The 70964-nt window shown below is 41.9% G+C and overlaps 5 protein-coding genes across 7 annotated transcripts; 3 read left to right on the top strand and 2 right to left on the bottom strand.

Moving 5' to 3' along the window:
* Positions 1–291: 291 nt before the first annotated feature.
* cant1a (calcium activated nucleotidase 1a) lies at positions 292–9814 on the bottom strand. 2 transcript variants are annotated; one of them, XM_080446647.1, is made up of 4 exons: positions 9678–9814; positions 3022–3702; positions 1956–2159; positions 292–1311 (listed from the first exon to the last, which is right to left on the bottom strand). In XM_080446647.1, exons 2-4 carry the CDS (start codon positions 3677–3679, stop codon positions 941–943), a joined length of 1233 nt encoding a protein of 410 aa, XP_080302773.1. In that variant the 5' UTR covers positions 3680–3702; positions 9678–9814; the 3' UTR covers positions 292–940. The 2 variants fall into 2 exon arrangements, with proteins under 2 accessions (XP_080302773.1, XP_080302772.1); XM_080446646.1 differs by lacking the exon at positions 9678–9814 and adding an exon at positions 5473–5631.
* Positions 9815–11658: 1844 nt separating this feature from the next.
* On the bottom strand, positions 11659–16701 carry syngr2a (synaptogyrin 2a). The gene is made up of 4 exons (XM_080446661.1): positions 16494–16701; positions 15109–15346; positions 13818–13954; positions 11659–13311 (listed from the first exon to the last, which is right to left on the bottom strand). The coding sequence occupies exons 1-4, from the start codon at positions 16596–16598 to the stop codon at positions 13102–13104; spliced, it is 690 nt and encodes a 229-aa protein (XP_080302787.1). The 5' UTR covers positions 16599–16701; the 3' UTR covers positions 11659–13101.
* Positions 16702–17916: 1215 nt separating this feature from the next.
* tmc6a (transmembrane channel-like 6a) lies at positions 17917–30734 on the top strand. Of its 2 annotated transcripts, none has more exons than XM_080446725.1 (20): positions 17917–18146; positions 18705–18820; positions 18940–19014; positions 21298–21444; positions 21640–21748; positions 22297–22381; positions 22499–22756; positions 23181–23401; positions 23525–23669; positions 24611–24766; positions 25414–25586; positions 26114–26204; positions 26578–26675; positions 27294–27371; positions 27466–27541; positions 28024–28157; positions 28421–28597; positions 29004–29082; positions 29191–29284; positions 30241–30734. In XM_080446725.1, exons 1-19 carry the CDS (start codon positions 18091–18093, stop codon positions 29272–29274), a joined length of 2358 nt encoding a protein of 785 aa, XP_080302851.1. In that variant the 5' UTR covers positions 17917–18090; the 3' UTR covers positions 29275–29284; positions 30241–30734. The 2 variants fall into 2 exon arrangements, with proteins under 2 accessions (XP_080302851.1, XP_080302852.1); XM_080446726.1 differs by having other exon boundaries at positions 25417–25586.
* Positions 30735–31446: 712 nt separating this feature from the next.
* Positions 31447–32924, top strand: LOC308098391 (heterogeneous nuclear ribonucleoproteins A1 homolog). The gene is made up of 5 exons (XM_080446727.1): positions 31447–31452; positions 31745–31821; positions 31933–32028; positions 32185–32331; positions 32434–32924. The coding sequence occupies exons 2-5, from the start codon at positions 31792–31794 to the stop codon at positions 32563–32565; spliced, it is 405 nt and encodes a 134-aa protein (XP_080302853.1). The 5' UTR covers positions 31447–31452; positions 31745–31791; the 3' UTR covers positions 32566–32924.
* Positions 32925–34772: 1848 nt separating this feature from the next.
* On the top strand, positions 34773–40137 carry cenpx (centromere protein X). Its single transcript, XM_080446311.1, has 5 exons — positions 34773–34810; positions 36522–36573; positions 37133–37186; positions 37645–37733; positions 38611–40137. The coding sequence occupies exons 1-5, from the start codon at positions 34775–34777 to the stop codon at positions 38623–38625; spliced, it is 246 nt and encodes an 81-aa protein (XP_080302437.1). The 5' UTR covers positions 34773–34774; the 3' UTR covers positions 38626–40137.
* Positions 40138–70964: the final 30827 nt, after the last annotated feature.

Below are 70964 nucleotides of genomic sequence, written 5' to 3' on the forward strand. Positions count from 1 at the left end.
AATGGTGCAACGCTGACAATTTGTGACAAAGGACAAACGCAGAACTTGAAATGCTTATATTCACATTTACCTCTCACCTTTTGTCCTGAAGTCCGCTTTAGAAGTACAGTAGTTTTCCCTCTCGGACAGCAGTAGTTTTGCTTCACTTTAAAACATCTCAGGGTAGATTCATGCGCAACGTTTCTGGTCCGAAACCTGTGGGAGGTCAATGTCTACTCAACATTGGTTTAGTTTGTTTTTCAGATCCCCTTTTAAACAAAGTGAAAAATCAAAAGAGAAATCCATGGCAGATTTTTTACCAAGATAATCTTTACTTAAAAACAGCAGACAAGGAAATGTTATGAAGTTACATTTAAATAATCACCAATTTTTCCTTCAAATAATGTTGACTTTCATTGAACAAACAAAGAGACAAAAGAGAACACAGACCTTTAGTCGTTCCACTGAAGGTCATGTGTTTGGAGTATATGGCATGTTACCCTCTGACCCAGCTACCCCCATCCCCAATGGGTACAGTACTGTATGTGCATATAAGTAAAGATTTACTAAAAACAAAAAAAATCACAGTCTCTGATTAATTCATCTTTTGTACATTCATTAGAAGCTACAGCACTTCTGAGGGTCACGTTTGACCAAGTAATGGGATGATCAACAAGACATGTTGGCTTGTTAAGTTCTGGCAAGCTCGCGCCGCACCACCTTCCATGAAATGGACCATCATCGCCATCGACTATCAACAGTTCCAGACCTTTTGGCTTTTCTGATCACGCTGGCGAATAACCTCAGAGATACTCTGAGCGGCTGCCGTTTTTGTCTTTCCCAAACTTAAGAGAACCAGCAGCAAGTCACTTTCAACAGTGATTGGATTGTAAACAACACAGAACCACAGTACAGTGGCCTCACGACAAAAGGGGGCTTTTAAAGCCATCCGTCCCCCCCTCTAAATGAACTCCAGCCCTTCGTATTTCACGTCCCCTATTTTGGTTTCGGGCAAGAGGATGCGTCCGTCTAGCGTGAAGGCCATGATGTACGTGGCGATCGTCACGGCGTCCTCCTCCGACTTGAGCGCCAGGATGATCTGATCGTCCGTGTTGGGGACGAACTTGAAGGAGGAGAACCCGTGGGTGGGGTTCAGCGGTCCCACGTGGCTCATGGTGATGTCGCCGAAGTCCGGCGAGCAGCTGAGGACCAGGTTGGTGGCGCGCCGCTCGTCCGCCGTCTCCTCGTAGCGCTCGGCGCTGGCGCGGCGCGGGAGGAAGAACCAGCGCTGCAGGGTGTCGCTCCACGCCGCCGACTCGTGTATGAGGTAACCTAAAGGGCGGGAAAGAGTGATACGAGTAAACGTATGCTCAAAAACAAAAAAAGGGGGAGAAAACACCCGAGACATTCTGATGCTGCGTTCACACGGGCAGATACAAAGATACATGCTACCATTCATTTTCTATGGAAGCCAGCGACATGAAGATACAAAGCAACATCCGACGTTTGTAGCTGCTACCAAAGATACGAAGATACAAATCTACAAATTGGAGTTGAGCCGGGTTCAACTTCCAGATACAAAGATACAAATCTACAACTGTAGCTCCGATGACGGACGCACGCTTGATGACGTCAATGACCGCGTTGAGCAACACAGACACAAAGCCACAGAACGACAAATATGCTGTGTATTTGTTTATCTTTGTATCTGCCCGTGTGAACGGTCCCTCCCTTCCCTCCGCTGTATACAAAGCAGCATTACATTCACAAATCATCATTACAGTCTTTAATACAGGGAGAGAGTGTGTGTGTGTGTGTGTGTGTGTGTGTGTGAGAGAGAGAGAGAGAGAGAGAGAGTGAGAGAGTGTGTGAGTGTGAGTGTGAGTGTGAGAGTGAGTGAGTGAGTGTGTGTGTGTGTGAGGGAGAGATAAGCAAATTGTTGTTGACACTAGTATAGGTAGGTTTAGCGCCCTCACCCGGCGGTTCGATCCCCGCGGCAGACTTCAGCGATTTGTATCTGGGGACCCAGTTCTCGTGCTGAACGTCCCCTCTGTAGCCCACCACTTTCACCCACTCCGGGTTGTTGTTGACAAACTCCCCCGCCGTGGTGGTCCACTCCTTCCCCAGACCCCCGACGTACAGATGCTCATCCTTCACCGCCAGCCACTCTGCTTTGAAACCTATACCGGGAGGTAAAAAGTTTCAACATCCACATTTCTACAGGGAACCATTTCAATGTGTGTACTACTGGCAACCTGCGTCGTAAAGTAACAATCTTCAGTACTTTTACTTCTACTGCACTTACATATCAGAGACAAATATTATACTTTTACTCCACTACAATTATATGAAAAACTTTAGTTACTAGTTACTTTGTAGATTTTGATTATTATTACAAAACATACAGTAACCACTTCAGCCATACATACATTTCGGCCATTTGAAAATAGCCGATCTACAAGCTCACCATGTGTCGCAAAGCGACACATTGTGAGCTTGTAGATCTGCTATTTTCAAAAGGTTTTTTATACATTTGAAAACTTGTGAAATGGGACATTTTGCATAAGGAGTACTTTCTACTTTAGGTACAAGTACATTTTGATACCAATACTTTTGTACTCAAGTACCGTAATTTTCGTACTATAAGCCGCACCTGAATATAAGCCGCAGCAGCTAAATTGAATGATTTGTACATATATAAGCCGCACTGGACTATAAGGCGCGGGTGTAAAATCCATAGATTTAGGAGGTCCCCTAGTGGCCGTTAGCTGTAAAAATCCATAGATAAGCCGCACCGTTATATAAGCCGCAGGGTCGAAAAATGGGGAAAAGGTCGCGGCTTATAGTCCGAAATTTACGGTAATTTTTTAATTCCGGACTTTTAATTGTAACAGAGTATTTCTACATTGCAGTATTGATACTTTTACTTTAGTAAACAATTTCAGTACTTTTTCCACCACGGCTGGCAACAACCTGAAATTAAGTTACTTGTGCTTTAGGGATGTTTGTAACTTATTTTTTTGTAAAGCCATCATCGCTAACCTTTGGCCACAGAGCCGTCTCCATCGGACAGGATGACCCACGGCACGGCCTTGTCGCCGTCGATGTTGTACACGACGCCCGTTCGGTCGTCCACGCTGTAGAGCTTCCCGTTGAACACCACCAGCTCGGAGAGCTCCATGCCCCTCCCCTTCTCCGCCAGGTGGCTCTCCAGCAGCACCCTCTCGGCGTCCCACTCCACCGCCACCTTGTCGCCGCTCTGGGACACCAGCAGGTAGCCGCGGCGCATGTAGCTGAACCACGTCAGCTTCTTGTCGCTGCGCGAGTTCGTGTCGAGGTCGGCGATGACCCCGATGCGGTAGCGGGTGCCCTGCGGCGTGCGCTCGGGGGCGCTGAGCGGGTAGGTGTCGTTGTAGCGGGACTCCGCACCCTGCTGCCTGGGGCCGGTGCGGCCGGGCCTCCAGCTCGTGTGCGGGTCGCCGTGCGGAGGGGACCGCAGCCCCGGGCCCAGGTGCATGAAGAGCAGGAGCACCAGGACCACGGTCGCCGCCACCGCCACGATGGACCGCCATTTGAGGCGGAAGCGGGGGTCAGTGGTGTTGGCCATGGAAGCCAACATGGGGAGACCACCGACAGAGATGCGCAGAGGGTTCATAGGATCATTCTGCTCCAGTCGAGTGTAGCCCGAGGGAGCAGGCATGGAGGAGTGAGCACCAGCAGGAGCTGCAGGAAGGAGAGAGAGAAAGATGGTTAATAATGACCCCAATCAAACTGATTGACCTCTTATGTCTTATATCAGTTGTGGGCGGGGTGACTAGTACTACTAGGTGTCCTGCTTTATGCGAGACTGAACAGCATTTTCATCACATGTCCCGACTCCTGCATCCCACATATTGAGGCAATGTCCCACATTTTGATTGGCTCTCATTTTCAAAAGTCAAACTACAGCAGGACAGACGTTTTTTTTAAATGTGGCTCTTATCCAATCAAAGGGCTGATGTTTAATGTCTACACTACGCCCCAATGGGGCAAATTGCACCACAGAGTCGAAGAAGAAAATCAGATTTAGGCGGAATATGATAGAAACTACCACAAATAAATGGAAATACAGCTGCACAAAACTGGGTGAAAGCATTAAAGCGTTATTTTTCAATTTCACACAGGATGGAATACGACCCAATACATAAGAACTATGAAACTTTAGCTTCCTTTACTCTATTCACTTAGTGTGGGAGTTGGGAAAGTTACATTCAAATGAAAAGTCTTCTTGTTATGTAACCTGCATACCGGCAGTCTGATTGTGTGCTATTGAATCAACCAAAGGGCAAAGCATAGAGATCTTATGAGCTGAGGGGCAGAATAGACATATTTAGATAGACATTACATAATGATCTCTGCATTGTAAGTAACGTGCCAAGTGGGACAAGTAACATTGTCCCACACAACATACTCATTGTTCCACATTTGGTTTGTTGGGATCTGGTAACCCTAGGCTATTATCATGTCCATGATTGGGTGTCAGTACTCAGTATATTACCAAATATCAGGAAAACCTCAAACATAGTCCTGGTCAACAGTTTAACCCATTTAGAAATGTTATCTCCTGGTTCTTTGTGAAGAACAGAAAAACGAAAAAATAAATAAAATAAAGATTAATTTTAGAAATGTTTTCATTTTATTTTTTAAAATGTTTATCAACGTTTTTGGCAGTATAAGAGTTAAAACGTGAAAATGTGTGCAAACCTTTGAATATATATTTCTTAAAGCGAACATTTGTCAAATATTTTTTTCCAGAGACCTCCAGAAGCAAAGATTTGAGTTACAAATGTTGTTTCAAAAAATATATGTATTCAAAGATTTCCACGAATGTTCCAAGGTTTTTCTAAAAATAGCAGATCTACAAGCTCGTAGCCGCGCTATGAGCTTGTATATCGGCTATTTTTTTAATAGCCCAAAGTATAAAATAATGGTTATAGCAAAAAATCTAAAACGACACAGATGCGTTCCCGGTCTTAATGGGTTAATCCGCATTCTAATCAGCGCTTGTGTGATACAATACAGTATATTCAAATCAACTGCATGTTGAACCACGTCATACAAAACGAAGTGTATAGCAGGTCTCTGTTGGACTCAGTGGCTACCAAGACAACAGAGCTTTGGCTTGCTGTTTTTCTCAAACATCCAGTGAATCCACTGGCCAACACATAAAACCGCATCTATCTGTTCTCAGCCACTACTTGCTTTAAAAGCTAAATACCAGTTACTGTCAAATCTCAAACCATTTGTATCCTCCTCAGGCAATGTAAGCACAGATCTATCTGTAGATAATTAGCCTACATAACAATATATTGTCCAAGATCAAATACTGTATGTGTATGACTCTATGATCCATCTATGAGGTTACCAAAGAAGCACAGACATGTAAGGCTTAAGCTAAAAAACATTTAAACAATTAAATTAATTCTGAGATCGCCTACAGTTAGATATTCATACCATGAATAGTGTCCACACAGGCAGCTCCTTCATCCAGATGACAAGTCAAAACGCATTCATTCATTGAAATAGGACTTAAAAAGTCACGGTAAAACTCATAGGACTGTGTGACAGTCAGTCCTCCCGGTTACTGTACATTCTTTGAGGCGAACAAAAGCAGGAAGAGGCCGGGAGTCACAGGCATGTCACACACAGGTAATGTACCACGTCGACGTGAAAGGAGGGAGTGGCCCATTGTGTCCCTTTAGAAAGGGACAGTTTCAACAGGTAAAGCAGGAAATACACTACCAAGGTACTGTATTCCCGCTAGCCCCTACCCCCTAGCCTATAATTGGATAGTAAAAGACAGGCGGATGTGGCAAAGAGTCAAGTCAAACAGGTCAGGATCAGGAACGTCATTATCTAGTCTCATTATCCTCTCGGATCTATTCTGTTGAATGGACAAATCTCTATCTCTGATCAATTACTGTATATACAGACAGACAGATTAAGTTTAACCCATTAAATGGGATAGTTCACCCCCCCAAAAAAAAAGTGTTTCTATCGATTTTTTTTTGTTTTTGTCGCATTCCTAAGCCAATAATTTGATGACCAGCGGAACGGTAGGCAGCGTTTACGGTAGGAGACACAAAGGAGACTCTTTGTGTCTCCTACCGGAACCGCTGCCGCCTGTTATCAAATTATTGGCTTAGGAATGCGACAAAAACATATCCATGAATTCAAGCCTCTATGGGGTAACTAATCGATAGAAAAAAAGTCATTTTGAGGGTTAACTATCCCTTAAAGACCTGAGGCTAATTCTACAAATGCCTTCTAAATCTTTTTTTTTTCAAAAACAATAGTTTTGATTAAAATGATGTTGCTATATATCGTTGTTGTCGGGTGGAAACCTTGTAAGTCCAAAACCGTTATTTAAAAACGATTTAAAATACTGAAATTAGCAGATCTACAAGCGCCTCGCATCGCAAGGCGTTGTGTACTTGCTTGTAGATCTGCCATTTTCATGCCTTTTGTGAGACACTCTTGTATGAGAGCTTTAATTTAAAAAAAAAACATACAATTTGAAACATGGAGAAACAAGGTTTCTGCCCGACAGTGACGATATATAGTATCAACTAAAATGACACAGATGCTTTCCCGGATTGAAAGGTATAACAACTATATAGGCTTTCCAGTTCTAAATGGGTTAACAGTAAGTCATTAACTGAAGTCTAATACACAGTCATAAATGAGCTACTTTGCACCCGAAGGGCCTACACTAGGCTCCATAGCCTTCCATGACCTACTAGAGATTCCCAACTAAATTCCAATGACCTCTTAATCCAACCTCAGGAACTTTACTCCCTGTGGGACCAAACATGGCTGCATTTCTCTGAAAATGAGCGAGGGGAACCCGCCTCTCCTGAAAGGCTCTTTCATAACAGGGGCCCAAGCCAAACAGCAGTCCATTATGGCAGCATCATCAAGTGGCTGTGTGCTCTGACTGAGACAGACCAGCTATCCTCTCCTAAATACACAGTTTCATGAAGCCTGTTGAAATGTAACAAGATGACGTGTTTTAACTTCAGGGTTATTGTCACACACATCGCAGGTTTACAGGGCAGGCATAAAAGAGCGGGTGAAATTATTTGTTGTGCAGGCGAGTTATAAAAGGTAAAGAATAAAGAAAGAAACAAGGGAAACCGAGTCAGATAACAAGACGGCACGATGCCAAATATGCATGAGGTGCATGGTCAAAAAACAGAAATACAATTAGACAGAAATGCTTCTTGTGCAAGTAGAGAACCATTAGCAGCAGTCAGATATAAATAGCTGTCTCACTTTCTTGTGCAGGTGAGAGAATTTGTATGTACTGAATTCCAAATGCAGTGTACACAACACACACACAAACTAGCGTGACTTATATGGAACAGAATTCTACAAAGGAGAACACAGCAAGAATACATTTCTATGGTCCCCCTCTGAATAATCATAATTGTGCAGAATGCAGATCAGCTGACACCTACCCCTTCTCCTTCTTTTGCGTTGAACTACTCTCATCTCAAACGTTACTGAGTGTCCAGATCACTGCATTCAGCACTGTTCAATTCTACTACAGATTACGCATAATGCAACCGTGACTAAGGGTGTTCCAATGTTGGGACTGGGAGTGAACTTTAAGCATTATGATTGACAAAGTGCAAGTCCAAAGGTGCAAACCATTCAAGTAGTCTAGTGAATAGGCTCCTGTTGTTTACAGTTCGCCCAGAATCCACCAGTAATCTTGGTGAGCTCAGGTTATCCACCCACGCTAATGTATAATTAAGCTAACAAGGTTCAGGAAATCACATTCACAACAACCGGCTTTACCTGCACTTTTGAAAACCCACAAAACCCACAAAAATCCAGCAGGCTCAAAAATAAATCCATCATAAACAAATCTACAGTAATAATAAGGACAGCTACACTCCCACATATCAGAGCTGCTCCTATGATGCAATGAGGGAAGCTGGATAAAAGGCCCTGCCCAAGTGCTATCTGTTGATGATAACAAGAGGAAGAGATAGTTTTGGGGGATAAATCAATTACATGCGTACTGCACAAAAATGGGAAGGATCATCAACTCATATTGAAAACAAATTGCTGTTTGTTAACAGGCTGACACTTCTCTCTGTTGAGTTTATTCTGGGAAGATGACAACAGAGATCAAACACGACGGGCGTTTCGGCCTGCGGGCTGAAATGTCCGTCGTGTTTGATCTGCTGCAGGGGCTTATGATTTAAATAAACAAATCCTAAAAAAGGATCTAAGTGAGTGCTGGTATTCCTTTCTAAGTGAAAATACACATTAACATGAATCCAACATATTAATAGAAAAGACAGAGTGAAAAATAAACAAAAACATGAATCTACACAACACTGACGAGGATAGTGCTATCAAACAAATCTATGAAACCATCTGTGAAATGTAGTGGTGGGGTCCCTGCTTCATCTCTCTCTCAGCTAAGGGGTCCTTGGCCTGAAAAACATTGAAGACCCCAGCCTTAAACAACAAGCATAAAAAACACGTGCTCTCTGAAACTCTCCCTGCCTCGTGAACTATCCTCTCTCCCATTTGAGAACATCTGGGGAGATGGACTTCAAAGGAAAGTGATCACGCAGCACCAGTTAAAGAAGAGAAATGAAGCACACAGGTGTTCCAAGACAATAAATAGTTTACTGAGTGCTGTGGGCTATTAGGGTGGGATGCGGGTGGGATGCGCGTGGCATTCCTGCAACAACACTGGGTAATAATACGCTAATCACTGATTTACTAATCCTTAAAACATGGGTCTTCAACAGGGGCTCTGTGACCCGTAGGGGGTCCTCAGAGTTACTACAGGGGGGCCGCCAAAACTTTATCAAAATAAATAAATGAATAGGGTTCGGGTTTTTGGGTTGCCGAAAATAGCAGATCTACAAGCGCTGCGATGTGCTGTGAGCTTGTAGATCTGCTATTTTCAGCAAAGAGGTTTGGTGTAGAGGGGAGAGCCAACCAAGTACAGAGCCAACGGTCAAGTTATTTTCGAAAATACACATGGACATGAATCCAACAGTGATGGATTAAGCAAGTCTACGAAGCCATCTATGAAATCTAAGAAAAGTTTGATTCTGCAACACAATTTTATACAGTATGTAGTGGGGGGGGTCCCCTGCTTCATCTCTCTCTCAGCTAAGGGGTCCTTAAATGACCTGGAAAAACGTTGAAGACCCCTGCCTTAAAATATAATGGCAATTTAAATGGTACACGTTCACGGCACGAGGCTTATTTCATGCACGCACACAGACACAGTAATTATAGGACCCCCTGTATAGCCTAAATTTGATGGTTGTGACCATCTTTCCCCCCTCTCCCTCCTCTCCCCCTCTCTCTCCTTCTTCCTCTTTCCCCCCCTCTCTCTCTATCTACTCTCTCTCTTTCCACTCACTCTACCTCTCTTTCTCACACACACACACACACACACACACACACACACACACACACACACACACACACACACACACACAGCTAATTATTAACTAGTAGTACAGCTTTCCATGTAGCTAATACAGACTGTAATGCTGTCAGGGGGAGGAAGGCAGGGTTTAGAAGAAGTGCCATCACATAATGATGACATTCATAAACATTAACACACATCTCTCGCCATTTCCAGGTCCACTAAATGAAGTAGTTTGATGGGGACTTACTGTAGATGTTAGCTCTTCATTGAAACGTCCTAAAGAGGGGTTGTAGTTGGGATAACATTGCGTCTGCTTGCTTCGATTTGCTTCTTTGGAACCTTCAGCCTGCGTTCCGTTCGTTCAGCCATAGGCGTTCAGCAGGAAAATTACACATTACTTCCTGTATGCGGTGATGACGCGCATGTCGCGTACAGCCTGCGCAGCATTGGTGGAAACTGGAAAGTAACTAAGTACATTTACTTTAAGTAATGTACTTAAGTACAGGTTTGAGGAGCCTTAGATCAAGACGCCCGTAGATGTTTTTTTTTTTTTTTTTTTTTTTTATCGATCTACGAGAGTCTTAGCGACCACCACCAGCCCAGTTTGCCCTGAAATGTCACCAGGAAAACCCGTATTTCTCCGAACATGTACAAATGCAAAATGCGTGCTTACCCGCTTGCCCCAAATGTTAAGTAGGTGTCCGGAGTATTTGTGCAATGTATTAGTACATATTTGTGTTTTAATCCCGTCTATGGCCTAACGACACCACCCCCTCGTTTACTTCCTGTTGATATTGCGTGTAATTCCGGCTTTCACCAGATGCGCACCGTCACGGCCGCCCATTGGGAACTTCCGACAGAATAGGCCACATACGGGATTAAAACACTTCTTTATTGAAAAACGTGGACTAATACATTGCACAAATACTCCGGACACATAGAAAACATTTGGGGAAAGCGGGTAAGCACCTTATATTTTACATTTGTACATGTTCAGAGAAATACGGGCTTTACTGAATTACTGGTGACATTTCAGGGCAAACTGGGAGGGTGGTCGCTAAGACTCGTAGATACGAAAGTAAAAGTCAGACTCGATAAAATACATACACGATAGTCTTGATCTAAGGCGAGGGTACTTTTACTTTGCTACAGTATTTCAATTTTTTTATACATTTACTTTTACTCCACTATACTCTCAGAGTCAGATATTGTACTTTTTACTCCACTACAATTAGTAGAAGACTTTAGTTACTAGATACTTTGGATTATTATTACAAAACATACATTAACCAACAGACATAGAACAAACAGCAGAGGGCGCTGTTTTTCATTTTCAGTTGGCGATGGGTTGATGCAATATTTGACATTTATGCTGCAGTTTTGTGGTGAAAGGTCAGCGACAACTATGCACAGTGCACACCTCTAGGCTGCCAACCAGATTGTGTCTAACCACATTAAAAAAAAGTGTAAACTCATCAACTCAAACTCAAAACTAACCTAAAAGAATGGATGACCTTAAAATACTCGGCTAAGTAGAACACCTTTGAACACCTTGGTAGTAGCATCCTCTGCCCCAAACCGCCTCCTTCTGTAAATATACCTTTTGCTGCTACTGACCTTTTACTGATATGTATTGTATTGTATATGTATGTATTGTATGTCTCACTGATTAATTGAGTGCAAAGTAGACAAATTAATATGTGGCATGTAAACTGCATTACATGGTGGACAATTTCAAAGTCAGGTGCACTTCATAACTACATAAATGTAGCAAATACAAAAGGGAAGTTTCATCTAGTATGGGACTTATTTTTGTACATAAAGGTTTGCTGCATTGATCATATGTTGAAACAGATCACAGTTGATGTATAATCACAACTGATAATGAAGGGGTGTAGGGGGGTGTTGTCCGCTTAGCTTAGTTATGACTGCCTGTTTTTGTTAGGTTTTATTTATTTTATGTTGTTGGTGGTTTTTTGTTTAATTTATTTGTACTGTTGTGTTGTTGGTCTTTGTCTGTTACTTATGTTATGTCATGTGTATTTGTTGAAAAATAAATAAATACTTTAATGACAACAAAAAAAGTAGCAAATACTTTATAACTTACTACACATTGTGTCAGTTCAGGTTCCTTCTCTCTCATCAGTAATCGTTTCTCAAATATTTGCTTAAACACACCCCAAGGAAAGTCCTGTTTGAACCGGACGAATATATGGCTGAGTCAGGGCTGACCTCTCAAAACGTAACAAGTTTTTATTTGGCAAATGTAATTGTGAAATACCGTACATGTAACAGGATACTGTATGAGAAACTGTGTTATTCTAAAACCTCAGAGCACAGCATGAGACAGCAATGCATTTGTAGTCATAACTTGCTAGACTGTGAAATAAGAAAGGGTCCTGACGATACAAGTATGATTGTCTAATCCTGAATCACCAGGATTTAAAAGGTTTAAATTAGCTAATAAATACACCAATGTTTTCCATACTAATTATGTCATATGTCAACAAATTACTGAAATCGACATTTTGGCTTAACTGTTAAGTGTACTTTAAAAGTAAAAGAAGAATAATACATTAAAATTACAATAGCAAAGCTCCTTTAAAGGCACATTAAGAGTTTTGCAGAGGTAGCAGACAAACAGGTCAGGACATAGATATGGCCACCTTAATATATTAAAATGCACCATTACATACAGTCATTTGCAGCAGTGTGGGATTGATATACATTTTGGATAACGATCTTAGATTGTGTTATAGATATGCGATAAACAATCCCAAAGAAAGTAAGGCATGTTATTCAGTGCACAAAAGCCCTTTTCAGTTCAGTGGTTAGTTATAAAGCTACAGCAATACAGTAGTTTTCTAAAACGTTTTCCAATGCACCCACTGAACAATGTATGGGTTTGTGGAAAAATAAGAACAATGCTTAGAATTACGCATTTTCTGAAGAAATACATTCTAGGATTATGTTAACTATGCTAATAAAAAAATTAAAGCAGATTTATGTGCATTAGAAAGTAACACTAAGATGCATGCAAAATGTCCAAAGCTCAAGCTTTCATTTAAAATGCAAAGCAACTTTCCCTGCAACAGAATACACCGTCACATAATCCCAGATTTGTGCTTTGATATTAACCACATTAACCCTGATGTCCCCATTTGGGCAAATTTTCAAATAGCAGGTCTACAAGCAAGCTTGCAGATTAGCCGTTTTCATTATTCGTCATATGATGAAGTGTATAGGGCTTAAGTGGTTAAAAGCTCTTAAATTACTGCATTTGAACTTGAATAATTATGCAAAAAAAGTTAAAGGGGGAAAGTAATAATTATAGAGTTAAGCATGGCACAGTGCCTTCATCTCTTCCCAGGCTACTCACAATATACTCTCAGATTTCACCTATATCAGGTGTGGGTATAAAGCAGTAAAATAGAGCCACAGAATTACAAATAAAATAAAAATGAAAACCAAATTATACTTACAAACTAAAAACATAACAGCGTGATCGCACCCTCCAATGTGCAAAATGAATAAAAAACAACTTAAGTTTCAAAAAGGGAAAAAAATGTGGAGTGCAGAATACAGTTCAAACTGTAAATGAAAAAAAGGCAACCTCTTTATTAAGAAGGTTTCCAGTCAGTTTCACGTATAGGGCTCCCACTCGTTTACGTTTAGTATGCTGGAGGTTGGTATTCTCCAGGAGGACGCTCCTCACTTTGGGTGAAAGGTGACTGTTGGTAGCCCTGTGGGCCGCTGCTGGGGTACGGTGGATAGCTAGGTGGATATGGAGTGCTCTGGTCCTGGGCTGGGTCTGTGTAGCCCGAGTCCAAGTCACTTACACCCTCGCGAAATCTGCTGTAAGCTAAATATGTCAAATGACCCTGTGAAAGAAGAGGAATAAAAGTTACAGAATAGAAATCACCACTACTACTACTAATAACAATGGGCCCGATTCACTAAGCTGGTCGTAATTATCAGTGTAAATAACGTTTAAATAAAGTGACTAAAGGAGGGTGTATTTTCTCTAAGCAAAAACCGACGTGCAATTCACAAAGGGGTGTGTAAATCCCTGATATGTGCGGATCACAGTTGTTCCTCATTTTTGCCTGAAGGTCAGAGGCGCGTTCATATGGAAGATCCTTTGCATTGCTCCACGGGCCCATTTAAGACCATAAAGCTGTTTACACTCAAAATATGGGTGTAAACAGATTAGTGAATCAGGCCCAATGTTTAGAGCTGTGCACGACGGTCTGACATTGAAATATCAGTCAACTTGGCTGAGCAGTCAAATAATTTCATCAGGGGATATCGGGGGCATATATCTATCAAGTCCATGTCATTTTGCTAGTCAAATGCTGACCACACCCGGTACATGAGACAAGCTTACCCAGGTGACGATGGAGAAGAATGAGAAAGCTATTACAGCTTGAGCAGCATCAGTTGCAACAAAGCTCGTGTCAGTGGTGTGGGACCACTGGTTGGCCAGGACACAGAAGCAGATGAACCACAGGAACGTCCAGACTCCTATAGCCCAAGATGGAAAATGCATATTTTTTAATTGTCAGTCGTGAACCTGAACCATGTCATTTTAAAGCCCTGTTGAAATGGATAGAACCTTGGGCTTTATAACTACCTGTCCCTGATATAAAGGCCAAATATTGTTGATCACCAATTATTTGCTACTTCTGTGGTCTATGAGTGAGGAACCGTTAGTAGTGATTCCATTCACTTTTAGCACACAAACATGTACAAACAAAGTAGATTCTGCCAATATATTTGAACCCATTAAAACCTGAGGCCGATTCTACAATGTTGTTCCAGGGACCTCCTGAAGCAAAGATTTGAGTTAAAAATGTTCGCTTTAACTTTTATATATATTCAAAGATTTGCACAATTTTTCTAAATTAGCAGATCTACAAGCTCATAGCTATTAATTATATCTGCTATTTTTGAATAGCAAGTATTATACAAATAAAATAATGGTTAAAGTGGTTAAAATCTGAAATGACACAGATGCTTTCCCGGTTTTCATGGGTTAAAAAACAAATTCTAGTTAATGTGGGTGAAGTGAAAATGTATGATACATCATATTATATTACCCTTGACGTTAGTTCTCAAAACAGAAATTGATAAGTCACCAATATCGGTGCAATGCTGTGCTAAAAGTATGACTTTGTTTTGCCATACAATTAGAGTGAATGGAATCACTTCTTCTACTTCCATACTCACAGAGAACAGATATAACCAGGTAAGCCCTTTTTGCCTCATCATATGAAGAATTGTGAAACTCTTTGAAAATGTTGCCCTGTAACGCCCAAAATAGCTGTTTTTTTTATGCTTAACCAATACCACAATACAACCACAAGAGCTTGTGACTAAATAATAACTCAATTTAAATAGTTCTTTCCATTTCCATTTCCTGAAAAGTAATGGTTTTGGACATACAAGCTTCTGCCTGATGGCGACGATAGAAAGACAATTTGGCCACAAGGTGATCAGAAAATATTGCTACATTTTTATTTCCTTAAGACAAAAGTTGTGTTACTGTCATCATTGTGGAAAGTTTTCTGCTGTTCAGAAGTGGGTAACCTATCCTAGATCAGAATAATAATAATAATGTTTATTTTGTTATTATTCCGTATACAGTGACAGTCTATGATTTTAAATCTCACTCTCACCTGAGAAGACCAAATCACCAGTAACAATGTATTTTCTCTCTTTGGCATTGCTGATCTGGGGGAAGTATCCATCCAACACGGTGAAGATAACGCATGCCAGGAAGGCCAGAATTCCTATTCCTACCCCATAACTGCAGGCACTATCATTTTGGTTGTACATGCACGTGGTCGTCCCTCCTGTTGAAGGATTAACGTAGCCTTCCGCTGTGATAGTTGCAAAAACCACAATGGAAAACACCTGCCGGGAGAGAGAGAGAGAGAGAGGGGAAGAGAGAATAATCAATTATACTATAATGGTGGCAAGGGCCTCTAGGTTTGCATACTAACCAAAATTAAACCCTAGATATTTTGTTGGCCGGTGTTCCCCAGGTCTTTTATCCTTGCATCCCTCCTTGCGTTTACCTCTGCATCTCATCTCTTTGCCAAAAACAGACGATCTACAAGCTCACAATACGTTGCCACGTGATGAGTTTTAAGCTTGCCGTGTAGATATATTTTCACCAAATATATTTCCTTATTATGATAAGGGACACTAGAATGCAAGTGGCTAAGCCAGAGGGCTATGCACAAAGACATGCAGAGAGAGAGAGAGAGATTAATTGTACTAATTTATAATAGAGGCAACTGGGCCAGCCTCTAGCTTTGCATCTTAAGCCTGGCCTGGGGGCTTGTGCATTAAGATATGCATTAAGTCAAGCAGTTGTGAGACTGTGTGATGCATATCACATGATTCACATGGCAAGAGATTACCCACTTGCTGGTTCCCCTCCCTCCCAACATCACTTGAACATACTGTTATCTACATACAACGTTAAACCTAATATAAGAGACTTAGTTTGATGAATTCTCAGCTGCCACATTAGTGTGTAACTAGAGCCTTTCGATTTCAATTCCGGTTTTATCAACTGTGGGTTGTTGATAAAATCCCCTCACAAATGTCAAATGTCACATCACGAGGTTAGGTGGTGGAATGCATCACACGTTGTGTGTTTGTTACAGTTTGATCATGATACATCTGATCCCCAGGAAAAGATTTACACAACCAAATGCACAACAACAACAACAACAGGTGGCAGAAACGTTAATGTGACTTTTGGTGACACAGCACAACAAGAGCTAAAGTTAGCAGGTATATGCTAAGGCTAAAAAAAAGTTAAATACTTTACTGGCTGGCAAAAAGTTGACACATCATGTTAAACTACAAGGTGAAAGTCCTGGCTATAATAACAACTTGACTAGTGTCAATTATCTTGAGTGTAATAACATTAATGTATGCTACGATGTAAATACTGACTACAGCCCAGTTGTGTGACAGCTGGCTGACATTAGCCAGCTAAGCTAACACAGCACACACAGTAGTGCTTTGAAAAGGCATCATCACTCACCCAGCTCAAGAAGCGTAGGATTGTTTGAGGTCGTTTCACAAACCCCAGGACATCAAAGTCACCGCCGGCAAATGCCGCCCCGTATGCAGCAGCACCGCTTTCCATTTTCTCTTCCAAATCTGTCAGTAAATAAAGTTTGCCTTAATGTTCGTCTGTCCTGCTTGATGTCAGTATACTTTTGTTTTCTCATCAGTTCAGTTTCCTGAAACTTTTTTCTTTGACACCGCCCCTTCTTCTTTGAACACGTACTGTGTCACCATGAGGCGACGGGTCTGACGACCCCGTTGGTTTGAATATCCGGTCTAGGGCGGATACGGAAATGGTCTGTGTGTGACTGTATGTGTGTGCGTGGAAATTACCGGATATGGTAGGCGGGCTCTAGACCAGATCTGAGCATTGAGAAGCAAATAGAAACCGCGAAAGTTACCATTAACACACACTAATAAAATAGAATTCTCCTCTGTTTGAATTTTGAACTATTTTTCAGATGTTTGTTATTAATCCCTGGTGACGTTTTCTTTCAAATTCCAATTAACTTCAACTGTTTGGAGAATCTGAATCTTAATGATTTGCATGAGATACAGAGAGAGAGAGCCGACAAACTATAGGCATATCTTTGAAATCAGTGGCAGGTTGTCGAGGCATTGCATTGGCGCTCCCTAGTGTTGTACTTGTGCACATTTTCTCACATAAACGTAAGATTCTGACCTGAGTCGCAAGGTAAAGGTAAAGGTACTTTTCTGGGTGCAAGACAAAATGCCCTTGAGCACGTTCGATTTTGATTTAAGTTCTGGTTCTCACGTAAACAAATATATAATATATTATTATTAGTTTTTTTTACACGTAGGGATAAATCAATCTAAGTGGTAGAAGTAACCTATTGATTAATTTCAATACTGTATAATGCAGCCCTAACCGTCTAAATTATTTGGACGCATATTTCGAAGCCAGAGATGTTGGGTGCGTTCGGATATTGCGCACCGGAGCGCACTCGCCTATTAGTTTGTATTGGCCAGTGCGCTCAGTGCTGTATTTCCGAACGCACCCGTTGATTCCTGCCAGGCATAGTGTTACCACTTTATGGTAATTAACATAACTACACACACCTGTGCTTAATTCAAATGGAGGGGTATGGTTCATAAATGTTACCCAAAATAGGCATTTTGGAATTAATTGTAATTTTACAATATATTCCATTCCGGCCTTTTGGAATGTATGTTTTTGTCTATTAGGAGTAGGATACAGAGCTCTCTGACATTTCTTTGATATGAATAACCTTGATAAGGGTCTGAGAGGAGGACCAAGGGTCTGGGGGTGGGCTATTCATGTCACTAGGCATGGTTTCCTGTGACAGGAAGGTAGCATAATTTTGATTGTGAGACTATGCATAGTATGTCCACCATTGTCTTCATTTTGGGGAACATGCAGTGAAGGGGTTGTTGATGTTTTGTAGAGATTTCACTGGTTACTTCAGTGACAGTGACAGCTCATTATTTGAATGGCATGGAAGTAGGTTATAGTTTCCTTTCTTCTGATCTCAGATCCTGGTGAGAAAGACAATAACAGTAATTGCAGTAATTTGACTTTAACCAGGACCATGGCATGCAGCATTGACTTCAATCTTGAGAGTTGTGACATGGATGTTGAATATGAGTAAGTTTAAGTTTTGTATTATATTTTGGAACCTTCTTTTACCTTTATTTTCTCTCATCTCAGAGTGGCTGTTATTTGTACTTCAACTTTGATATTCAAGCATGTGCAGTGAACTGAAACATGACAGGCCTAGCCTACTTCTGCCAATATTAACTATGTATTTTTGTATTGGTCTTCATTGAAAGGCCCATATTAAAAGTCCCATATCCTTCTATAACCGTGTGAAAAAAGATGATTAAGAATAACATATACAGTCGTTTTGTAGCAGGTAGGCTACTTTTAGTGCTCTAAGTAGAATTTTGTTATGTTTCTTTTTGGAAGTCTGTATTGTTTATTGTCTCCTCCCTGCTGCAACTGTTTTCCTTGGAAACATTCCAGTTTCTCTGGGAAAGAGGCACATTCATTTCAGAGTGTTGGAGAGTGGTTCTCATAAACTCAATACATTTCTTTTAGCCTGCATTATATTTAACAAATCCAAATGCGGGAAAACATATTAACCCAAGCGTGTAAGAATGCACACAAGTCTCTGACTGTCTGTAATTGTTACCCATCACATAGGAACTGGGATGAGCGAGGCCGGAACTCACTTTGTCACCTCATCAGAGAGCCCTGCCGTCTCACATTTGACAGCAATCCTGAAACCATTGAAATGGAGGATTTTACTGAAAGCAGAGGTACATATTATAACTTAGAAGATTGTACTTGTATCTCTTGGAATGAGCGGACATTGCTCTGAAAACATGAAATGTATTTCAGTGCTTCTTAGTCTCAAGATTGTAATTTTCTTCCCCAGATAGACAAGACATCCAAACCAAGTGGTCATCTGCCACCCTGAAGGTCCTATCCTCCATGCCCAGTCGCGCTGCTGGTGAGATAATCTCTCAAGAACAGATTCTGCTCTCCGCTTGAATCTGTCGGGGGGGTTCGTCATAACGTGTACGCACTACAAGTGGGCGTGCCTTCAGATCAGGAAGCAGGCCGCGCTTTACTCAATCAAATGTAGTGGGCGGGATTTACTGTCTGCTCTCGCTTCCCACTGAAATCAAACCGAAACTCATTTAACAATAGCGTCCTCGTAGCAGACAATACCACGGAAAGATATTCACATTTTAACTTGCTCTTTCATCATAGAAACAAGTGGGCTTATAACCAAAACGATCCATGTTCTCGGGGAGAAGTGGTGTTAGTGTTCCGTGTAGAAATATTGTTAGTGGGAATGAAAACATAAGCGCACCACCGGAAGTGGAGCGCTGAGGGCAGACCAAAAACCCAGGTTTCCTTGCGCACGGGTGCTCCCGTAAGGGGCGGCCATAGCTGAGTGGTTAGTGAGCCCGCCTAGGGAGCCAGAGGCCCTGGTTGCCCCAGGTTCGATTCCAGGCCAGGCCAGCATATGTGTCGATGAAATGAAATTTGTCCCTGAGCAAGACTCTTAACCCCTAATTGCTCACAGGTTCTCATTGGAAACAAGACCACAAGGACTTTCATGAACGACCTGTTAAAAGGAATTATCCTTATCCTCCATTTAGCTCCCCCCAGAGCCAAGTGAAAGAGTAAAAAACAGCAGAGGGCGCTGTTTTTCCTTTTTATTTGGCGATGGGTTCCCAGATTGCTGGTGAGATGACACGCTCTCAGCGACTGCACAAGGTCGTGATATCTCTAGGCCTTATAATGCACACAAATATATACTTTTACAATTTATTATCCAGAGCGACTTAAACAAAGTGCAAGGTCAGAGTGAACGGCATGAACCCTAATCAACCAACAGGGTAAGTGGTCAAGTACAGGGTGTAACATTTGTTTTGGTTTTCTGTGAGAGATGAAAAAAAAAAAAAAAGAATTATCAGAAGATTCTTGGCTTTTACAGATTTTCCATGTTAATCTACAACGATCTGGTACCACTCAACCATAAAACAAACATGGGCAAATTGTCCTTCTACAGCAGTGCCACCCAAGTGTGGAATGCCCTGACCCCACCCCTCAAAAAATGTAGATCACTGGCTTCCTTTAAAACAGCCCTGAAAATTCACCTTTCAGGATAGTGAGCCAGACAAGATTTCATTATCGAAAGAGTGGGCAAAACCATACCTATATTAAATTGTTCATAGGGTCAATACGAGTAAATAAATATATGATAACCTTTCCACAGGAGCAGCTTTTTCATGGTTATCACACATTTTGTTATTTTCCCCATACGTACAAGACAGGTGAAAAAATTACAAAATTTAAAAAGGAGTTATCATAATGAAACTTCCTGAGTTGATTACTTACATGAAGACAATGATTTATCGTATTACAAGTTTTCTGAAATTGTATATCTAAATATGCAAATTAGGCATTTAGTCCATGAGCCAGAGCCCCAAAATTGAGCCAGATATTGAATATTCCCTCGTTAAAAACCTTTGACTCCAACATCTTAACAAAATGAAATAAGTATGTTGACTCTGGCTTTGTCCAATGTTCCAATGTTGATTCTGGAAAGTTATGCAAATGTGGGCATATTTTCCTAATGCCTAATTTGCATATTTAAATATACAATTTCAGAAAACTTGTAATACGATAAATCATTGTCTTCACGTAAGTAATCAACTCAGGAAGTTTCATTATGATAACTCTTTTTTATTTAATTTAATTTTTTCACCTGTCTTGTACGTATGGGGAAAATAACAAAATGTGTGATAACCATGAAAAAGCTGCTCCTGTGGAAAGGTTATCATATATTTATTTACTCGTATTGACCCTATGAACAATTTAATATAGGTTTGGTTTTGCCCACTCTTTCGATAATCATTGCTCAATTTTGGGGCTCTGGCTCATGGACTAGGAGGCCAAAGGGGGAGGTAGTTATCACTTCACCCTTAGACAGGTGACCCCCCCCCCCCAACTGTCTTTACCCCCAGTAAAGGGTTTTCCTACTCTGTACAAGTGTTTTATATTTGTGATGATATTGAATGTTCGGTGCTATTTTATATGTTGATGAATTGAATACCTAGGACCCCAATGGAAACAAGACCGCAATACATTTTTTGGTGTTATCCTTTAAGACAAGATGTTTGACTGTACTCGTGCTGTTTTTACATTTCTGTCTAATACAATATTCAATCAATCAATCAGTCTGAGTCATACTGGCTGTAACCTTCATCGCCCCGCACAGTGTACGGTACGCTCCTTCCAGAGTGTTCCAGACTTTCCTCTAGACTACGCAGACGCCAGATCCCCTGCCAAGACTTCTCTCGGTCCTCGGTGATGACCGTTCAAACTGACGGTGTTCAGGCGGATTCTGAGGAACACAGCCCAGAGGGTGGGCATCAATCCAAAATCCACACACCCACTCTCCTACTTGACACCCACATTGTTTTACACAATACTAGGATAGACCTGTTCCTCCCCTGTCCCAGTCTGCCCACTGGGAGTCAGTGTTGGCTGCATTAGCTGTCCTCTGAGCTAATCACCAGATAGTAGATCATTTGGTCATTTGTTATTTTATAATCCGCAGAAAACGAGAGAGCACAGTTTGTGTCCACCCTCCAGACCTCATCGGTGGGTGAGCGTGCGCGCATGCTGCGAGCCATGCCGCTTAGCATGGCAGAAAAGAAGGCGCTAAGGTACAGGAAACACTGATCAAGTGCTTAAAGTGTCGAAAGGCCTAAAGAAACAAAATTAGTTATTGACAGTGGAAGAAGTACTCGGACATTTTACTTATGTAAAAGTAGCAAAACTATATAAAATATAAAAATACTCTGTTACAAGTAAAAGGCCTGTGTTCAAAATGTTACTTGAGTAAAAGTACAAAAGTATTGGCATCAAAAGTACTAAAATGATTGAAAATAGCCAATCTACATGCTCACAACGCGTGGCTATGCGACGCGTTGTGAGCTTGTAGATCGGGCTATTTTCAAATAGCCTATGTATAAAATAGGGCTGAAGTGGTTAATGTATGTTTTATAATATAATTTATATATTTTTCAAATAATTGTAGTGGAGTAAAAGTACAATATTTGCCTCTGAGATGTAGTAGAGTAGAAATTGGAAATACTCAAGTAAAGTAAAAATACCTCAAAATTGTACTTGAGTAAATGTACTTCGTTACTTTACAACTCTGGTTATTGATACAGTAGATAGTAGAGCATTTAACTCACCTTTGATTTCACAGGAGACTGGCGTTCAGCGATGCCGAAACCTCTCTCATAAACAGAGATGTTCCGTGCTACAGTCGTCTCAAGGTGTACATTGTCAGGGTGAGTGACAAAAATGACAGTTCTAGATTCAAATATGAATATTTTACCTGTACTCCTGTATTAAATTTGCACGAGCATGTGATATGCTCATGATGCCTTGTGTTTGTCTATTCACAGACTTGGCAACACTGCTGGTTTTGTTGGCTGCCTTTCCTGGGCTCACTGCAGTTGTGGCAGGCTCCTCTTAAGAAACTCGGTGGGCGTTTTGGGACCGGCGTCGTTTCCTACTTCATCTTCCTCAGGACCATCCTGCTTTACAATGTCTTCCTCCTCCTCGTCAGCGGCCTGTTCCTGGTCATCCCTCAGGCTATCCACCCTCCTCCATCCGGCTCCAGTGACCACACATTCACTGGCCTCGAGATCCTAACAGGCACGGTAAGCTGGGCAGACGGGAACGCAACAGTTGATCTTGTTCCCAGCAACACAAGAATGATCATGAAATGCAACTGGAAATGTAGAGTTACAATAGTTAGTAATAGTTACTTTATTGACACAATTGTATAAAACATTGGGTCCAAACTATAATCGAATAACCCATGAATAAAAACTTTTAAAAGGTACAATACATTAAAATATACAGTACACAATACAAAATCCCTTTGCTCATACAACAGCAGCTTTCTGTTGCTCCAAAATCAGCTCGGATCAGTAAACTCGTGTCCATATTTCCATCTATACATGTGCCAATTTTACTTCAGTGTCATCGTTTCTTGAACCATAAAACCTTCCGCCTACGTAGATCCGGCATCTTATGTCAGAGTTAAATAATCTGTATTTTGCTTGTGTCCTCCTCTATCAGGGCTACCTCTCTCAGAGTGTGATGTTCTATGGCTACTACACCAATACAAATACGAGTTGTAGACCTGCTAACTTCACCCCTGGTGATACTGGCGAAGACTCTGAGCAGCCCGTTTGTGACACCGTCATTGGTTCCCATTTGATGCCATACAACATTCCCTTAGCCTACTTCTTCACCATTTGCATCGCTTTCTTAATCACCTGCATCATACTGGTCTACAGGTTTAATATCCTCCCCATTCTTTTATTCTGAGATAAAGAGTGCATATTTTTTGTGTGTGTGTAGCCCTATGTATCTTCTGTGTTTTTATTTTTAGTCATCATATTTGCGTTATTGCACCTCAGCATATCCAAGTCCTTTGGAAGAAGTTCCTGCGTGTTCGGCTCTCATGGGAATCTCGCTCTAAAGGTGTTCTGCTCCTGGGACTTTAAAGTGAGCAAGAAGAGCTCTGTTCGACTGCAGTCTGAGAACATCAGCACCCAGCTGAAGGTACACAGGCATTCCAGTGTTTGCTCACAGACGATGTGATCTCATGGACGCTCTGTCCAGAATGTCACAAGATTTTCTCTGTTTGTAATCACTTTCATGCATTCTCAAGCTTTATGATTGCGTTTTTCTATAGCATAAATTATGCTTAAAGGGATAGTTCAACCCAAAAAATATTTTTTTTCTATTGATTAGTCACCCCATGGAGACTTGAATTCATGGATATTTTTTAGTTTTTGTCGCATTCCTAAGCCAATAATTTGATGATCGGCAGCGGTTCCGGTAGGAGACACAAAGAGTCTCCTTTGTGTCTCCTACCGGAACCGCTGCCTACCGGTCCGCTGGTCATCAAATTATTGGCTTAGGAATGCGACAAAAACTAAAAAATATCCATGAATTCAAGTCTCCAATGGAGTGACTAATCGATAGCAAAAAGTCATTTTGGGGGTGAACTATCCCTTTAATATTTTCTTGCTTCTTGCAAACATTTCTTTCAAAATTTGAATATAGAGCATTCTTAGACCATAATCCTCCGTGGAGAAAAGTACATTACTTTATCTTCACGCTACATGAGCAGCATTCTTTGAGTTCTGTTGCATGATCATGTTTCGATGGCAATAACAATTAGTGACACAAACGGACTCTGTAAATGAATGCGCAGGAAGTGAAACCTGAGATAAGTGATAAACAGGAAGTTAAAAGTCTGTGGTGTGTCTGTGTGTGGGCCCTGAGAGATGAAAGAAAGCATTTGGGATTTTAGAGCAAGTTTGTGAACAGTCAATGCTTCACACAGTCCCTCGTACACAGTAAAATATTCAGGGTCAATTTATTATTTGTTACACTCAAGAGTTACATTAACACTGAGGATGTGACCTTGTAGAAATAATTTAACTGCCGTGCTGTTGTTGCCATCACATTTCCTGTGCTTTCTCTTTGCTTCATAGGAGCTGCTGTCTGATTTGATCTGTGGTGATGAGCAAAACAGTTGGGAACAACGACTGTGGCGCGTGACTGTGCACCTGTTTGCATGGGCTGTGTGTCTGTCCAGCATATCCCTGGGTGTCCTGGTGATCTACTTGCTCTCAGACCACCTGCACCTGGTTAGATACTGTGTGTGTGTGTGTGTGTGTGTGTGTGTGTGTGTGTGTGTGTGTGTGTGTGTGTGTGTGTGTGTGTGTGTGTGTGTGTGTGTGTGTGTGTGTGTGTGTGTGTGTGTGTGTGTGTGTGTGTGTGTGTGTGTGTGTGTGTGTGACTCACGTGGTACAAGCAGCGAAATATTGGTGCGGCAAGACTGCACAAGTTATGGTTATTATTATTACATGCAAATGCATGCACATAGGCTACTGTACTTTAGGTTACAGACTGTACAGGTGCTTTCTTGACCCACACATGCCTTGAAACCCAAGCAGTGTGTTTGCGTGCTGCGCCCACCGGACTGTCCGTTGTGGGTAGCGTGCAGAAGGGGGGGGGGGGGGTCTAAAAGATGATCGGCCCAGGGACCCACGTGGGGGTTAATTCGTCCCTCCATATATGGACATATATGTTTTTTGTTTTTGTGAGGAGTGCTGTACGAACAAAATGAATGAATTAATGAAAGATCTGGGTTTCTTGAAGAAATGTTTATGTTGGAGCAGGCTCTGGCCAACTTAATACAAGAGCAAGGGGGAAAAAAGAACTGTAAATTAGCATGCCGATTAATTGGTATTTTCTCTGTGTCCTCTCTGTGGTTTGTCATTTCCCCCCACAGCAGGGACAGAAAACGGTGGCTGTGGAAGGAACATATTTCACAGATGTTCATCTTCTGGTCCTGTCTGCTGTAGTATCAGGCATTAACCTGTTGCTCCCTGGCATCTTCATTCTGGCATCTCACATGGAAATCTATAACTCACCCAGTGTACGGGTCTATGTCTCCATCTTCAGGTGAGGAGAGGAACTACAACAAGTTCTCATTATTGTTTGATTGATTGATTGAATACTTTATTTAGAAGTTTGAAGAAAAAAGCACATGAAAGTACTGTTCAAATACAAGGTCAACTAAATAGGATTAAAAAAAAAAGAAAAGCCTATGGCTTGTTTCAACTGGGTGGACCCCAATTCAATTTTGAATGTAATTTTGAATGTCTAGCTTTATGCACCCTCCAAGACTGGCGTAAATTGTAGTCGTTGAAAAGTGTGAGCCTGTTTTTAATCAGAAGGTACATTTGGTACTGACGCTTTCTGAAATCTGAGCGGAATGCACACATTTCAGAAATTAAGCAAGGTTTTACTCACATTATATTTCTGTCGTCATTCTACTGTGTTTCCCATGAAACGGCCTCCAGGCTTTTCAGTGGTGATGGCTGATCTTTCAACAAACCCAAACAAGTGGAATCAGAATTGGAAAAATTTCTGGCATTCTTCCCAGTATCAGTGACAGCTAGGATTCTTTTTGATGTCTTTGAAAACAGGAACCTGCTATTAAAGGCTGGTGTCATTGGCATCCTGTGTTACCATTGGCTGGGGAGGATTGCTGCAGAACCAGTTGGCCACGGTCTCCAGGTACTGGCTGGTCATGGTTAATTTTGAGCCCTAAAGCTTTAATTCTTTGCATTCCAAACATGGCACGCAAGGCTAAACTTAAATTATTATTACTATTGGTTATAAGTGTGGTTGATATTCCGTGATTAATGCTGATAATGTAGTCAGTGTGAAATGATATTGAATAAACGAAACCTATTTGATCAGAGTGACCCAGGTGACCCAGGTAATACTGTACTAGTCCCATCTTTCCTTCCCTCACCAAATCTCTTGAAAGTAGCCGATAGCAACATGTAGATCGGCTATTTTCACGGACTGTTCGCCCCCCAGAATAGGGACTCTAGCGTTTGTGTGGTTAATGTGTCATGGTCATCATCCATCTCCTTTCATTCAGTGTTGGGAGAGTTTTGTGGGACAGGAACTCTATCGCTTCCTTCTGATGGACTTCCTCCTGACGGTGCTTTACACACTTTTTGGAGAGTTCCTGTGGAGGCAAGTAGAGTAAAATATCTGAAGCCCAACTGAAGTTGAAGTTAAGGCTTATTTACTGTTTTTAAAAGAACCCTCTCGTTTAATTAAGAGACAAGGAAGCGCTGCGTGGGTCCGTAATTATCAGAGGTTTCTATAATGGAAAATATTAATATCCAGTCAGGGTGAAGTGTTGACTATTTATTGAAGAAGATTCAGCAGAGTAACAGCATTACAGATCGTAGCATGCCTGGCAGCCCCTCGGGGCAGAAGACTCCTGAGGTGTATGGTATGGGACAGTACAAAAATGCTGACTGGTTAAGTTAAGGGCGTCCATACTAAGACGTACAGGCTTGTTACACTTATGGATCAGCTACAAGAGAACAGTGTAGTAGAAATGGAACTGACTTTGGAAATGTTGTTGTTAAATGACAGCAACAGGAGCTGTGAAAAGACCCCTGCTATGAAGTGAACATTCTATGGTCCAAATACAAATAGATACATAAAGAAAAGATTTTTTAACAGATTGACATTTTAAAATAACCAGTTCAGTTGTAGGTCAAAACATTTAAGTTCCTTCCCTTTGTGGTAGGCTGACATCCAAGTGACATCCACATTGATTGCTATCTTTGTCTCCCCAAGGCTAATTGCCAAAAGGAAACCAGTTTTTGACATCGCTCGTCATGTTGAGGAGCTAATATATGGGCAAACACTCACTTGGTAATTATTGCACATCTTTCTTTAGTCCTATATGTGTGGAATTCTTCCTGTTATAAGCATCAAAGTGACACTCTCTATATTCTGTCATTGCTAGGCTAGGTGTGCTGTTTTCTCCATTGCTTCCCGCCGTCCAGATTATCAAACTTCTGGTGCTGTTTTACATGAAAAAGGTTTGTGGGTCGGCAAGTGCAACGGCAACGCAATTCAGAACTAGGGCCTTACCAATGCCAGATTTTTGTCCGATCCCGATTTTTGGAGATTCCTACTCTACAAATTACCGGTGTTATGACTGATATTCTATCAAAATGTTTCTATTTTAGAAAACAAATTTCTTGTAAGAAAACAAATCGAATTAAACAAATAACTTTTTGATAAATCAAACAAACAAACAAACTGAACTGAAGTTTATAGATCTGCCTATAATTAGCTTCTAGATCTTCCTATGACATGGCCAAAATAGTGAGGCCACGTTGAACGCGCTAAAAACAAGGGACACATTGGCTGCATAATTGCCAATGTCATCAAAAAGGTCAATTACTGGCCAATATCATAGTCCAGCTAATATATCACGTCTAGCTCTATTCATAAGAACGCTGCATGTCTAGAATGGGAAACACAATGATACAGTTTCTCTGTGTGGTCCTTCTTTCAGACCAGTCTGGTGCTAAACTACCAGCCGTCCAGAAAGCCATGGCGGTCCAGTCAAATGTCCACCGTCTTCATGTCTCTGTTGTGCTTCCCCTCCTTCCTGGGTGCCGCCGTGTCTGTCACATACACCATGTGGTCGTGAGTGTTAATCTTTTTGCGTCACGCATTTCTTAGAATTTTGTTAACTCACTTGCTTATATGCCTCATTATAGAGGCATGCATAGATTCCACAGGCTCACAACATGCAGCAAATAGTAACCAAACCTGACAGCGATGCAGTTATACTGTCAAATCCTATGTGTTAATGAAAGTCTGAGAGTGTAAAAATTGTACAATTGTTACACTCTTACAGTTAGCACTCAGCAATTAACTAGAGTATATTCTCTGTGTGTTATTTACAGGATTAAGCCATCATCTGGCTGTGGCCCTTTCAGGAACCTTACCAGCATGTACCAGCCAGGGAAACAGTGGGCCCAGGAGCTTGAGAACACCAGCCCAAACCTGGCCTGGCTGAACTGGATCTACACCTTTCTGTTGGAACACCCAGTATTCATATTTATGGCTGCTGGGGTCTTTCTGTGAGTTGAGTATTAACCATCCGTGTGTGTGTGTGTGTGTGTCATTACTCGAGGACCGTCCGACCGATATGTAACTTGGCGTTTGTTATCGGCGAGGACACCCAGGGTGTGTTTTGCCAAGTGGGAAGTCGGTCGGACCATCGGTTGTCCAGAACCGAAATTCCAAAGTCCCTTTCTTGTCCATATATGGAGATTTTTGTTTCTGACTGCGTCCCTTTCATGCCCATTTATGGAGATCCCTGATGTCATCAATATGTCATAGTACTGAGGTCATACACTGGCCTCCAAGTACTATGATTCCTTCCTTCCTATGACTGCATAGTAATCTAGAGTAAAAATGGACTATGTGCACCCAATTCCTTCTTTGAATGTTACTGACTAATGCCCTCCACATTTATTTCTTCAGACTGGTGATTTACATACATGCTCAAATTATCGATGGCCAGAAGAGAATCGTCTGCCTTTTAAAACAACAAATTGAGAATGTGCGTATAATAATTAATCACATACTATGATATTGCCAATTCAACACATTTTGGTGTGCAGTAAATGTAATGATACATCAGATTGTGTTTGTGTGAAATAATGTACAGGAGGGCATGGACAAAAGGTTCATCATTACAAAACTTCAGGCCGTTTATGAGGACAGGAATCTGGCCTCCTCTTCTAGATTATAACCATGACTAGGTGGGTATATGCACTGATACATCCCTTCTGCTGTCTTTTACGCTGAACCCATTAAGACCTGAGGCCGATTCTACAAATACCTTCTAAATCAGAAGTTCTCACACTTTTCTCAATTTTTCTAAAAATGGCAGATGTACAAGCTCGCAGCGCGGCACAAAGTGACGTGCTGTGAGCTTGCATATCTGCATAGCCAACACAAAAATCTAAAATGACACAGACGCTTTCCCGGTTGTAACTCTGTTATGAGTGAGAGAAATATACAATAAAATAGTGCTACATTTGATGACAAGCAATGGTTATACCCTCCATTTCGGATTGGTTTTGTTTTAAGCTTCCTGTATTTGTTCATGAAGTGCATTTGATCCCAAACCCTTTTTGTGACTTGTTTAGGCTTGAAATGCAACTGACCAGAAGTCCCTAGAGGAGCAGCATAGTCCATTTTGGAATTTAACATTGCGTTGCTGTGGCAACATGGGGTTGCAACTGGGGTGGCAACTGGGGTGGCATTTCATTGACTTAATGGCAATATGGCCGCCGTGTGAATATGGTCTATTGGAGAATCACTGTTGTAGATTGCCAATGACTTAAAGGGATAGTTCACCCCCAAAATGACTTTTTTCCTATCGATTACTCACCCCATGGAGACTTGAATTCATGGGGATTTTTTTTTTATTTGTCGCATTCCTGAGCCAATAATTTGATGACCGGCGGCGGCTACAGTAGGAGACTCAAAGTATCAACTTTGATGAGTCTCCTACCGGAGACATTAGCATCTTTCCACCGGTAATCAAATTATTGGCGTAGGAATGCAACAAAAAAAAAATCTTTATGAATTCAAGGCTTCATGGGGTGTGTAATTGATGGAAAATAAGTCATTTTTTGGGTGAACTATCCCTTTAATAGTACAACCGTACATGTGCATCTTAAATATAATATCTAAATATTTGACCATAAAGGTTTCCTGTTTGGCCCATAAACAACTGTGAGACGGTCACCACAGGATAACGCCAACATCTCAAGGAAATTCAGCACCAGCATTCGAAATGCCTCTTCCACAAGCCATAAAGAATGTGAGCAGCAAAGAGTGTATACTAAAGCATATTACATATTGTAAATACAGCTATTAATCTACTGGGTGTGTTTCGTTAACCTGCTGTTTTCCTGTTTAATAAATGCTGTCATAATGGGTCCAATGCAACTATTTATTTATAGTGGTTTGCCTTAATATTGTTTACGTTTTAGCTTTACAAAATACTGTTGAAAATATGTAGACGACATCCATCATTAGAACAATATTTAAACAATTAAAGCTGGAGAAATTGTGACATTTTTGTTAAAATGGCAATAATCGTATCATTAAATGAATGTTGTATAAACAGAGTTCTGTGTAAGTGGACTATTGACTTACAGTATACTATGTCATGGACTGTGTCATACTGTGTTTCTTAATGTTGTGAGAAGTACCTAATGTATTAGGAGTACCTAATGCTATCACAGTAACTGTTTTTCTTTCATGCTTTGTAATTCAACCTCTAAGAAGTTGTTAAATCACTGACTAGGGGTCAGCATTAAATAATACAGGCCAAACTGATCAAATTCAGTGTTATTCCCTGTGACTTGATGACGCAATGATGAGTTTAGAAAAATGTAATGTTATACATACCAGGGAAACTCAATGGGCTTCACAAGAAAATACACAAATATACAATACAGTAATCTATAGAAATAGCATTTATAAACGTCATCCACACACACACCTAACCCCAAAGTGCCTAATCCTAACCCTGATTCCATCTTGAATCTTTTATTAAGCCTTTGCTCCAAAAATATTTTTTTAGCCCTGAAAATTACTGTTTCCCTCATGGGGACCTAAAGAATACTAAGCATTCACACCCACATGCATAAACTAAAACACTAGCCCCATGCCTGGGGAAATAGGTGAACAAGTTCCTCAGGTAAGCCAGTAAACCATGCTGCAAAACAACATAACTTCCGCAAAAGACTGTCATTAACGAAGGCCCTTCTCAAGTTGACAGTGTCTTTATGACTCGGAACATGCCATGGGAGACCCATCCCACAGTTTGAAAGCGTATATAAGATGGTCACAGTCTTCACTCCGTTTTTGTCAGACTAGACTTGGTTGATGAACATCTCCGTAATGGACACCAGTAAGTATCCCAGCAAATGGTTTCCTAATAGCATTTTATGGAGTGTCTGTGCAATAGTAACTAATTTAACATAAATATAATATTTTACGTGGCTGTATTCTATTATTACACTATTACATGCTAACATTAAAAGTAATATAACTAATTATAAACTTTAAATTATTTTGTTAGGCCTGTTGGGGGGGGGGGGTTAAACAAATGTCATATTTATCCAATGGTCTTTTTTTATGGTTAACAGTGCATTACACTTGTTTTATGAACAGATGACTCTAATACCATTTCTTCCCAGCAGATGAAATAAAACCGAAGAGGGTGTACATTTGTCTTCCCAAAAAACACATGGCCGGTTTGGCAAAACATTATAACCTGGTAAACAAACCCTCTTATTCCTTCATTCATTTCTTAATCTGTGGAAGAAGATGTATTACTATTAAGATATATCCTAAAGCTGATGAATACATTCTTCCACACTTTACCCAGGACCATGGACTGATCGTGAAGAAGTTGAAGCCTTATATAAATGAAGGGTACCTGCAAGCTTACTTCAGAGACTGGGGGACCGTCACAAAGTGCAAGGTAAAGATGGAAATGACTGTTTTACCGCTGATAGTTTTGTGTTGGACTGTTAAGCACTTTTTTTTAAATTGTTTTGTGAGATTTATTATAGGACTTTGACAATGGCTAAGTAAATGGACCATAACGTGTTTTTTTTTTTTTTATCCCTTCATTTAGATAACAAAAAACATCTCTCCAGAGGATAAAAATGGGATGGCCTATGTGAGGTTTGCTTCTGCAGAAGAAGCAGATAAAGCAGACTGGGCAGGTCCTCACTACATTGGAGGCACAGAAGTAGAAGTCAAGAGAATTGTTAGTCCAAAGGTGAGTCCCAAATCATGAGCTTTTATTCATGAGCTTTTATTTTATTTTTAGGGTTGAAACAATGATTTATTTTAATTGTTCCACCATTCCACCTTATTTCAGCTGGAGGATTCAGATGAGGAAACGGATACAGTCGAGGCTGTTTCACGGCCAAGAGTACGACGCTCCATGGGTCTTGGGTATATTCTTGAAGATGCTCAATGGTTAGATGATGAGGAGGAGGAGGAGGAATGAAGCAACATTTTGGAAATGGGCAAACAGGGGTACATATTAACATATCTTTATAATAATTTGTCTTACCATTAGTCTTGTTTTGCACTATAATGCAAATACAGTTATGAATTGTCATTTGTCTGTTAAAACCAATAGAATCATGTAGGTTTTAAATGAAATGTTTGAAAATACAATATATAGGTATATACTATTTTATACTGTTGTTCTGTATTGACGGTACTTCTTATTGTTTCTCTTGCCTTTGTATTGCTGTATACGACAGTACTTTCCTTACTCTGTACCTGTCACTCTGTAACTCTTAATTGCTGTGCTGCCTCTGGGCGACTGAAATTCCCCCGCGGGATAAATAAAGGAATATAGAATTTGTCATTTGCTATGTAAGTGATTGGTTTGAAGATTCAACAAGAAATAAGCAGAGAAAAGTGTATTTTTCAGTTGCATAATGGTCTGGTAAAATCAAAAACATGAATTGAAAAGAAGAAGCCTATGCATATTTGGATGGATTGTGAAACAATTGAAATGAGGCTGTCTGTATACTGTCAGCATCTCTGTCAATGATTCAGTAGCCTTTTGTACCATCAAAACATGAGGCCATTAAACTTATTAGATCTCTACCGACTATGTGACTATGGTACATTTGGTGGTCAAAGGTCAAGGTTACAATCATGTATTTGCTATTAAGCTGTGTTCCAATTCAGGGCAGTGTAGGAGGATACATTGTTAATTTCATCGACTAAAACTATGGCGAAAAATGTTCGTCGACTACCTTTTTTCACTGACGAAAACTGAATTAAAACTAAATAAAAACTAAGCTTTGATGACTAAAACTAAGCCTAAATATAGTGACAATTTTGTCAACAAATAAAAACTAGACTAAAATGTTAGGGAGGGACTAGTGGAGAAGAGATCCAGTATGTAGAACTAAAAGACAAGTCATTTTATGTTTGGTTGCACTGGGGTGTTGCGCTCTGAAAATAGCAGATCTGCAAGCTCGTTGTGAGCTGTAGATCGGCTATTTTCAGCATGCAACCAAGTGTAAAATCAGGCATTACGACGCCATCAAGGCCTGCCAAAATACATTTTTGGCAGGCAGACAAAATCAACTGTAGATTTACTAAAATCTTATGATATTTAGTCAACTAAAACTAGACTAAAATGAAAACTTTTCAGATGACTAAAATATGACTAAAACTAAATGACATTTTATTCAAAAGACTATGACTAAACTAAATAAAACTTTGCTGTCAAAATGAACACTGGGAGGATACTGCATTAAAAGCCTTGTCTCAAGCTACAGTATAGTTCCCTGGTAATGAGCAATGCGGCTCTATATGTACACAACAAGGTTGTACTCATTAGGTGTATAGGGGTCACCTGGGGGCCAAGTGGTTAGGGCACAAATCAAATGGATGCAAAATTCCCAGATCACTGATCAGTGACAGCAAGCGGTTCGATTTCCAGCCAGGTGGGCCATTGACTGTATGTTATGATTCCCATACTCTCTCCACATTTCCTGTGTCTCTCTACTATCACTGTCAAATAAAGGCTGAAAGAATGGCATAAAAATAATTATATTAAAAAGTAGTTGCATTTGTAGTAGTAGTACCTAGTAGTAGGCCTAGTTCTTTGTCCTAGCTGTAGTAGTAGCTTGTACTATACTATCATTGTCAAAGGCTGAAAGAATTGGCCCCAAACATTATTGCATAAAAAAGTAGAAGTAGGTCTTGTTGTAGTAGCCTAGTAGTATATGAAGGTAAGTAACAGGCACTAGCGACATCTGGGCACCTCGATGTAAAATTAAACTATTTTTTTCGAAATGTTTAAAAAAAATATATTTGGAAAATGTTTTCAAGTAAAGTACAGTATACATGATTAGAACATGCTTAAACATTCGACAATTAAGGTTTAATATTTCTACAATTGCTACAGATTGTTACAAAACCTGTATATCCAGTCATTTTGGGGCATAAACAAGAAGTTGAAGGATAAACATTTTGGACAAAATAGCCATCAATTTTACATCAAGGTGACCAGATGTCTATAGGGCCACTGCCCACCTATCCTGTATCCACATAGAGTTAAGTGTATCCATTATTAATATTTACAGGGTTTTTTTTTGTCTCGGGGGCGGTACGTTTACGTCATGACGTCGAGCCTATCAGGACCAATCATAACGCAGAGCGCGTATCTCCCGGTAGTGTGAAACATCATGGCGGAGAGAGAAGACACTGTTGAGTTCAAGAAGGTAGGATAGACAACAAAAAAGCTACATTTTCACGATAATTATGTATATGACCAGAATGTTTATGATGAGTCCCTAGTGTGGAAGCCTCTGGAGTGTCTATCTGTAGATTAACTTTACGCACCACTCGTATTGCAACGCCCTATTAGTGTGTGGATCAGTTCACTTGAGCTATGGAAAATAAACAAGTCGTGTGAAGACTAGCCCTGATGACAGTCATGGCTGAACTTCAACCTAGTGTTTGCACTTTCTCCCTCTTTAGCCCGTACATGTACATAAAGGTTCAGATTTCAAATATAAAGTGCTTACCCCATGGCCACGGATGTTGCAATTCGGTACGGGCCCCCAGAAGTACCCATATCTTCAGTGGTTCAATTAAAAAGCATTGTAATCCGATCGGTGGGCATTTTCTCATAGGGTTATAATGTACCAGAGTGCAATATACCTCCCAACCGATAGGGTCGCGTAGTTGAAAGCAGAGGAAAATGGCCACCGATCGGATTAAAATGCTTTTTATTGAACACTACGGAAGATACGGGTACTTCTGAGGGCCCGTACATAATTATAACATCCGTTGCCATGAGGTAAGCACTTTATATTTGAAATCAGAACCTTTATGTAGATGTACGGGCTGTGAATGGAGAAGGTGCAAACACCAGGTTGAAGTTAATCCATGAACTCCATGAAGCGTGTGATGATGACCTCACACGCAAGCACTTCTTTGGGTTATTACAGCCTCTTTGTGGTTATTATTCACTAATCACTTACCAGAATATCTAGGATTTGAATTGATAAGATTTAATGCGAAAACGTTACACTAAAACGATTGACCATCTGGCACAGAGAGCTGTACTAGAAGATAGCTGCAGTGGTGGAAAAAGTACTAAATAGTTTTACTTAAGTAAAAGTATCAATGTAGAAATACAAGAAAAAATCCTGCATAAAAAATTGACTTGAGTAAAAATACAAAATTATTGTCATCAAAATATACTTAAAGAACCAAAAGTAAAAATTTGTTTTCAAATGCATGAAATGTATAAAAATCTTTTGAAAATAGCAGATCTACAAGCTCACAATGCGTGGCATCGACGCATTGTTTAACCCAAAGTTTAAATAGGGCTGAAGTGGTTAATGTATGTTTTGTATATAATAATTCAAATCTACAAAGAAACCAGTAACTAAAGTTTTCAAATAATTGTAGTGGAGTAAAAGTGGAGTTAAAACAATATTTGCCTCTGAGATGTAGTGGAGTACAAGTAAATGTATTGAAATTGGAAATACTCCAGTAAAGTAAAAGTACCTCAACAAGTACAGTATTTGAGTAAATGTACTTAGACTCCCAAATGGCGACCGGAACTATGTAATTCTGGGGGAGTCTCTGCCCTACGCCTGTTCCCTATACGTATTTTTAGGTAGGTATTCTTTTTTCTTTTATTTTTTATACTTTTTATTTGTCTATATGCAAATTACAACATAACTCCATTATTTTATTTTTCTAAATAAAAATTTAATCTTTTGAAATTTCCCCAAGGTCTCTGTCAATCAAATTCATAGTCTGAAACATTATACATTCTATGATTTGGTTTTGTGTCTTCAGTGCTGCCCTTATACATTTCTTAGTAGTAGTAGTAGTAGTAGTAGTTTTAAATGGTTATTAACTGAAATGTATTTGCATTTAGCAGCCTGTTCTGATATGTATTCTGTTCACTTTTAGGAAACGGTGAGTAAACTCCTCTCGAGTTTCTTCAAGGAAGAGAAAACTAAACGTGAGTTGAGTACTACTTTGCTACAAATGACTTAAGCCTCATTTATACTTTGCTGTTCGTGTGCTGGTGTTACCTGCCAAAACAGCAGATCCACAAGCTCAAGACGTTGCTTTTGGTAAAAAATAAATGGTAAATGGTGCATTTATATAGCGCTTTTATCCAAAGCGCTTTACATAGACTGTGCATTACATTCACCCATTCATACATACATTCACACACCGATGGCGGAGGAAACCATGCAAGGCACCAACCTGCTCATCGGGAGCAATTAGGGGTTCAATGTCTTGCTCAAGGACACTTCGACACTAACTCTGGGGGAGCCCGGGATCGAACTGGGAACCTTGCGGTTTCCAGTTCACTCTTACCCGGCCACTCTACCCCTGAGCCACCCCTGAGCCACTGCCGCCCCACCCCTGCTTGATGCTACACGTTGTGAGCTTGTAAATTGTCTAAATTGCACCGCCATCATACACCAAAGTATAAATCAGGCATAACAAAACGTGACAGTGTTGCAGAGCTATCTTTGATTCTAATGACTGCACAAATCACTCTTTCACAGTCAGTAGCGATGCTACAAAACTCATGGCAGCGATGCTGAAGGTTTTTATTGAAGGTAATCCTCATTTCCTATGACTTCATATAGTCTCTCTATTGTAGGACTGGGCAATATATTGATATTATACTCTGTATGCGTGATATCGTCTGGGATCTTGTAATATGATGTAGCATAAGTATTGTCTTTTCCTGGTTTTAACGGCTGCATGACAGTAAGTGATGTAATTTTTGGAACTTACTTGACTGTTCTAGCTGATTTCCAAAGTTCCAAAACGGATGAAAAAAATATATATTCAAAGATTTGCAAACATTTTCATGTTTTAAAAAAAAATAGCAGATCTACAAGCTCACAGCGTGGCACTCGGTGCCGCACTATGAGCTTGTGTATCTGCTATTTTTGAATAGCCATAGACAAAGTATAAAATAATGGTTATAGCTAAACTCTAAAATGACACTGATGCGTTCCCGGAATGAATCGATTAAACCCTTACTAGTCTGCTGCCTGTTAATTTTCAGAGCTTGCAGAGAGATCCCTGAAACAAGCTGACGAGGAGGATTGTGACGTGGTGGACATAGAGCACTTTGAGAAGATCCTACCCCAGCTGGTGTGTATATAGCACAGTGGTTCCCAACCCCTTCTGGATCAGGGCCCACTTAAAAAAAAACGTTAGATTTCACCCACCCAGCTGACCACTTAACACGGCGGCCGATAGGTCCGATGGAGGGGTCACGTGCATTTTCAGAGCATGCTTATTTTATTGGATCAGTGGAACTAGCCTAGTATACTTCTATTTATCGGTATCACAATGAAAACAAAATGTTCAAGATTTTAAAGAAAAAAATATAGTTTTACAAATACCATTTTATTAGAATAAATGTTTGTATATTATCATGTTTTGCCATTTTTATTTGTGTGCCCATTTTGGCAAATTTAGCGCTTCTACAAGCTCGCTGCATGTTGTCTTAGAACCTAGTTATTAAGTATTTTTGGATTCTTTTCAGCCTATAGTGACTAGAAAACAAACATGTTCATGGTTGTCAGTGAAGGTGGCACTAGCTCACTTCCAATACTATCAATTAGCATTATGTGTATGTAAATGTTGACTAATCATTCCAACCTTGTAGAACCTGAGAATCTGTGGTTAGGATCATGGGTTTGTAGCACACAGACTGCAGTAGAAGCCACACTTGTTAATAAAAAATGTGAACATCCTGTTAATTGACATTTGAAATGAAACCCAGAACGGTTTCTTGAAAAATCCCCCTTTTCATTTTCAAGCTATTGCAAAACATAATAATTTAAAATGTAGAATTACATGTTGTGATTTAACAGCCTTTTGACCAAGTAGGCCATACTGTATGGCAATACAGTATGCCCTACTCAACTGTATTGTCTACACACATACACCATTACCCAGAACAGCCTTTTTGATTTACTATAAATGTGATTTATTTAGTTTTTTTTTTTTTTCCCCCTCCTAGTTGCTGGATTTCTAGAACAACTTGCCACAAGATGGAGCCAGAGTGCCGTCTGCAGTAGGATCTCATTCAGTTTTCCTGTTGTCTGTACTTATGTTTTGCGCATTTAATTCGCTGTGTATCTGAAGACTATAACATAAATGTCGGGGCTTAACATTTCTGAGTCATTTTATTCATTTCTGACGTTTGGTTTTAAAGAAAAAAAGCAGCAGTGTTGTCCTCAACACTTCATGTCTCCAGCAATAAGGCCCACCTGTGCTCCTCTCTGCAACAACAGGTGCTTCCAGCATGCTCTCCGGCGCCCCTCATCAAAGCCTCCTGGAGCAGTTGGAAGCAATTAGAGTAATAAGGGGAGCAGCCAGTCCCTTAGATGATGACAAGTGCCAGGAAAAGAAGGAGTACCCCCTCCGGCCACTTTGAAGTTCCCTTTTGCTGTCCTGCGATGTTTAGTTAGAGGTGGGGGAGGTGGGGTGAGGGAGGTGGGGTGCAGTGAGGACCTCTGGTACAGGGGGGGAAAGTTGAATGGAGTGTGCGTGCGCGAGCGCGTGTTTAGCCAAACATGGCCGCGGAGAGAGAGACCACACGCGTAGACATTCTGTTTGAAAGGAAGCATAACAAAACATATTGGAACATGGCCCAAGAAGAGTAGGGTGTAATTCTGAAGGTAAATAAACAGCGAGGCGACTAGTACGGAGGTGCTTTCTCTCCCTTTCATCACAGCAGAAGGGGAAGTTGGAGATGCGAGGGGGTGGGTATAATGTGGGGCTTTCTTGCCCCGGCAGCCTCTTGATGGTTTTCCACCAGCGGTGTGTTGGAGAAGGCAGCGTGTCTTCACTCTGAGTCAGCATAGCTGCACAACACCTCACACTTATTTGTTTGTGTTGCCGACGGGGGTGAGTCACTGTGCTTACAACTGTCGCTCACGTACGTGCAGCTGGAAGCAACTTGGGGTGAGGTAGAAGTCCAGGCTCGGCCCAGGTGCTCAAAGGACACGCTACCTGGAATTTGACCCGGCACCTTTTTTCAGTAGGAGTCGGTGCATTTGCCTTACAGCAGAAAGACAAATGACTTGTTAAACAAGCAGCTCTAACCTACGGCACATAACAATTTTTACATCCTGGCTCACAGGGTAAATGCCACAAACGCAACAGCTAACACCCACCATTGCTAGATTGCGGGAGCCCATGGACCGCATGACTGTATACTGGATGGTTCTTTCCCTTGTTTTACACCCCCTATTATCAGTGTCTCTAGACTATTAAGCACGATTAAACATTTGAATGTGGTGATATACAATCTGTTGAAATTGTGGTTTTGTTTGTATATTGTTATGGGCTATTTCTTTCCCACATAACAAATACTTTCCCACAGACCATGGAATACATAAATAGCTCTGTCTGCGCACAGCTACAGCCATTAAATTAATGCGCACGCCATGTGTTTTTTTTTTTTTTTTTTCTGTTATCTTAACTTCACCTGTAGTTATCCCATCAATTCTCTTTTTCATGTAATAAAACGCATTCCCACCGATTTACATTCTGGATTTTCTTTTTTTCTTTCCAAAATACGTGCTCTAGGAAGGTCTCTTAATGGAGAAGTAGTGCACTACTGTACAACTTTACTCCTTATGCATCTTAGTGGAACAAATTACATCTGAAGGCAGTATTATTAAACATACGAAAGCAGTTAGGACAAGAATGGGGAGGGGCGTTGAAGAGAGTAATGAGTTAAAGCTTTTCTTGATCATACATTAAAGGCAGGGAGTGTCGACAGCCAGTCCAGACGCTTTGGAGAAGCTCTGGAGCAAGAGGCTTTTCCCAAGAGACATGCTGATTTGTCTCCGTCCCACTGGCTGCTCTTGGATGATGTTGCACGTGGGATAAGGCCCTGATCATTGCGGCAGATATTGATATGATTGATTTGATCATAATCCGATACTAGTTTTTTTATAGTGTCAGCATCCAATTCCCTGTCACCCAGCACTTAGCCTCACTACCCGGCTATCCTAGATACTATGTGACACCTTACTCCCATAACTGCAATATTAGAACCACTTAAACCCTATACCAGGGGTCTTCAACAGGGGGTCCGGGACCCCTAGGGGGTCCTCAGAGTTACTACAGGGGGTCCGCCAAATCTTTGTGATATGATTTTTTGTTTTACCTTAACCACTTGAACCCTAGCATCCCTTTTCCGAGGAGAATTTTAGCCAAAAATAGCAGATCGAGGCGTTGTGAGCTTGTAGATCGGCTATTTTTGGCAAAGAGGTTTGGTGTAGAGGGAAAAAAGAGCAGACCAAGTAAACAAAAAAAGTATAATCTGAAACACAATTTTATACAATATAGAGGGGGTCCCTGCTTCATCTCTCTCTCAGCTAGGGGGTCCTTGGCCTGAAAAAGTTGAAGACCCCTGCCCTATACACTTCTGTTGACCAGGGTCCCCCAGAGCTAGGCCTATCTATACTTGGTCCCGTTCTTTTTCCCTCTACACACCAAATGTCTTAGCTGAAAATCTATGCAGCGCTTTGTGAGCTTGTAAATCGTCTATTTTTGCCAAATAGAATAGGCTTCATGTGAAGTACCTTTTCTCAGCCACAATGTCCCCGGTTGGTAGGGACATTTCCCTTGCAATATCAAGGAATTTCATTAAATTCAAGAGCTAAAACAAATAAGTATCAAATAAACAAGATCCAATAAAACAAGAGCTTGTACAAATAATTGACATCAAGTATGCAAGGCTACAATCATTTAAAAAGAAGCTAGTGTTCTTGTCTATAAAAGAAGCTAGTGTTCTTGTCTATAAAAGAAGCTAGTGTTCTTTGTCTATCAAACACACCTCACATCTTTAATCAGGGGAACTGCAAACACCTGTACCAGCAGGCAGTGGTGTAAAGTAACTTAAGTACATTTTCTCAAGTACTGTACTTGAAATAAAAGGTTGAGGTATTTGTTACTTTACTTGAGTATTAACAATGTTCAATACCACTACACATTTCGGCCATTTGAAAATAGCTGATCTACAAGATCACAATGTTTGTAGATCAGCTATTTTCAAAAGATTTGAAACCTTGTGAAATGCATAATGAATACTTTCTACTTTTGGTACTTTAAGTACATTTTGATACCAATACTTGAATTATTATTACCAATACGTACATTTTTAATTCCGGACTTTTACTTTTAACAGTATTCCTAGTTCTACATTGCAGGATTGATACTTTTACTTAAGTACAAAATAAGAGTACTTTTTCCTCCTGTACCAGCAGGACTGAGACAGCAGAGCCAGGTGATGCAGCAGGCCAACAGGTGAGGAGGTTATTATAACAGATTTGTTTTGTGATGCGATAAGTTATCATAAGGTAGCCTATTCTAACACAGTTTTATTGTTTGGGGCACATTGGATTAAAGTCTAGAACATTGATTCTCAACCTTTTTAAATTCAATGACATCCACATTTCATATGCATTCGGCCAGACCCCTCTTTGATAATATGATGTTTGTTTTTATCCCAGGGGCCCCAATCTCGGAACACATTTATTGTTTGATGATTTGGTCATTATTGGTTCAGAATTAACCCTTTAGAAAATCGAGAAAAATCGTGAAAATGTGTGCAATATATATTACTATATATATTTTTTTTTAATTTTTATTCAAAATATATAAAAAAAAAACTGTTAGGATTTAGAAGACATTTGTAGGCCTCGGGTCTTAATGGGTTAATTTACTGTCTATGTACTTTAGGTATAGAGATAACAGTTAGATGTGGATAAAAATGGCCATTGTACCTTCTCTAGTTGTACTACTTGTACATGTGATAATGGTGAAGATTAGCTATTAATCATTTAGCTGGGGACCCCATGGAAACCCTCCAAGGCCTCCTCGGACCCCACAGTGAGAACCACTGGTCTAGACTAAGTCATTAAAGTCAGTGGTGTAAAGTAACCAAGCACATGTAATCTAGTACTGTACTTAAGTACACTTTTGAGGTGTTTTTACTTTACTGGAGTATTTCCTTTTACTTCTACTTCACTATATTTGAAAACTTTAGTTACTTTGTAGGTTTTGATTATTATTACAAAACAATCATTAATCACTTCAGCCCCATATATACTTTGGCTATTTGAAAATAGCAGATCTACAAGCTCGATGCGTTGCGTTGTGAGCTTGTAGATTGGCTATTTTCAAAAGCTTTTTATACATTTTATGCATTTGAAAACTTGTGAAATGGGACATTCTGCATAAAGAGTACTTTTACTCAAGTATATTTTGAACACAATGCTTCTACTTATAACGGAGTATTTCTATATCGCGGTATTGATACTTTTTCTTAGGTAAAACAATTTAGTACTTCTTCCACCACTGATTAAAGTAATGCTTGGCAAAAGAAGTTAACAGAATATGTATACTTTTTTAAAGGTAGTCTACATGGAGAATCCAGCTATGCCTACAGGGAGCCTACAGGAGATGCAGCTGGTGCAGACGCCAGGTAAGGTCTAATAATGACTTAGTGCAGCGATGCCCAACCTGTGGGCCGGGACCCACTGGTGGGGTCATGAGGATATTGCAAGTGGGGCCTAAATAATTGGCAAAACAAGATTTTATTGATAATATAACCTTTAATATAAAAATATAATGTACAAAAAAAATATATATATATTTCTTTAAAACTTCAAAAAAGTTTTCATTGGGATACCAATAAAAAGGAACTTCAAACATACTATGTAAGTTACATTGATTGATTCAAGCTGGAACACAATCAATTGATCATTAAAATAAATAATAAATGCTCTGAAAATGCATGCAGCCCACCCACCTGTACAAGAAGATGTTGGTAACCACTGACATAGTGATTATAACAGTGCATTTCGACTCTGTTTATTCTTTGATGTACATTGTGGTGTAAGGCTACTGTATAGTTAGTAGTACTAGTGTAAATAATCAGCAACACCATGTTTTTTTATGAATGTGCTCATGACTACACTCTGCTCAGCATGACTTGCGGGCAAAATATTAAAGACCCATTAGTTTTGCAGTTTGTGCCTGCCAGTCAATGCATTTTGCTCCATGTAGCAGCAGGGTTGTTGGTTGTATACTCACTGTACAGGGCAATGCAAAATAAGAGGAAGAATTCTGTCCCCACCCCAATATTTATATACCAAACCTACGTCCTTTCCTAGCTCTGGTCCATAGCGTTAGGAGGAGAACTCCTTCTAAAAGAGAACTCCTTCTATAGTATTGCTTTAAATGTTTGTTGTTTTAAATACCGTTTTCGGTTAATTTCTCAGGCTTCTTGAACTGACTGCACTAAGCTGGAAAACGAGGGACAGAATGTAGAACAGCAATAACATTCACCAGTATGTGATAAAATCAACACTTTAGCTCTTTAGCAGTTCTAGTGGTGATGAAGGGGTGATGTTGCTCTTGGGTGGAGTCGGCTGCATCATTCTTTAGTGTCCTCGTGAGGGTAAATTAGGAATTATGTCAGCTTTCACTCCCTAATTCCCCACTTACTGTTCCCCCCGTTTTTTTCTGTTTCAGTTGAAAATGACACCGCTTCTTTCTCCTTTCCAACATTTTGGTCATCTCCCTGTTCCTTTCTTCTCAAGCCCAAACTTTTTAAGTGCTCTGTCGGTGACAAGTGATCATAGTCCACCCAGAACAATTGTTTTCCTGATGGCGGACCCATTCGGTAATAGTATTCAAAACTGCAGTTTATGTACCACATCAAATTTAAAGGCCCTAAGGTGGCACATAAAACCTTCACTTTTTACAATTCAATGCATTCATAAAAAACATTTACTGTATCTTATACATCATTTTGGTTACAACTGTAATCAATTCAGCACTGCATGGTGGCCCTTGTATTCTGTGGACTACAGCTTTATGGTCTTTACAAAGTTCATTTGGAAAGATTGTGATTGCGAGCAGTTTCCATTCTCTAATTCCTGGCTAACGGGTGACAGAGGAGGGGACATAAAAACAAGACGAAGCAATGAGTGAAACTCTACACAGGTGTCATCTTCCGTGCCGGTTTAAGTAAGCGAGCCACTTCTTATTATGGTTTCATTTGTACACTCTCAGAGTTAAAACAATACTTAGGATTTTTACAGTGTAGATTTGGGTCTCAAAGATACAAATATGATCAAACTGGTGAGATCCATGAATTTGAGATTTTTTTGAAGAATCACTGGAATATAGAACTTATCATTTCAGCTTGGCGGTTCTTCGTGCGTATGGATACATGTGTATTGACGTGTGTGTGTGTGTGTGTGTGTGTGTGTGTGTGTGTGTGTGTGTGTGTGTGTGTGTGTGTGTGTGTGTGTGTGTGTGTGTGTGTGTGTGTGTGTGTGTGTGTGTTGTTGTAGATTTCTTTGGCTATTCAAAAATAGCACTCGGTGCCGCGCTATGAGCTTGTAGATCTGCTATTTTTTTAGCTTGGCGGTTCTTTGTGCGTATGGATACATGTGTATTGATGCGTCGGTGCCATGCTTGTGTGTGTGTACTGTGTGTGTGTGTGTGTGTGTGTGTGTGTGTGTGTGTGTGTTGTGCTGGATCTGGTTACGGCTGTGATGCATTAGTGTGCAGGAGCCAAGAGGCCCTAGTGGCCCCCTCATGGGCATGGAGCTGTCTAACCATGGAGGAATGCTGGGGACACAGTCAGAATGCATTCCTCATGGACAGTCCACACTCCCTGTGCTCACACGCAACTCACGCAGACAGGCCATACACAACCGCTTGAAGACTTACAAACACATATGTTACTCGCAAACATTTACAGCACCGTATAACAAAAACACACACCATTCACGTGTGTGCGCGCGCGCGTGCGTGTGTGTTTGTCGGGGGGGGGAAAGCTAGCGTGTGTGGGGAGAATGTAAATAGAGAGGCGGTGGCTCGGCTCTGCTGTATATACTGCTGTGACATGCGGGGTGGTTCCTGGGGGCCTCTAGGACCCCTCTCTAAGGGGCCCTGGTCCTCGGGCTAAGCTTCGTTAGGGAGCCACGGGGCCCACGCTGGGGCTGATTAGAACATACCTGGCGGTTTCAGCCACTTGGGCGCTCGTGCTGGGATCACCCCTAACTGGTTGTGGCGCTTGGCAGTTAGTCCGGGGCTTGGAGATGGTGTGCTGCTGTGCTCGGTGTATCGGGCCGGGGCTTTGGTAGCCACGGGGGGCGGAAAGGGACTCTTCCGGAACCAGTGAGGTGGATGATAGGGTCAAAGACCTTGGCATGCAGTTGAGGAGAGGAAAAAAGGGGAGCATGAGGGATGTACAATTAGGCCCGGGGCTGGTCTATTTTTGGAAGCCTTGTACTACTACCTTAACTACACCAGCCTCCATTTCCCAACCACGTCCCTTCCATAATACACCCCCCCCCTCCCTCCCCCGTATGGTGGCCTACATGGCCAGGGCATAGGTGATAACAACAGAGTAATCCCCTTACATAACACTGCACAAACTCAATGAAAGAAAGCCGTTCAATTAGTTTTGGGCAGCTGTCTAAAAATAAAGTGGCTGTTTGGCCACGGTGACGTCAAAAGTGATGTGGGGGGGGGGGGGGGGGGTTTGGGGGGGGGCGGACTCGTGATGAGCTGCTCAGACCCTATGAGGCCTTTGAGGTCAGCGGAGTGCTCTATTTTTAGGTTACATCAAAAGCGGGTGATATAAAAATACTACTGCCCCAGACCCCGAGATCGTCTGTCAATCAAGCTTAGGAAAGCTGTGAATTGTGAACGTCATGTGGTTTGAATTATGAGAGGGCCGGTGTTTGATGACATATAAAAAAGAACAAGTAATGACTGAAATCTCTTTAGCTGGCAGCGGGGGTGCACAGTGAAAGGTTGCCCTTTGTTAGACTTGTTACAAGACTTGTAGCTCTCAGCAAGTGGCTAATATTCCTCACAATAGACAGTGGGGACAATGGTCAAGCTACAAGTTCATCATCGACTCAACTGAAACAGCCAAGTGCACGGAGGCTTTTAGCATCAGAGCAGATCAGATTCCCTCTCTTGTTGTGAACTGATCAAAGTCATGGTAAAACAAACACTATGGCCAGTAAAGGGCCCATTCCCCGTTTACGTTTTTGTTCAGCCTCTGCTTTAACTTTCCACAACAACATCGCCCAGAGTCCAATATGTCGATGGTCTTTCCTTCATAAGGGTTGGTTGGGGCCACCGGAACTCCAGATTACTCCGGTGAGTTAACTGGACAGTTTTCGTGTGGACAAGAGTTCGCAGGAGAGGTCGGGGTGCAGGGGTCAGGCTGCAGTGTTGGTCCTTGTCATTAAACGGCTTCCTGTCTGCTGTGCTCAACAAACACACCATAATCCCCGGGTGTTCCATGTTGAAAGAAAGCGGATTTCTTGCGCTCTCTGAGATAGGTGTGGATGTCGCCACTCCACCTGCAGTTAGACCGTGACACCGGTTAACAAAAGTTCCTGAAACCCAACACCAGGAACGCTGCCTCAGCCTTTAGTCAGGTGGGGTTGGACTCTAATCTGTCTGATTTGCATTTAAAACATAACCCACAGCTATTTCTGAACTGTTGCGTCGTTCCGTTGCATAATATTATGTTGTGACCGTCTAACATCCAAGTACAAAACCAGAAAAAGAATGGTTTAAAAACAAATGTTTTTGATACAATGGCATGCAAAGATATAGACGCTATCAGGGGCAAAAGAAATGCTTTCATGTTGTCGATGTTATTCCTCAGGATAAGTGCTGCACCGAACGGATGTGACTTGATATCTGACGATCTTAGGCCCTTTTGTGTGAACAACTCACAAGCCTGACAGCAATTAATGGAGAGGAAGTTTGCACTGAAGCATGAACAAACAGCCTCACCTGTACCCACTCAAGCCCTCACTCCCCCTTCATCCAATTACACAAATAAGGGGTAAGGGTATACAGTGAGTGGGCATAAGCCGTTGGACAGGATGGCGAGGCGTACGTTTTGCACAAGCAGACAGTTGATCGGAAATCACATAGACGGATATATGAGCAGGTACAGGGCTGTGAAGAGGAGGTCGACAAGGATGAGACTCACCTTGTCATATGTCCTCGTTTAGCTGTGAAGGGAAGCCCTACTGAAGCTAAATGAAATAAAACATAGAAATCTGGTTAAAAGGTAGGGGATCTACGGCAGGTTCACTATCACAATTTATTTTGCAGCTATTGTCGACTGTGTATTTTGAGACAATGTTTTATGTGGCGTACTTTCCGATGTATAGAGGGCATCTGCCCACAATCATTTATTTAATCCACAACAGGAATGTTTTATTATCCAAATATATCAGGTGCATCAGCGATCCCACTCACTTTCGGACTTTGAAGGTGCACCTGTTACATGCATCATACAATTCCAGAGAAAGTAGCAGTGGTGGGGGGTGGTGGGGGGGGCTGGTTGAAACTCAAGCCCAGGTCAATAAGAGACGCAGCAGGGTGCTATGATTTGAGGTGTCTCTTTTTCTCACAGAGAGGGAGAGGGAGAAGCAACTCGAACCGTTTTTCTTCCCCTGGCAGGAAATCTAATAAAATAAAAAAAGAGGCAGACTAAGCGAGGTGATTTACCAACCTGTCTGGACATCAGAGTGGAAATAAACCAGAGCTGCTGGAAATAGGCTGGCCCGGAGGAGGACAGAGGTAGTACACACATGTGGCACGGCACAACATTTTCAACATCACACACTGGGCTGAGGCCCGGGACACTGCACGCTACTCTCTGTGTGCTTCAGGGGACAGGTGGCCCGCAAACATGGATGAGAGAGCCTGCGTCTGAACTCTCAAGCAAAGTCTGCAAATCACATGGTGTTTCACTGAAACGCGGGACCTGCTCGAAGCGAGACCGTTGAGACCGGTTTGCGCGGCTTAAATTCTCGTCGTGGAGGTCCGGAAAACGAGACCCAAAAGATGAGAGGGGTTGACCTTTCGTGTTGACCCATCTCGCTCTGCCACATCTCCACCTCGACACAGTTAAAAAAAAAACTCAATGTTAATTTAACTCTGAGAGTGTACACATGAAACCAAATGGACCCGTATGGGTCCATTTGGTTTCATTTGTGCACTCTCTGAGTTAAATAAACACCTAGGATTTTGACAGTGTATCTGTTGGAGAGAGAGAGAGAGAGAGAGATACTGTAGTGCTACTCATTTCCAGACCCGAAATGTAAACTCCCTCCAAAAACAGCAACAGAAACAGATCCAATCTCGACGAGCTGTAATTTAAAAAACGCCTCCCCCGGAAAAACAACAATAAATTTGAAAGGCCTTCAAAAGAGCCCTCCGCCGCCGCACGTACCTTTTTGTACATAAAACAAATGCACCGCCGTGTTCTAAAAAAAAACCCCACTTCAATCGCCCGCCGCGATGATGGAACACACATCTAACGGCACGGCCGAGACAAAAGACCACAAGAGGTAGCGAGCGGTAGAAAAGAGAAAGGTGCTCTGTTGTATTTGACTTATGGAGCCTTTTTATGGTGTCTAACTAGGGAGCCGTTGGCTGAGAAGCCTTTGGCCCTCACGTGTAGTATTTTACTCGCTCTCTGTCTGATTCCTTCACTTTCTAAGTGGTTGTCGTCAGAGAGGCTCTCTGTGGTGGTGGTGATGTCATCTGATGTGGTGCTTTTAGAACACTGTTTCTCCACGTGGGGTCCAGGGACCACCAAGGGGTCTTTTTTATTTCCAGGACCCACAGCAGTATTGATTTCGACTAAAACTATGACGAATTGTTTTCGTTGACTACCTTTTTTTCACTGACGAAAATGAAATAAAAACGAAATAAAAACTGCTGTAAGCTACGATGACTAAAATTAAGACTAAATATATTGACAATTTCGTCAACAAATAAAAACTAGACTAAAATGTTAGTGAGGGACGAGTGGAGAAGAGATCCAGTAGAACAAATACAAGGCATTTTATGTTTGGTTGTGCTCTGGTGTTGCTCTGAAAATGGCAGATCTACAAGCTTGTGAGCTTGTAGATAGGCTATTTTCAGCATGCAACCAGGTGGAAAATCAGCAATCTTATGATATTTAGTTGACTAAAACTAGACAAAAACTAAAACGATTTAGATGACTAAAATTAAATGGAATTGTATTCAAAAGACTGACTAAAACTAAATCAAAATTTGCTGTCAAAATCAACACTGACCCACAGTTTGATATGCATTAGGCCACCGACCCCCATTTGATACCATTTTTATTTTATTTTATATAATCTCTGTGACCCCAATCTACACTGTAAAATATGAGGCTGTACAAACCTATACTGTACGCCTACTGCTTTGGAAACCAATTATGATTGCATCCCACTATGAAAGGCCGCCCTAAAGTCTTTGCATGGGTCCTGCAGCAGTTAATTTACAAATGTCCCAGTTTTAGCCCCTACATGGAATCTAGATGTCACCAGACGTATCGGCAGTGGCGGAATGTAACTAAGTACATTTACTTAAGTGCTGTACTTGAGTACAATTTTGAGGTACTTTTACTTTACTGGAGTATTTCAAATGTTGTGGTATTTTTACTTTACAATTTGAGGTACAAATCGAATTCGCAGCGCGGTTTTTGAACATTTTAGAAGAATCTTGAAAGTGTGAGAAACTACTGATTTAGAAGGCGATCTGTAGAATCGGCCTCAGGTCTTAATGGGCTAGAATGGCCCACGGAAACGGAAGAGGGACCACACACACACACACACACACCCCAGTAAGGCTTGTGGTGGAATATTGTACACTGTGAGGGCTGTGGAACCTTCAGCACGGACATCAATAGGAGGGCAATATCCTGCGTCCTGAATCCATCAAGAGACACACTACGCCATGACATGTTTGAGTGACCAAAGAGAAAAGGCCAGGTGTCGTCCCCCGGTCCTCTTTCACTCCACGCAACCCACACCGTAAAATACCGGGCGTTAATTTATCTCAGAGAGTGTAAAAAATGTACCTGTGAGGGTCCATTTTTGTACACTCTGGGTTAAATGAAGACTCGGGACTCTGATCCAACTTACTACAGGGAGCTATGCAATCTATTGGCACAGGAACCTCCTGAGCCACTGAGCTGTGGAAGTGTGTGTGTGTGTGTGGTGTGTGGTGTGTGGAGTCAGTGGACCTACAATAATAGTGCTCCCCAAACCAGTGCTTCTCAAAGTGGGGTCTGGGAACCCCCCAGGGACAGTGGTGTAATGGTGATTTATTTTTCAGCGGTGCACCGTGCCGTACCAGCGCGTGCGTGTGAAAGAATACTGGCCACACGCCGTGGCGTCCCGTGCAGCGAGAAAAACACCACTGTCCAGGGGTCGTTACGACTCGTTACGCCCAAACAAGGCGTCCCATCGCGAGCTTGTAGAGCGTCTATTTTCACGATTCGTCGTACAACAAAGTACACAGGGCTTAAAGGAGTAGTTCACCCCAAAAAAAGAGACCGGTGGAGTCTCCAGTAGGAGACTCAATGGAGACTCTGCAAGTCTCCTGCCGTTCATCAAATAATTGGCTTAGGAATGCGACAGAAACAAAAAAACTCTGTGAATTCAAGGATTCATGGGGTGTGTAATAGAAAATAAGTCATTTTTTGGGTATTGGCCATTTTAAGGAGTAACTACTCCTTTAAGTGGTTAATTGACTGTGGGATGGGGAAGAAATGTTATCAAGTTTGAGATTAAATTCTGTCTGTGAGAACAAGAGACAAGAACTGCAGCATTAGCAAACGAAAATGTCCGGAATTTAAGTGGTTTGGGTGGGGGGATGATTATTGTCCCAGATAACAGATGTTCACAAAAAAAAAATGGTGGCACCATAACACACTCTCACTGTGTCAACACAACAGGGATGGTGCAGATCAAATCAAACGCCTTTTTCTCCCAACAGTAGTAGGCTCATTTACATCCGTCCGAGGTCATGGGAAGACTTTTACACGCAGGTTATTTTATGCACTGCTGACCCAGGTGTAGAAAGCACAGGAAGGACAGGACATGCACAGCAGCGCCTTTTTGAGGTTGCGAGAACCTCGCGTTTGCTGACGGTGTCCGTATCTCCTTCCTCCATCTCTCTTTTACTTGAAGAAATATTGTCACAATATGAAAAGGAAGGCCAGATGCGCACCAATAATGTAAAAACAAAGCCATCTGAGCAATTTTATTCTTCATCGCATCCCTGACACTGAGAGGGGAAGCAAAAACCTGTTCACCTACAGCTGAGTAAACTACTTAAGTCTATCTTATATGACTACAGACATGATTTTTTAAATGGGAAAACCCGAAAATGTGGTAATGATACAGATGGACAAACATGCCAATGTTTGATTGCTAGACTTCCTTTTGTTATTTCACTCTGTGTTTGAAGTCTTACGAGAAAAGGGAGTAAAATCGTAGCGAACTGTCTTCAATTTCTGCACTTTCTCTGCACTTGAGTCTCCACTCGGGTGATAAAATCTCCTGGATGGGATTCACAGAGGCTCTGAGCTCTGACAACATTCTGCAGCTACCAAACACTGTGACACTGCAATGGAAACCGGCGCCTTGTCTCCGCTGCGGATCTTGTATTGTCTTCTCCGGCCAGCTGTGTTCAACCTCGGCCACAATAAGATAAGCGCTGTGTCTGTTTCCTGCGTTGGCCTATAAATACGGCCAAATCACTGTCTAATGTGACTGGAGGGGTAGATGTTACAGTTGCACCCCATCCACCGCGAAGTCCAAAGACTGTTTACACAGTTTGCATTCATCTGTGCTGCTACGTCCATTTCCCAATTGCAACCAGTCGGTCGCCAGGCCTAGTCTGGCAGTTTACGTTGTGGAGCCCCTCCACCATGTGGAATACACTCTTCACCCTCTGCTTGTTTCGTGACTGCACACAAGCAAATAAAAAGTGAAGATGTATGTCCGTGCGTATTCCATAGAGCAGCGAGCCGGGCAGGCTCTGGATCTAAACAGACTCAGATGATTGTATATGTGGCGTCTGTATAAAAAAGTGGAACGTAACGTTATGCTTTGATCTGCTAATTATGGTGGAAAATAACCTGGCATAAAAAAAAAAACTGGGCCATTCCATTTTATTGCATTACCTGAATTTTCCACCTCGCAAACATCACTCTTCTCCTACACTAAAAATCGGACATAAAAGTTACGTAAAGGTTGAAATCCGTCAGGCGTTGTTCTGTAAAAAAGCACATTGTTCTAAATGTGTCGGTTGCAATCGCAAGAATAGAATTTTAACACAAATTTTATGGAATTGCCCCTTTCGAATGCAAATGTTTCTGACTTTCACATCTTTGAACATTCGTAACGGTGCAGACATTTTGAAAGAATGCGCTGCGCCGCTGACGCCCTATAGTACGGTACAGACCATGAGTGTGTCTGCCCTCCACAGGCAAAACTTTCAATTAATGTTTAGCTGTCATCTTTATCTTGCAAAGCCTTTGTGCTCCTCAAAGGCATTAATACCTGAACCTTGGTGATGCCTTTAATTGCCATTTAAGCATTGAGTGGGCTGAACAATAAAACCCTGGCTGAGGGGACGCTGTCAGGTTTAATGAGGCCCTCGGTGAAAGAAGGCTGCTGTGTCGGCTCCACCAAAGGCTGCTCCCTGAATTCACCTCCAGCGGACCAGAGTGGTCCCGCAGGGAATTGATGGGCTGAGGGCGCACAGACCGTCTCTCCCCCACTGTGGGAGTGCGAGGGGCTACGGTGGCATTGGTAGCTCTCGCTGTGAGAGGGGGACAGAAAGGCGCAGAGGTGCACATGCAACAGGGGTGTCTGCCCCGCATTTTAGGGAAAGGTCATAACCATGGTGCCACAGAACCAGTGTTGCCATGTCTGCTTATTATAAGCAACTTTGGGCTTGTTTTTCTGTGAAGTTGCTTGAAAATATTGGTAGTTGCGTTTTTTTTCTCATGTCTCATGTCAAGGACAACCCCATTAATATTGTATTTGTCCTGCAGACCCCCATCTGTAAATATTTTGTGCCAGAGACCCCTGTAACAGATTTGTGTTTCTGTTCCTTTTTTCAATTTCTTCTTTGAAAATGGCAGATCTACAAGCTCACAACGCGACGCATTGTGAGCGTGTAGATCTGCTATTTTCAAAAATCCGATGTATATAGGTTTAAAGTAGCCTACTCATGTGGCCTATGTAGTCGCTTCTTTTGGGCTTGTTTTCGTAGACCTGGTTGCTTATTTCTCTCGCAAAATCTGGCAACGTTGCACAGAACTATACTGTCAACAGGGCACTTTGACACAGAAAGCCCGGCTATATGGGGAGTGGGGACCAGTGTTGGACAAAAGTGAGTCAAAGTCTAGATACTCCTGGTCAAACATTACAAAAAAATGTGGTTAGTTCTGGAGTACTTGCTTCTAAAATGCTATTACAAAGTACCTGCTTAAGTATTACTTAAATATTACTAAATGCAAATCACAAAGTACATTTCTTTTTAATATCAATGCATTGCTGTATTGAACTTTACGTACCCCCCCAAACCAGAAATCTTCAAACAATATTGATAATAGTGAAAATAGCAGATCTACAAGCTCACAACACATTGCGTTGTGACACATTACTTTCATCATTTGAAATAGGGCTTAAGTGGTCAATTCGTAATGTACTTTTTTCCCTTCCTTGAAATGTAGTGCAGACAAAAGTACAATATTTGTCTGCGAAATGTAGTAAAGTTAAAGTCACCGTGGCAACTACTCAAGGTGCCACAGAACTGCTGTCAACAGGGCACTTTGACACAGAAACCCCGGGCAGTATGAGGAATCGGACCAGGAAGGAAGAGTTCTGCATTCTGCACCGCTCTTCCACATCAGCTGACTGGAAAGAGAGTAATGCACCGGGCCTTCTTCCAGTGGCTGACGTAAAGAACATACAGTGCCAATAAAGGCAATGCAACAGCCACGGCCACATAGCTACACATATGGAGACAATGACATGTATCACAATAGGAAAACAAAGGAGAAAAAAAAGCAAAGCAATGACAACTGTGAAGTCCAGGCCCATATTTAAGAGGGGTACATGGTTCACAGTTTCACATGGAGTCCTCCGCCCCCAAACCCCATTCCAATTGCTTTGATTCTTTATTCATTCCTTTCTCCTTTAACCCCCCCCCCCCTCCTAACCCCCTCCACCCCATGCTTAAGTCCAGCTGACGGAGGCTCTTTTGTCCACCAGCACCCAGGCAACAACATCAAAGAGCTGCTGGGTATAAATGCATAGTGCCTGAAAAACGAAACAAAACAAAACAAAACAAAAAACGAAACAAAAAATAAAGGAGTCCCGGAGGGGATGGGAGCCCGCTCCCAGGAGGAACCCCGCATACGGAGGGACCAAGTTACGCACAGGAGGAAATAAACACTCAACGGAGAGAAGGAGGGATAGCAGGAGAAAGGCAGAATGAAAGACAGAAAGAATCTTAACACGCCCTAACTGTCTCAATAGCAGTCATTTGTCAGACATTTATCATCATTACTGAATACACAAACGTGTGGGCTAGGTCATTCTCAGTTTAATGACAACAATAAACAAATGGAGAAAAAAAAGAGAGAAAAAAACACATTAGACTTTGTATGAGGCCATTATGACACCTTCATTGTGCTTTATCATCAAAGCCCATTAGGGGACAGTGAAAGCCCGTCATTACCGTTCACAACCACTTCCTCATCCGGTGACAATTGAATTGGTGACTAGATGGATTGCCGTGCAGGACAATGTCACGCTTTTCTGAGCCGAATGCACTCCTTTGATCTCGGGGGATGTCCCAGAGAAGCTTAAACAAGGCCTGATATGTTAACAACCAGCCTCAGTGACTCGGATTCTATATCCTCCACCTACTGCCTTGCAAGTCGATGCTCTGAAAGGGGAAAGGAGGGGGGGGGGGGGGGGGCGTAAGGGGAGATAAAAGCTTTTCACCCCCCCCCACCCCCCAACCTCTCCCTCTGGGACCCCATGTGGAGTCACGGCGTGCTTCGTCTCGTACCCACAAAGTGCCCGCCGATGACACGCTGACTCCAGGGGCTGGCACCAGGTCCCCAGCCAGTGCCGGGCCAAACCCTCTATTCAGCGAGACAGCGGAGACACTGCTACATCGGGCCCACAGCTTGTAATTAAAACTCCTCAGGCCTCAAAGAGCACAACATCTCCATCTTAATGGTAGGCTTCCCTCTGAGGCATCGGTTTAATACTAACTCTGTGTCCCATCAGACAGTGATGTGGACAGAGGAGGAAGAGAGACATTAAGAGTACAAAGAACACATGTGTCCCGTCCTGGATTAGAGGTTCCCTCTTCCCTCAGTAGCCTAAGTGCCGGATTGACCAGATCAAAAACAATCACTTCATTCAAATCAAGAGCATTGTCTTGCTCTCGTCTCGCTGCATTGTTGCACAATAACTCGACTCGGAGGCAGTCACACACACACTGAGGGGGGAGAATACCCAAAGAAAAGTAATCTAAAAGTCATGGAGCAAAGATGAATGTAGTTCATGTTTAGAGAGCATGTTGTGTGATTAAGGGGAACCCACATCAAACGGTGTGGCTTAAGAAAACCGCCGCTTGAAAAACAAGCCGCTTCTTCTGTGCGGAGCAGTGGAGACTCAGAGATGGTGTTGTTCGCAAGGCGGACCAGCCCAGACTAACCCGCCTGTCTGTCTCTCTCGGGACAAACAGGCAAAATGAGAAACATTGTGACTTGGAGCACACATTGGACGCGAGCAGGATGCACGACTACACTTAAGCACTGCATGTTGTCATTTCTGTGATGACTACCAGTTGCAAAGCATAATATGAAGACATACAGAGATTGAATATGAAGGATTGATATCCAGAATTGGTTGTGCAATGGGTATGACCATTGAACGCTGAACGAATATGAAATTGTTTGCAAGTAAAATATCGAAAACTAAATACAAAATGCGGACATGCAGACATGCCTGCAAGAAGCATGGAAATTGAACTTGTGGAATGAAATTAATCAACCGTTTTTGGAACTGCTAATCCCGGGAAAGACTGTTTATTTTTTCTTGTCTTGTTGAAAATGTAATTGCTCCTCATCACACATTGCCTCATATGTGTGTTTCTGGCAGCACAATGCAGGGAAATGCTCGACAAGGTCCAACATGCATTAACTATGTTTGATCATAAGGCGGTTTTTGAGTGAAAATTATTCAAGTCATTATTATTGTTTGGCTTTCATCTCTTTCTTCTTCTTCTTCTTTCTTACATTTGAACAAAACCTCAAGGCCCTCCTGGGCTCCATTCAAGGCACACCACTGCCCTACAGTTTATGCTGAGTGTGGTAAGATTGGATAGCAACCCCTTGCCCGCAAGAGGGAATCTTTTCTGGACAGAACAGCAATATTGCAGCCACATGTGTGAGCTTGTTTACTTTTGCTTGGCTTTTAACTGAAGGAATCTCATGAATTAAACCACAAGCCCAGCAGTCTAAATTATTAGCATGTTAACCCACTGCACACCCTTTCCCCATTGATTGCAAACGGCACAAAGTGTGCATGTGTCTGCGAACATCAATGGACACACTGGTGGATTTACACACACACGCACACACGTGCACACACACACACGCACACACACACACACACACACACACACACACACACACACACACACACACACACACACACACACAAATGTGTGTGTACGCAGATGTACAATGTCCCCCCTCTCTCTCACTCACTCACGCATGCACGCAGTGTTCACGCACGCACGCACGCACGCACGCACGCACGCACGCACGCACGCACGCACGCACGCACGCACGCACGCACGCACGCACGCACGCACGCACGCACGCACGCACGCACGCACGCACGCACGCACGCACACGCACACAGGCTTCTGTGTACTCTTTGGTAAAAAGATGGAAAGTTTATTTCTAAAAGCTTAATCATGGAAATCTCCCCTTTAAACAATAAACTTTCAACTTTATTTCATCTCTCTCCTGCCAGCACCACATCAAACGATCCCGGGGGTCAACAAGGGTCAGCGAAAGGATTTGGGTAATGATGAGGCTCAAAGAGAAAAAGAGAGGGTGGTGAAAGAGAGATGGTAAAAGGAGGAGGGGAGCTGATGGGAAAGGTTGGGGTTGGTTGGAAAGAGAGAGAGAGAAGGGAGGGAGGGAGGGAGAGAGGTGGGGGGGGGTACTGGCTAGGTGCAAAGGCTAGGCCCTGTAACGACGGACCCACTGATTACATTGTTGCACAAATAAACAGGCACTCTGCAGGCTCCCTGGAGTCCAGCTGCGGTGCAGGAGAGGAAAGCTTTCATTTCAGGGGTGGGGTGGGGGGGGGCTGGGGTCGGACCAGGGGAGCGGAGGGGCCTGGCCCGGCTGGCCGGCTGTCTACCTACACCGTTTCCTCGCATCTCCATCAGCGGGTCAGCGAACACCGCGGGTACAAGGGAACGACATTCTCTCGTAAGCCCCTCTGTGTGTACCGATTACGTGCCATTTCCCCCGAATTAACTAAGAGAGTGTACAGATGGAACCAAATGGACCCTTGGTTCCATCTGTACACTCTCGGAGTTACAAATGGATCAATTAACGGAGGATTTGACTGTTTATTTAGATGCACCATCAGGATGCAGTCAAAACATCCGGGCCATGGGGGCGCCCCGCTGGCCTAGCGGTCTAGGCGCGTACCACATAATAGACTCTAATCGACGTGGGTTCGAGTCCCGTTCCCAACGACCTTTCCTGCGTGTCTCTCCCCGTCTCTCTCTCTCTCTCTCCCTCTTTCCTGTCCATCCTCACTAGATCTATCAATAAAGGCAGAAAAGCCCTAAAACATATCTTAGAAGGAAAAAATAAAACATCCGGCCATCTCGGAGAGTGGGCCTGCAATAGGCTAGTAGAAAGGGCCCAAAAGGAGGAGGTGCAGGATATCTATGATGTGTTTTTTTTTCTTATGATGAGGACTTGAGGATCTGCCATCTGTACGGGGTCAGATAAGTGTTTGGGGAAAGAGGCTGAGACAGATGAGGCTCTTGATGTCCTTGAGCCACATCTGCAATAGTCTTTCCCTGCCTTCACCTTCCGACCATTACGGGGTCCTGGCCTTCTCTTGTCTGTGTCCTGCAGCTATCAAGTCCCACATCAAGGCATGCTCTGCCAAATGTATGCCCCCCCATTAAGGGGGCCATCATCAGATAAACAAGATAAACAAGTCCAATTCCTGGCAAGGCTGATCAAAGGGACTCAATGTTAACCCTATGGCCAATTTCAAGTAGGCAAAAATCAAATGCAGATGAAGTCACATGGAAATTAGGGGCTGGGGTGGGGGCTGTTCCGTTGTCCCTTTTTTTTTTGGGCACTGACGAGCGACAGTGAAGAGAGTGGCGGAGTGTGGAGGCAACGTTCTTCTCAGGACTCTAGGATCTTTCTTGAAATGTCCATAGATCTCGATATCAGTTAACAACAACAAGCGAGGAACAAGCGAGGTGACCATTATTGAGAAATAATCCCCGACAGCAGAGCGGTCTTATATCATCCTGTAGGAGTTTATTTCTCTATAGTTACTACCTCGCTGTTCATTATCCTGTTTATTACAGATTTAGCTTCTGCTAAAGCAGGGGTCTTCATCAGGGTGTCCTCAGAGTTACTACATGGAGGCCGGCAAATCTTTGTGTGATAAGATATTTTTTAACCACTTGAACCCTAGAATCTCTATTCTGAGAAGAACTTTAGCCAAAAATAGCAGATCTACAAGCTCACAACGCCTTGCGCTGTGAGCTTGTAGATCGGCTATTTTCAGCAAAGAGGGAAAAAACAGCAGACCAAGTACAGAGTGTAAGGTCAAGTTTACAAATTATTGACAGTTTAAGTGGTTAGATGTCTGAAAATACACTGATGACAGTGCTGTCAAACAATGAAATCTATGATAAAGTTTAATATGAAACACCATTTTATTCTATATATAGTGGGGGTCCCCGCTTCATCTCTCAGCTAAGGGGTCCTTGGGCTGAAAAACGTTCAAGACCCCTGCGCTAAAGGAAATGATACATTTGACTTTGCAAATAAGGGTCTGTCCAGCGCAACAAGGCCGGCGCGCAAAACCACCACCAGTCAAACTATCAAACTGATCAAAGATTCAAGATTCTCTTACTGAGTTGCTTATTTCTCACCTCAAATGTTTTCAGGAACATACTTCAGTGCAGTGGTTCCGGCATCTTTTCTCGATCAGGGCCTGCACATGAAAGTCTCTAATAAAGTGTTCGCGGCCCACCCATCTGACCACTTAAAATGGCTCCATTGTGGTGCGGTTTGGATCAGTGGAACTAACGTAGTATTCTGTAGCGTAAGTTCCTATTGGTATCACAATGAAAATTCATTTTTCAAGGTTTAAAAAATAATAATAGCATGTCATTTCTTGTATTATGTTATCATTAAAAACATAATGTTTTGACAGTTACTTGGGGGCCCACTTGCAATGCCCTCACGCCCCATAAGTGGGCCCTGGCCCACAGGTTTGGAATCACTGCTATATTGTACCGTGTTTAGCTGTAAAATGAGATTGTTTGTTACTTGGCCGCCATGTCGGATACGACAGAGCAAATATCAAGCACCGTGGGTTGATATGATCCAGGTGCTTTCTGTCTATTGATCGGCACTACGTCCATAACAACGGGCTGTTATTCACATGGCAGCAGTCTGCTGTCAAGAAATAACGGCGAGCAGAATGCCTCGGTATAGATCAATCAGACTCGAGCGTTCGACAAAAAAAAACGTGAAATAATGCCAAATAACACCGCAACTATCTTGTCTCACAATAAACAGGAACCGGTGCAGCAGCATAGACACCTGTTCAAAGAAGTGCATCAAGATATGTCAGTGACCCTGCCTGATATTTCTGGAAGCCAATCAAGGGCCAGATGAAGATATATGTGAGTTATATGTGAATCTTCTCTGGGTTTGAGGGGGGGTGGGAGGCTACTGTATATAATCATGTGCATACAAAATGATTGCACCCGCCCATGTGCAAAGATATACTGTACTATCAATACATTTCAATTCATACAGAGAATATTTAGCCTAAAAAAAAAACAGACAAATATATTCACTGTTGCTATGTTTTCTTTTTAATCGCTCTCCACCGAAAAACAATACAAATTCCAACGCATGCTGTAGTGGACGGGCTATGGTTTGCATTATGTTATTGGACAGACCAGACCCAGGTTACATCCCATGGCAACATGCACCAGAAGATGTTTTCTAAAAAGACAACCTACATGCATGCCACAGCAGCAATAGACAACACTGTATTTATTAGACGCAAATTATCAGAAATGCTATGCGTGAATAAATATGCTTTACTATTAGCCTATTATTTATTTCAGGAACTTAAATATACAGGGGAAAAAACAGTGGCACCAAAAATGATGATATTTTAGAGCTCTAGTGAAATATCTGCCTTTTTTTTTTTTTACACCTGCAAACCTTTGATGTGACTATAAAGTCGAAGTTGAATTCCTCAAATGAGGCTTTCTGGGGAACTCATGGCTGTTTCAGGGCCGAGCTCCGAGTAGCGCCGGCGTATTTCCACCCCTGCATGACTATCATCTATATCTGTCACAACTTTTATGTGGTGTCATGTCATTAATCCTCTGCCAAGGCTCCTCTGTAAATCACCTCCTCAACTGTTCCCCAAATGCACATGTGAAACAGTATTCACATTTTGAAGATAAAAACTGTGTGTGTCTTGTGCCTGTCGCACATGTGAGCGTGGGACATAGTAGGGCCCACCACTGTCGATTTGAACACTGTTTGGTGTGGTTACACAGATCAGCTCTACTCAGGACAGTGGTCGGATACAGAACATGTCTACTGACTGGGCCTGGAAAGATCTGGGTGAGTTCCATTTTTTTTCAAGCTTAGATGTTATAATAATGACCGGCGGATGATGTCAATATGACACATTTTCTCACTGTCTATTTGGCTGCTTTCCGTGAGCGGCACCCAGAAAAAAGAGAGACCACTCGTGTATTTAGGTGGTGGGAGCATGTGTGCGCTCGGCGCTTCTGAAACGCGTCTGGTGGAATCACAAGCATTGTCTCTAGAGTGGCTGCGGTCAGGTGTCAGGCTGCCGCGTCGCAGCTGGAATGTGACGCGTCCGCGCCCAGTGGAATCTGTAGTTTTCATGGATCTCTGGGCTGGGCTTGAATCTTAGATCCGCCTTGGCTCAGGGTAGATCTTTAACCACTTAAACCCCAGCATCCGTATTGTGGGGAAAGCTTTCGCTTGAAAATAGCCGATTGACAAGCTAACGTTGTGAGCTTGTCAATCGGCTATTTTCAGCGAAAGCTTTCCCCACAATAACTGCAAATAAACTATTTTAGAGTCCTGAAGGACTCCGCTCAACCATATGGGGTTTAAGTGGTTAATTTAAAGTGATTCAGGTAATTATCTCAGAGTGTACTCTCTCTCTCTCTTGCAACAGCAAAAAAAAAGAAGCCCAATGCAAGTTGCAGCATTTCTCTCAAAATGTAACAATCAACAAGACCCATGTTGAACACGTCCCACTGTCAAGGTAGATGCTGAGTAGATCAAAGCGAGTTGTAAGGGGGTGATGCCTGCCTTAACTCATGTAATCAGCTCATTCACATGGTGTTTGGGAGAGAAAAGGAAATTCCACCGTGCTCTCTAGAGAGCCATATTGAACTGTAATCAAAAGATTATCCGAGAATAATCAAACACCCCCCCTCCCCACCCCATGGGACCACCCACAGAGAGCAGAGAGAAACACAAGCCTGTTGCATGCTCTTCTCCCAAACAAGACCCCTATGGCCCATAGGCAAAAGGACAGACATTTTGTCCCAACTCTTTGAAGACAGATCAGCATTGGCATGCTGATCTAAGAGATGTGTATGTTCAATGCCCGATAGGAGCATCTTCTGAGAAATAATCCCTGGAAGAAAACCAGCGATTTAAGCTGATGACTGAACAAGTGCATCACTTCAGTAAACATTTGAGATATCTGAAGTCGATTTTACACCAAGCTATTTCTGTCTCATCACTGTTGGGTCATGTTCCCAGAGCACAGCCGTGACTCCAGTGCAGTCACACAAGTATGTCATTGTTTGGGTTGCCAGCTTATCACATAATGGAAAAAAAAAGAGTTGCTTCAAACAAACAACAGCTTTACTCTCAAATGATCCTGATAATGACAGACCCCAGTCTATATTTAGCTCTTCTCTCTCTCTGATGGACCTCTGGGAGAGCCGTAAACAAAGCTGGCAGAATTTAAACAAGCATGTGTGCCTGCCATGACGGTTGTGTGCTGCGTGAGATACAGGCTACGGGGGCCAGGAAAACGTAGAGTGTGTGTGTGGGTGTGTGTGTGTGTGGGTGTGGGGGGGGGGGGGGTGGACCAATTGAAGTTTAGAGACAACACCACAGACTCAGTTTGAGGCCTGCGGTTTTGTCTCAGAACTTTGATTGACTGACAGCTCCTTTAATGGACAGGAGGAGCTGTGGGCTGCTGGTAACGACGGCAAATGGTGCTTCTTTCATTGGAGATCAGTGTGTTTATTTCACTGGGATTGGGATGGCATTTTTTCAAAGGGCTGCGGCACATGGGGGACAACAAACGATACTACTGTCAAGGAATTACTTAATCTTTAAGCTTACACTTTGGGGTCAGATAGGAGGAAAATGTGTTTTCAGCGCCTGTCTTAAAGAATTAGTCTCCTTGTCTTCTCAGACTTGGGTGGTGGGTGGAGGTGCTTGCGGTGGTTGGTGGGTAAAGGGTAGAGTAGACAGACCCCACCCTATTTCTTCAATCCCGACTAATTAAAGGACGATGAGTCATTCATAGGGATTCAATGGGTTCAAAGGGACCTGGGTGTCCTCCGCTGTAATTTCAAATTACTGATTTCTGTTATTAATTATACATCTTAAGTGCCTTTGAAGAGCGCTGCAGACCATCCTTCATCGGGAAGACATAATGTCTGGCGGACAAAAAAAAAGCAGTAAGCAAAGGCCCATTGGCTCCATTGAATCTGAGCTTCCAGGAAAATCAGCAGGCCACGTCTTATTGTATCACTATTATTTCTTTGCCTTGGTTTTCTAGCAAAACACCCAGTTCTGACGTCAGCGGATCATTGTCATTTCAAGAGCGCTCTTGGAAGCGAAGCATGGGTTGTGATTGAACTCTGAGCGCTGCCCCGGAGCGCTACTTTGAGGGAGAAACCACGGAACCACAGATAATGCTTTACAGTCCGCTAGTCTCAACTACTGTCATCAGATTTTCACTTCGTAAAATGCTCAAATAAGATTGTCATTCCTTCAGAGCAGAGGGCAAGGCACTGATGTTAAACTGCAAGACAGGGTTTTATGGCCACGGCGCTCATGTAATCACAGGCAATCGCTGTGGAGCCTAGCCTCTGATAAATGTAATTGAGTGGATATGGAGCAAAAATCCTCAGTGTTAACCACTTAAAAGCTATACATATTGTTGTCCTCCAGGGGCCTTAAGGCTTCGTCCTTTTTTCCCTCTACACAAAATCTCTTGTTGTGTTGTGATGCGTTGGGAGCTTGTAGATCATCTATTTTCACCAAATGTTATGGCCATAATAGTGATGCTAGGGTTCAAGTGCAAGTGGTTAAAGCTGCACTGCAATCCATAAGTTATTTTAGTGAATAAAATGTTATTTGAACCAATCTGTATGGGACAGTATGTTGTACAATATAACTAACAGAACTGCATTTGTTGTAGTTGGTCTACCCGCTCTTCTATTGAGAAATGTATATCCTTACTGGTTGACAAGAGGTGTTGCATGAAGCTCAAAGCAAACGTATCCTCTGCCCACACAGGCTCTCTGTATTACCTCACTGGGGCGGGGGGACTGGGGATGAAAGTTACGGACTGCGACTTTAACCCATCAAGATCTGAGGCCAATTCTAAAAAAAAAACTTCTAAATCCTAAATTTTGTCTATGTCTATGTAGACTATGTCTGAGGTTCTCAAAATCTTTCATGTCAAGGACACCTAAAATTATATTTTATTATATGCCAACCCCCATGTCAAGATATTGTGTTCCAGTGACCCCCAGAAGCAAAGATTTGAGTAAAAAATGTTTGCTTTAAAAAAATATATGTATTCAAAGATTTGCAAAAATGTTCATGCTTTTTCAAAAATAGCAGATCTACAAGCTCATAGCGTGGCACGAAGTGACGCACTTGCAGATACACAAGTGAGCTTGTGTATCTGCTATTTTTGAATAGCCAAAGTATTAAATAATGGTTGAAGTGGTTACACGGATGCTTTCCTGGTTTTAATGGGTTAATTCTGAGACGTAGGATGTATCCATTTGTAACTCTCAGAGTTACAAATGGATACATTAACATTAGCACTTTTACTGTGTACATTGGGTGTTCGAAAACCCAATTAACCTAATAGGTGAGCACCTGTTTGGGTAAACAGGCAGAGTTTGATTTGAGTGTGAGGTTCATTATATGACAGACAAGAACCTCGAGGACACATCAGTGGCTTACATTACCGCAAGCACATTCAAATCACAAGTTAGTGTTTTGTGTACACATGCAGCTAATACGAGGGTTGGTGAAAACGTTTAAACTATAAATAGTCATACTTCATACGTCCTTTTAGTCATGCAACATTCTTTCGCTGAAGCATAAATTAGGTGTGAGACTGCAGCTGGCTGCAGCTAGACAGACTCGGGCTGGCACTTGTAGTTCTTCTTATACCTCAAAGAGGGTGGTCTGTGGGATCATCTTAAGTCATTTTTGGAGGTGTGGTGACTGTTTATATGGACCGAGAATACAAGCACCATGTGAGTGTCAAATGTATAATGTGGACTAAACCATCTCCGTTGACTGGTTCAAGAGGGAGAAGGCACGAGACAATACAAGTTCAAACAAAGTCCTTCGCCTCTTCCTCCCCTACTTTCCACTGGGGTAAAGGCTTTTCAGGAGACAGGGGGAAGCATCTCCCTTTCATCCTTGGCCACAGACAACCCTAGACATATAAAAACATCCATGTTGAAGTGGCAAAAGACCTTTTAATTCCAGACAAACCCAACGTGAGGGACTTAATTACAGAATGGGGGCAACCCAGCCCTGTTCAAAATTACACTTACAGTAAGACATTTGAAGCAATTGCATCCTTTATCCTATTTTTTTGTTTTGTTCAATGTTTTGTTCCTTGTAAAGACTGTCATTGCCTACTGTGGTTTCTAGTGGGTCTCCTTATTTTCTCCTCTGTCTCCGGCGCAGTCAGGAGTTTAGTTCATCAGGCTTGTTTGGACATATAGTTGAGGTAAAAATATCTGAAACGTTGTTGTGGCAATGTTAATTCAAATCATCATTCCAAAAGTAATGGACAAGACTGGTGAAATATAACTAATGAAATAGATAACTCATAACCATATGTTTGTATACTTCGCCAGTTGAATTAACAAAATCATGTTCCTCCAAAGTGCAATGGTACCAGACCGGTAGATTGACTGAAACCGGCAGCATCAAGAACCAATTAGCCTCTCCTATCATCTGCTTTAGCCAATCAACATCCTCCTGGACTGGTCCTCACCTCCCTCAAACCGGTCTGTATGTGACTCGTCAGCTCACACTTCAATAGCAGTGCATTGGAAGTTACTATCGCAACAAATATGCAGAGTTGGGAAGTAGATGAATTTGTGCAACTAGTAACATTTAAATTACAATGAAAAATTGGGACTTAATACATACTTTGTCGTGAAGGGGGGCCTTTAGGGGTCCTTGCCTCCCAAATAAACTTCTGTGCACCACCTAAAGTTCTTAAGCAGAGGCATTTGTTTTAAGATTCATGAAAAGGGAGACTTAAACAACATTTTCTCCAGGAAAAGGGGAGCTTTGGGATTTTTGTCTGTAATAACGTAGGAGCATTAACAATATAACATTTTAACACATTTTAACACATTATAACAGAAAATGTATCTTACACCAGAAGCCAGTGGCTAACCATAATGATTGATTAATACTCCAAGTTTATGAATGGAATATTATGTTTCAGCTCAGAAACTCTCAGATTAAAACCATCATTTTCAATAGCGGGGCATTCGATAGGGGAGTTTACAAATTAGAAAAAATATATATTAACTGAAATTAAACCTTGTTTAAAAAAAGAAAAAAATATGTTAAAAAAGCAATAATCTGTTTCTGTACCAAAAGGATGTGGGCTTCTGTGTCCAAGTATGCATCTACTTTGTAAGTAATAGTCGGCTGCACGGTTCAGGCACAGGCATCACTTTTAGGCAACACTTAAATGGACAACCACCAAAGATGTTGTTATTCACACCTGTTTGGCAATGACCAGCAAGTTAGCCGACTCCCACCCCAAGTGGTGCACACAGCCATGTTAGTTCTGGTTGGGTCTTATGCTCTATATTCTCTTAACCACACCTATATACTGCGTTGACCAGAGTCCCCTAGGGGTCTATACTGTACATGGCCCCCTAATTTATTGACTCTACACCAAATCTCTTTGGCGGAAAAACATAATCATCTACAAACTCTTTCGGAGCTTATAGATCTGCAATTGTCGCTGAATGATCGCCCCTGAATAGAGACGGTAGGGTTCATGTGGTTAATTGCCTGGCACAGAAATCTGTCTATTCGTCCTTGTTCTGGTAGCTCTCAAGCGGTTGTTTTATGGTTGACCCTGGTGGAAACATTGCCTAATGCCCGCCCATCAGATTTGTCCTGGCGCCGAGTCTTACAAAACGTTATGTCCTCAGACAAGAATGCATTGATGTTATATTGAAGAAGTTAAATATTCTTGACAGTAAACAAGTCCTTCTCCTGAGTCATTATGTTGTACTACTATAGGAAATTGCTGGTTTTAGCTTTTTTTAAATGAATGTTTAGAAAATAATCAAATGAAACCAGGTTACATCGATGAACGAATTATGATTTTAAAGCTCGACTGTAGCCTTCATAATTTAGGAAATGAACAGTAGTTACTGGAGGTTGATGGAATTGCACCCGGTTTAGTTGACTGCGTCCAAGTCACTAAATAGTCCCTCCTAACGTTGCATTTAGATTTTTTACCAAATATTTACAGTGTGAATATTGACAGAATCTGCCAATATTGACAGATGCTGTTTGTGCAAATGCAATGTGGCTACCTTGTAGTTTTTAGCCATGGCTTTAAGCTGTGCAGTGGATGAATTGTTAGCCAAGCGCTAGCCAGTTATTTTTCGCAAGTATTTGAGCGACAATTAATCGTCAAGTAAAATGTCATAATAATATTATGACAATATTATTGACAGCCCTACCTGTGCTCCATGTCCACAGCCTCAGCCACTGTCACTGTCTGTCTTTGCTAGCCAATGAAAAAGAGGCGGCGCTTTCCATTGCGGTGGGGGTGTGGCTATTGCATCTCACTGTCAACACAGTTCCTCCTGTGTCACTCGACTGTGGTACAGTACCTCTGCTATGTTACTATCGTTCACGTTCACCCAGCTTTACCAATGTCTCTCTGCAGCACGCCACGTTCTCCCTGTTAGTCTCTGTCCTTTTGTGCCTCTGTCTGCACCTGTATAACTCAGTGGCATTTTGTCATTATGGTATTCCCTCAGTCCATACAAGTATGCACAATAGCCAATAGGGTTTGGATTTGACCATGACAATATAATTGTAACTCATCCAAAATGTTGCTGATCTTGCAGTTCTACACCCACACAACATCGTTCAGTTTTTCAAAGTGACTGTCAGTTATCAGACTGGATGTAATGCCTTAAAGACTAGAAGTGTTTGACTGGGGCCGTGGCTCAGGAGGTAGTGTGGCGGTCTTAAAAATGGAAGGTCTCAGTTTAATCCTTGGCTCCTCCTAACTGCTCACAAATGAGCAGGTCCACTGTCAGTGTGTGTGAATGTGTGGAATGTAACGCACATTGTTAAGTGCTTTGAATAAAAGTCGATATTGTATACCATTTGGCACTAATATCGGATACACGCTGCTTGTTCTACCACCACGTGGCGCCGACCTGCGCCACTAGTAGTGACAGTTGAACCATCCGTGGTCCAGAGCCACAGGGCGTTATTAATGTTCACTTCATCCTGTTGAATTTATCCAGCGTATGCATCTATATCCATTGTTGCTGGCCACCTAACGATATCTATAAATATTAACTACAAAGCAGCACGTTAACGGGTGAAAGGCGGCTTTGTGTTCTACGTATAAACACCAGTTAAGTTTCATTTTAGTTTTTAATGGCTTGACTTTGAAAGCAACCAAAGGTCTTTGCTCTGTAAACATATCTGATAAAGAAGACAACTAGGAAACCACAAGGCAGTGGAAAACATTTCCAGTAAGACTGATGACTGTTTGTCATGACCTGGCTCATGAGACAGGACAAAATAACGGAGAAAAGCGTCTCTGGATCCTTCTCATTAAATTTCGGCAACAACCGCAAATTACCCAGAATATCAAAACCCTGTTCTCTTGGCTCAAGGCAAAGCGAAGCGAGGAACCGCCCAACTCCGTTACTAACTTCCCATTCTTTTTTATTCCCATTTATTTTTGGGGCTTTTTATGCCTTTTATTGATAGTGAAGTGAAGTGTGTTAGACAGGAAACGGGGGAGAGAGATGGGGAATGACACGCAGCAAAGGCCGTCGGGAAGGGGACTCGAATCCGCGACACACTGTCAGGCTACATTGTAGCCTAGGTGCCCCGGACCTAAAATGGTAAATCGTGCATTTATATAACACCTTTATCCAAGGTGTTTTACAATGATGGTGCCGATTACAGTACATTCACCCATTCACACACACATTCATACACCGATGGGCGATGGCGGACGAAACCATGCAAGGCACCAACCTGCTCATCGGGAGCAATTAGGGTTTCAGCATCTTTTCCCAAGGACACTTCGACACTGACTCTGGGGTAGCCCGGGATTGAAACTGTGAACCTTCCGGTTCACCAAGCGGCCACTCTACCCCTGAGCCACTGCCGCTCCGCCCGTACCCATTCATTCAGACCACTGTGTAAGGTCGAAACGTTGGTTTCATATTAACATCATTTCTTGAATTGTGGCTACGAGCTGTGCAACCTCTTTTCATTTGTATACCTTTGCACCGTGGTCAGCACCGCAACACTACAGGTGTGCGTCCTCCCAGCCTGGTTTCTATCATTTTCTTCATCCAAATAGATTGTACACATTTCCAATAGGGGTGGGACGATATGGGTACCTCACGATACGATATATATCACGATATTAGGCCCACGATAACAATATATATCACGATATTCGATATATTGCGATATCACGATATTCAATATATATTGCAAGAAATTTCACCAACGATATATCACGATATCTGAAAATATCGATATATTGCGATATCACGATATATTGCATGAAATTTCACCAACGATATATCACGATAGTCCTTGTATTCAATTCATAAACACATAAAATAGCACCAAACAGTTCAAAATCATCATTACACAAATACAGAGTAGGAAAAACAACGTATCACAAACTTAAAAAAATAAATAAAAATAATAATAATAATAATAATTAATATCGATATTTTTCGGCAGTATATCGATTAGTTATTGCGGGAGAAAGTATCGCGATATATCGCGATATCGATATATCGTCCCACCCCTAATTTCCAAGTCACCCATGCAGAAACCCTGGTGATTAGCCTCTGAAATGTAACAGGATTACCCACGAACGTGGGCGGTTGTTTTTGTATGGATTCAATCCCTGGTGTTCGCTGTGGTGGGCAAGAACTTTACCCCTGAGCCAACCAGGAGCCCCCCCCCCACTACATGTAAATTGAGGAGAAACCACATATAGTCCTACCTCACTACATGAGCACTCTCCACAACAGGAACTTAAGATGATTGAGTCAGAGTCATGCCTGTGATATGGTTATAACAAATTCGCATGACATAATTGAGTGGCTTTTTAGCCCTCTTTAATGGGTGTTTAAGCTCTTTGTTCAGACTCTGAACGAAGAGCTCATCAATGTCACTTACTCCTACCAATAGGAGTGAAGCAGAGGCGGTAGAAGAGTATCAAATAATCAATGGTCTGTTCGTGTAGATTGGGAGCAACTAGAGATTGTAACTTTCCACCAAGAAGCATGCCCTAATAATAATAGAGGTGTATGTAGTAAGATGTCTACCCACAGCCATGAAAGATTTAGCACGGCATGTCATTTCTAGTTACTGTAGTTACTGTGTTCCTCCCTCTCTCTCTCTCTCTCTCTCTCATTTACATTCATTGTCTACCTTTCTTCACCTTTCTGTCTGTTTCACCGATCGTTGAATGTGCGTGAACATTAAAGGCGGTTACACACCGGCGAATATGCGAATATACGCAAAATTCGGACTCGTTCCGAATAATTAAAAGA

The sequence above is a fragment of the Gymnoscopelus braueri genome, assembly GCF_963280865.1.
Source record: "Gymnoscopelus braueri genome assembly, chromosome: 13".
Classification (NCBI taxonomy): Eukaryota; Metazoa; Chordata; class Actinopteri; order Myctophiformes; family Myctophidae; genus Gymnoscopelus; species Gymnoscopelus braueri.

What these genes read in the sequence shown, in the direction of transcription:
- cenpx (XM_080446311.1), top strand. Translation starts at nt 34,775, where the DNA reads ATGGCGGAGAGAGAAGACACTGTTGAGTTCAAGAAG. An exon ending in ACACTGTTGAGTTCAAGAAG is followed by an intron (nt 34,811 to 36,521) that starts GTAGGATAGACA and finishes GTTCACTTTTAG; the next exon opens with GAAACGGTGAGTAAACTCCT. An exon ending in GCTGAAGGTTTTTATTGAAG is followed by an intron (nt 37,187 to 37,644) that starts GTAATCCTCATT and finishes GTTAATTTTCAG; the next exon opens with AGCTTGCAGAGAGATCCCTG.
- LOC308098391 (XM_080446727.1), top strand. Translation starts at nt 31,792, where the DNA reads ATGGCCGGTTTGGCAAAACATTATAACCTG. An exon ending in TGGCAAAACATTATAACCTG is followed by an intron (nt 31,822 to 31,932) that starts GTAAACAAACCC and finishes CACTTTACCCAG; the next exon opens with GACCATGGACTGATCGTGAA. An exon ending in AGAGAATTGTTAGTCCAAAG is followed by an intron (nt 32,332 to 32,433) that starts GTGAGTCCCAAA and finishes ACCTTATTTCAG; the next exon opens with CTGGAGGATTCAGATGAGGA.
- syngr2a (XM_080446661.1), bottom strand. Translation starts at nt 16,598, where the DNA reads ATGGAAAGCGGTGCTGCTGCATACGGGGCGGCATTTGCCGGCGGTGAC. An exon ending in TGGTGATTTGGTCTTCTCAG is followed by an intron (nt 13,955 to 15,108) that starts GTGAGAGTGAGA and finishes CTTGGGCTATAG; the next exon opens with GAGTCTGGACGTTCCTGTGG. An exon ending in TCTTCTCCATCGTCACCTGG is followed by an intron (nt 13,312 to 13,817) that starts GTAAGCTTGTCT and finishes CTTCTTTCACAG; the next exon opens with GGTCATTTGACATATTTAGC.
- tmc6a (XM_080446725.1), top strand. Translation starts at nt 18,091, where the DNA reads ATGGCATGCAGCATTGACTTCAATCTTGAGAGTTGTGACATGGATGTT. An exon ending in ACATCAGCACCCAGCTGAAG is followed by an intron (nt 23,670 to 24,610) that starts GTACACAGGCAT and finishes TTTGCTTCATAG; the next exon opens with GAGCTGCTGTCTGATTTGAT. An exon ending in TAAAACAACAAATTGAGAAT is followed by an intron (nt 29,083 to 29,190) that starts GTGCGTATAATA and finishes AATAATGTACAG; the next exon opens with GAGGGCATGGACAAAAGGTT.
- cant1a (XM_080446646.1), bottom strand. Translation starts at nt 5,536, where the DNA reads ATGAATGAATGCGTTTTGACTTGTCATCTGGATGAAGGAGCTGCCTGT. An exon ending in CTGTGTGGACACTATTCATG is followed by an intron (nt 3,703 to 5,472) that starts GTATGAATATCT and finishes TCCTTCCTGCAG; the next exon opens with CTCCTGCTGGTGCTCACTCC. An exon ending in AGACGGCTCTGTGGCCAAAG is followed by an intron (nt 2,160 to 3,021) that starts GTTAGCGATGAT and finishes CTCCCGGTATAG; the next exon opens with GTTTCAAAGCAGAGTGGCTG.